Consider the following 72089-nt stretch of genomic DNA (forward strand, 5'->3'; position numbering starts at 1 on the left):
TAGACTGTTAGTATGGTGTGTTTCATTGAATAATTTTCAAATATTAAATCAATATTGCATTCCTGAATAAACCTCAACTGGCTATGATGTATTGTAATTTTTATATATTGTTGGATTCAATCTGCTAAATTTTTATTAGCATATTGGGGGCTTGTTTTTGAAGGACCTGGGTCTGTAGTTTTCTTGTATTGTCTTTTCCAGGTTTTGGTGTTAGGATAGTACTTGCCTATTAGTATGTATCCCTTCACTGTGTGTAGCAGACACTGTAGGTTGGCTGTCCCACTCTCCACATCCAACCTCTCTTTTATTTGACTCTTCTCTTGATGTTACAAAAACCAAATATTTTATTTTGCAGTCTTCTTTTCAACTAAGGGTGGCCATATGATCTGGCCAATTACATAAAAAGAACTCTGTTGATACCTGTGTTTTTTCTTTCTCCTTCTTCATGCCTGGAATCCTGACCAAATGCATGGATGGGCAGTTGCCATCTTGCAACCAAGAGGATGAAAGCCACATGCTGAGGACGGTACAAAAGGAAGCTAAAAGGAGCTGCATTCTTTCATAACCTGTCATCAGCTTCCCTCTCCCTCACCTGAGTTTCTGTTACACATGCTAAATCCTTATTCACTTAAGCCTCAACTAACTGGGTTTTCTCCTACAGCTGAATGCAGTAAAAAAATGACACACCATGCTTTCTTTTTCTTTTTCTTCACAGCACTTATCATTATTGGACTTTATGGGTGACATTTATTTGTTGATTTGTTTATAGTCAAACTTACACTAGAATGTAAGTCTCTTGAGGGAGGAATTTGTGCATTTTTTTACTTATTTCTGTGTCCCAGCATCTAGAACAGTGCCCGACCAGTTAAGATACCCACTATTAATATCTGCCAGGTGACTGCACTGCTTTGCAACCTGCTGTTTTCCATGTTAGCACCTGTAGTTCTACCTATTTTTTGTATCAGCATTCATTGTAATAGGGACATATGCTATCCTGGTGTTCCATGATGTTCCATGCTTTTATGTATCCTTTCCCCTACAGACAGGTATTCTAGTTATTTGCATCTTTTTTCTTTCTTTAAAAAAATTACACATGTTGTGACTACAATTGGATTCATATGTGATGATTTCTGTAGGACAAAATTATCCTCCAAAAAGTCTGACTCAGCACACTCCCACCAATTGCATATGAGACTAGCCATTACCCTACATTGTTTGCTAAGTATATATTAATCAACTTTTATTTCTGCTAACCTGAGGGGTTGAGAAGTAAGGAGTAACGCCATATCTGAATTTTTAAAAATATTTTAATTTTATTAGAATATAGTTCATTTACAATGTCGTGTTAGTTTCAGATATACAGCAAAGTGATTCAGTTATACATATACATATATTCATTCTTTTTTAGATTCTTTTCTAATATAGGTTATCACAGAATATTGAGTAGAGTTCCCTGTGCTATACAGTAGGTCCTTGTTGGTTATCTATCTCATATAGCAGTGTTGTGTATTCATCCCAATCTCCTCATTTATCCGTCCCCCGACATTTCCCTTTTGGTAACTGTAAATTTGTTTTCGATATATGTAAGTCTGTTTCTGTTTTGTAAATAAGTTCATTTGTATCTCTTTTTTTAAAAAGTTAGAGTCTGCATATGAGTGATATCCTATGATATTTGTCTTTCTCTAACTTATTTCTCTTAGTATGATAATCTCTAGGTTCATCCATGTTGCTGCAAATGGCATTATTTCATTATTTTTTATGGCTGAGTAATATTCCATTGTATGTAAGTAACACATCTTTTTTATCCTTTCCTCCACTGATGGACATTTAGATTGCTTCCATTTCTTGGCTGTTGTAAATAGTGCTGCAATGAACATTGGGGTGCATGTATCCTTTTGGATTATGGTTTTCTCCAGATATGTACCCAGGAGTGGGATTGTTGGATCATATGGTAGTTCTATTTTTAGTTTTTAAAGGAACCTCCATACTGTTCTCCATAGTGGTTGTACCACTGAATGTTGATTTCATCTGCATTTTCCTGATAATCAATGAGACTATCTTTTCATGTATTTATTGGACCATTGATTTTCTCTATATCCTTTGCCTATATTTCATTAAAATCCATCTTGTAAAAAAAGTTTATAGTTATTCTTTGTATATTCATATATTAACCCTTTGCCTGTTTTTTATGTTGCAAATATATTTTCTCAGACTGTACTTGTTTTTAAATGTTATTCATGATGTCTTTCACCAAATAAAGTTTTAATATTTTATGTAATAAAATCTATCCAGTTTTTCCTTTATGATGTATACATACCATATCATGTTTAGAAATGCCTTTCCCACTCAGTAATTATAAATATATACAACAGTATTTTCTAACTAAAGTATTTAGCACTTTATTATTTATGCTTGCATATGAAGTTGGAACAGATCTTTGTTTTCATCCAAATGGATAGCCAACTGTAATACCACTAATTTTTCCTTCACTGATATGACATAAATGAAATTATACTTATATATAGACTATATATAGAGATTATACTTCTAGTATATATATAATACCTGTTTTTACTCTATTATCTATTTGTCTCTTTCAGTACCATTACCCCACTTTTAAAATTAGTACAGCTTAGAGTACATTTTGATATGTGTTAGAGAAAGTCCCTCCTAACTGTTCTTATTTCAAAAATTTCTTGGCTATTTTGAGGCTTTCTCTTCTAGATCAACTTGAGGAGATCAGTTTGGGAATGAGCTTGCTTAATTTCATAAAGATTTTATTGAGGTTTTCTTGGAATTGCATTGGGTTTATAGATTAACTTAGAGAAAACTGATAGCTTTACAAATGTGGACTATTCAATTAGAAAAGAAGTATTTTTCTCCATTTATTTAGATCTTCTTTTATAGTTTGTAGTAATTTTGTTTTACATATAGTTTTTACCACAAGTCTTGAAAATTTTTATGTTTAGTATATTGCCAGCTATTTTGTAGCTTTGTTGTTTTTATGAATTGGACCATTTTCCCTCTGACATTTCTGTTTTGTTTTGTTTTGTTTTTTGCAGTATGCGGGCCTCTCACTGTTGTGGCCTCTCCCTCTGCGGAGCACAGGCTCCGGACGCGCAGGCCCAGCAGCCATGGCTCACGGGCCCAGCCGCTCCGAGGCACGTGGGATCCTCCCGGACCGGGGCACGAACCCATGTCCCCTGCATCGGCAGGCGGACTCGCAACCACTGCGCCACCAGGGAAGCCCCCCTCTGACATTTCTAATCGGCTATTGTGGTACATAGGAAAGCTAATCAGTTTTTGTATGTTGACTATATGTATCTGAAGTCAATTCTTCTTTGTTCATATAGTTTTTCAGTTTATTTTTTTGAATTCTCTAGGCAGATGTTTCTATCATCCATAAGAGCCCAATCTGTTAGCTTCCATACTGCGTTGCTTCCCCTATGAGTGTTAAATTTGGGAATTTAAAATATTATCATGGAAATTTAAGGGGGCTAAAAAAGGCTTAATTAGAAACATGAATATATATATGGGCAAAATATATATATTGCCCACCATATATATTTTAGATTTTACCCTGGTTTTGGAATAATAGTCATTAAACTTAAAAAAAAAATAAGGCATTGTTAAGAAGAATTGTGTATTAAAATAACATTCACTTAAAGTATTAGATTTTATTCTTAGCTAAAATGAATAGGGCATTAAGAATTCCTTTCATGTTTCTTTAACAAATTATCTACTCTTATTTAAGAATGATCCACCAAAGACTACAATTTAAGCTTCTGAGGAAGCTTAGATAGTTGAACAGAGGCATTTAAGATCCTATTGAATGTGGTTTTAATTTTCAAATGGGAAGTGCAGACCAAATAAAATTTACGTATGATTTTTTTGAACAAATACTTGGAAATTTGATCACTTCTATGGAACATCTGAGTTTTATGGTCAGATTAGCATCTATAAGATCCCACTTGCTAATTAACAGTGAGCAGAGAACCAGATGATGACAATTAAAAAATAGACAGTCTTTATACGGAAATATGTAATGTCATATTTTTATGTAAACATAAATTTTAAAGTATTTCATATCTTTTTCATCCAAGGGAAAAAAATGGGTCACTTCAATCATGCTGAGCAGATTTTTATTTTTTAAATGATTTTTACCTGATTTCAATTTTTCTGACCATTCTCAATAATATTTTGAAACAAAATGATTAAAATGACCAAACAAATAAAGCAAGCAGGTCTGTTGGCCTCTCTTGTTTTCCTAGCACAGAGAGCCAATGTGGGAAGGCACTAATCCACCCCTCCTGCCACTATTATTCAACATAGTTCTGGAAGTCCTAGCCATGGTAATCAGAGATGAAAAAGAAATAAAAAGAATACAAATTGGAAAAGAAGTAAAACTGTCACTGTTTGCAGATGGCATGATACTATACATAGAGAATCTTAAAGATGCCACCAGAAAACTAGAGTTAATCAATGAACTTGGTAAATTAGCAGGATACAAAATTAATGCACAGAAATCTCTTGCATTCCTATACACTAACAACAAAAGATCAGAAAGAGAAATTAAGGAAACAATCCCATTCACCATTGCAATAAAAAGAATAAAATATCTAGGAATACACCTACCTAAGGAGGTAGAAGACCTGTACTCAGAAAACTATAAGACACTGATGAAAGAAATCAAAGATGACACAAACAGATGGAGAGATATAACATGTTCGTGGGTTGGAAGAATCAACATTGTGAAAATGACTATACTACTCAAAGCAATCTACAGATTCAATGCAATCCCTATCAAATTACAAATGGCATTTTTTACAGAACTAGAATTTAAAAAATCTTAAAATTTGTATGGAGACACAAGAGATCCCGAATAGTCAAAGCAATCTTGAGTGAAAAAAATGGAGCTGGAGGAATCAGACTCCCTGACTTCAGACTATACTACAAAGCTACAGTAATCAAGACAGTATGGTACTGGCACAAAAACAGAAATATAGATCAATGGAACAGGATAGAAAGCCCAGAGATAAACCCATGCACCTATGATCAACGAATCTATGAGAAAGGAGGCAAGGAAATATAATGAAGAAAAGACAGTCCCTTCAATAAGTGGTGCTGGGCAAACTAGACAGCTACATGTAAAAGAATGAAATTAGAACACTCCCTAACACCATACATAAAAATAAACTCAAAATGGATTAAAGACCTAGATGTAAGACCAGACACTATAAAACTCTTAGAGGGGGGCTTCCCTGGTGGCGCAGTGGTTGGGAGTCCGCCTGCCGATGCAGGGGACACGGGTTCATGCCCCCGTCTGGGAGGATCCCACATGCCGCGGAGTGGCTGGGCCTGTGAGCCATGGCCGCTGGGCCTGCGTGTCCGGAGCCTGTGCTCCGCAACGGGAGAGGCCACAACAGTGAGAGGCCCACGTAACGCAAAAAAAAAAAAAAAAAAAAAAACTCTTAGAGGAAAACATAGGAAGAACACTCTTTGACATAAATCACTGCAAGGTCTCTTCTGACCCACTTCCTAGAGTAATGGAAATAAAAACAAAAATAAACAAATGGGACCTAATGAAATTTAAAAGCTTTTGCACAGCAAAGGAAACTATAAACAAAATGAAAAGACAACCCTCAGAATGTGAGAGAATATTTGCAAATGAATCAACGGACAAAGGATTAATCTCCAAAATATATAAACAGCTCATGCAGCTCAATATTAAAAAAAAGCGAACAACCCAATCAAAAAATGGGCAGAAGGGCTTCCCTGGTGGCGCAGTGGTTGAGAGTCCACCTGCGGATGCAGGGGACACGGGTTCGTGCCCCGGTCCAGGAAGATCCCACATGCTGCGGAGTGACTGGGCCCGTGAGCCATGGCCGCTGAGCCTGCATGTCCAGAGCCTGTGCTCCGCAATGGGAGAGGCCACAGCAGTGAGAGGCCTGTGTACTGCAAAAAAAAAAAAAAAAAAAAAGGGCAGAAGACCTAAGTAGACATTTCTCCAAAGAAGATATACAGATGGCCAAGAGGCACATGAAAAGCTGCTTAACATCACTAATTATTAGAGAAATGCAAATCAAAACTACAATGAGGTATCACCTCACACCAGTTAGAATGGGCATCATCAGAAAATCTACAGACAAAAAATGCTGTAGAGGGTATGGAGAAAAAGGAACCCTCTTGCACTGTTGGTTGGAATGTAAATTGATACAGTCACTATGGAGCACAGTATGGAGGTTCCTTAAAAAACTAAAAATAGAACTACCATATGACCCAGCAATCCCACTACTGGGCATATACCCTGAGAAAACCATAGTTCAAAAAGAGACATGTACCGCAGTGTTCATTACAGCACTATTTACAATAGCCAGGACATGGAAGCAACCTAAGTGCCCATCAACAGATGAATGGATATAGAAGGTATGGCACACATATACAATGGAATATTAGCCATAAAAAGAAACGAAATTGAGTTATTTTTAGTGAGGTGGATGGACATAGAGTCTATCATACAGAGCAAAGTAAGTCAGAAAGAGAAAAACAAATATAGTACACTAACACATATATGTGGAATCTAGAAAAATGGTACAGATGAACTGGTTTGCAAGGCAGAAATAGAGACACAGATGTAGAGAACAAACGTATGGACACCAAGGGGGGAAAGTGGGGGGTAGGTGGTGGTGGTGGGATGAATTGGGAGATTTGGATTGACATATGTACACATAATATGTATAAAATAGATAACTAATAAGAGCCTGCTGTATAAAAAAATAAATAAATAAAATAAAGTTAAAAAAAAAAACTGGTTTAGTCCTCCCTTGCTGCACCCAGGGTTTAAGAGTTGGAGACTGACTTGAATCTCCCAGTATGAAGTTTTCACTTCATGGAAACACAGGCATAGTGATCTTGTAGCAAAAGCTAAACACAAAACCATGTACCCCGAATCCCCCCTCTCACCCCCTTTTTTCACTATAATTACCATAGGAAAGGGATCACTGGAAAAATAGAAGGGAGAGAGGAGAAAATGAGAGGGTAGATAAAACCCCAATGTCTGTTCAACCGTAAAGCCTGACAGAAGAGACACTGGAGAACAAGAGTAGATAATTTCTTAGAGGAAAAAACAATGCATAAGGGTATGAGGATGAATGTAAGGAAAGGGATAGGGAAGATTAAATTTTAAAAAATATATCAATCCAAGTCAAGCATTTTTTTCCCGCATCATGTTAAAAGGGTACCTACCAGAGCTTGAAAATAAGGGTGATCATGAAGAGCGATGAGGGTGGTCACATTTTTTTCCCACTAAGATTAAAGAACCTGGAATTTAGTTGGATTTAAGCACTCCCCATATTTATCTCTTCTCCGTTTTTATTGCTATTTCTCCCCCAATTTCAATATTACAAGCCATATCTACACATATAATTGAGGGTTTAAGAGTTGGAGACTGAACTGAATCTCCCAGTATGAAGTTTTGACTTCATGGAAACACAGGCATGGTGATCTTGTAGCAAAAGCTAAACACAAAACCATGTGCCCACAATCCCTCCTCTCACCCCCTTTTTTCATTATAATTAACATAGGAAAGGGATCACTGTTCAGGAACCCAAGCAGGCTTTAAATTTTTCCCACCAAGGGAAAGGATATTCTTCAGGGGTTACATCTTGTAATCAGAAATAAAGGGGAAAACCCGGCAGGGCTGTCTTGTTGGAATCATGTGTAGGCAGCATGAAAATCCATGGCCGTTCTCTTACTCTTAAGCACGAAATCATCTACCAAAGGTAGAAGAAATAGGAAAAGTTATATTTACTCTTTTAAAATCCACTTCTGATTTTTTTTTGCCAACATCAAGAATTCTTCCTGGAAATAAACTTATTATTAAGGCAGAACCAAGTAAAATGATGTGTATGTCCAGAAAGAATTGCATTTTGGTCGAGGAGTTAAACTGCACATCAGATTATGTCAGCACAAGCAGATGGGGTTCAACATTTTTAACTTCTCTTTTCCCTCCCTTTACTAGACTTCCCTATTCTTCTACACTTAGTTTTACCAAGCTTCCCTTAGCTTCACCAGCTTAACAAGGTCTGGGCAGGCAGCACATACAAGATGTCCTGAAAACACATTGCCCTATGTAAACAATTGTTTTTGGCAATTCAGAGGTTTTGTGGCAGGACTGCATTTTTTTTTTCTTTCTGAAAATCAAATGTTTAGGCCAAAATTAGACTTGCATGTGCATTTTTATGACTTGGCATATTCAAACATTACAATTGTGTGTTTAAAAAGGGAATTTGATCTTTTTTTGCTCTTTTTTCTTTGGGCTTCCATTTTTTCCTAGTTCCATTGTTTTCTCTTTTACAGTACATTTTCATATCTCGGTACATCGCTTAAGCATCTGTTTCTCCTCAATCATAATTTTCATTCAAGAATAATAACTCTTTGGTCTCTTTGCACATGTTTTGTTTTGCCCCCACCTATGAACTTCACCAGAGTGTGTTGAAGGTTAATGGCTCCATTTCTGGAATTTTCTTGGATCCCTTTTGGAGAAAATTGCCAAAGTATATAAGGAGAGCTCAAATGTATCTGGGCTTTGCCAAGGCCTTTGAGAAAGGCTCCACATAGCTGTACCTTCTTCCAGATCCCTTCTGTTCTCACTGTGCCCGGCTTCTTCATGATTCCACATAGGGGTTCGTATCTTTTGCTCATGTGGGAAAAGAACCTTTGGATTAATAAAGCACCAGAATACTTGTTTGTCTAACAATGCTCTACCTTGTATATTAATGGGTAGAAAATTGCTTCTCACTTCACTGAGTTTTCCATCCTCTTCCCTTTTCCATCCCACACTGCCCAGAGTCATGAATGTCTCCGTTGGTCATTTTCTAATGCTCCCGTCAGTCTTTAGGAATCACGAGAGTTGCTCAAATATCTTTTCCCACAACTGCTAAGGTAGTAGAAAGATGAGGTAAATGACATAAGCCTTGCTGGAAAGGTTGGAGGGACCTTTTAGCAGTGTTGGTCTGAGGGGCACTGGATCATAGGGTCACTGCATTAGCTTATCTATCCTGTAACATATGTCAAGCAGTTTGCTTCAGTTGTGACTTTCTGCTGCAAGAGGCAGTAAACTCAACCTAAAGTAAATTCAAGCAAAACAGGTTTTAGTGGTTTGTATAACTGAAAAGCTCAGAGGTGGGGCTCTCCTCTTATGCAGCACAATGTGGGGCTCAGATGGTGTTATAAGACCACTGGTCTCTCTCTAGATCTCTTGGCTTTTCTCTCTTACGTGTTGGCTCATTCCTAGGCAGGCTCTCCCCTCAAACTCACAGGATGGCTGCAGAAGCTCCAGAACTTACATCTTCACAGTTTCACATCCACAAGGGGTCATTGCAGTCAGCCATCTGATATTAGGAGTGTTAGCCTCATGAAGCTAGACTTCCAGTGTTTCTGGAAAGAGGAGTACCCCTGGATATCTGACACTCCTGAGGATTAATCAACCCTGGAACCATCCTACCCTAAGACTTGTGATCTGAGACAATAACTTATTGATTAAACTATTTTATGTGAAGCTTTCCTGTTAAAGGGGAATTCATTTTTTTTTTGCCGTTTCATCTTTTGGCCTACACCTTCTTCTAGTTCCATTATTTTCTCTTATACGGTACATTCAGCTGAAAGCATCCTAAATGAGATTGTCATTGGCTGTCGTTGGGTCATGTGCCTATTCCTGACCATTCACAATGGGAACTTGTACTGATGTGTGACTGGCCTCAGCCTAGATGCTCCAGTCCACTTCTGTCATGGGACGGGTTCATCCTACCTGATGACATGGACTGAGTGTAGAGGAGGAGGAATAGCTACTGGGAAATTAGGGTATGGTTTACATAAAATAGTGAAATAGGGGCTTCCCTAGTGGCGCAGTGGTTGAGAGTCCAGCTGCCGATGCAGGGGACGCGGGTTCGTGCCCCGGTCCAGGAAGATCCCACATGCCGCGGAGCGGCTGGGCCCGTGAGCCATGACCGCTGAGCCTGTGCGTCCGGAGCCTGTGCTCTGCAACGGGAGAGGCCACAACAGTGAGAGGCCCGCATAGCACAAAAAAAAAAAAAAAAAAAAAAAAAAAAAAATAGTGAAATAGATCCTGTGAAGCAAAAATATTGGTGTCCAGTACTTCATCCTTTGAATGTGCCTTTTATTATCCAGTGGCCTCAAATTGTCAGTATAGTGAGTAGGGAGTGTATAATTTGTTACCTGGTCTGGTAGCCCAGTGTATATAACCTTGGAGCTGTTTTAGATCAAAGGCGGATCTGCTATACTACTGACTCATCTCAATAGCCTATGTATACTTTTCCTCAGTTAGGACCTCATATATCCATCTTTGGAACATCAGCCATTTCAGGTCATGGCAAAGGAAAAGGTGGCTCATGGCCAAGACAGACAAAGCCTTGAGTTGCTGGATAATCTAGTGCTCTCTAAAGGATACCAGAAAACCTAGGCAGCTATTGAAGCCTCATGTACCATCCCGTAGGCTCTATGGTTTTCTGGCCCCCTCTCTCTTACCTCCTGCAGTTCAGTTGGTCTCATGGCTCTCAGAGTCAGCCTGGTATGTAGAATAGTGGGGCCTCAGGTCAGCCTGTGTCTAGTGATTTCAATTCTGCAGTTGGCTGGAATTCCATCTGTCAAGAAGCTTTTGAGTCAGTCATTTGATAGTGGAAGAGTTGGCCTACTAGGATTTCCTGCGTATCTGGAAAGAGGAGCACCCCTGGAGATCTGACATGCTTTGTGAAATTAGGGGTTCGTTTTTGTTATTCACAGTTAGTCTCTGCTGAACCTAATGTATTTCAATGTTTGAGGATTAAAAAAACACATACACATAAAAAAGAATTTCTCTCTTTTTCATTATGAACTTAAGGAACTTCATCAAGAGAATCTAATCAATATTAAACTATTTACTTCCCTCCAAAGTAATTTCCTCTCTGTCAATGCACAGACATGAATTTTTACTTAGTTATAATTAGTGTGAACATACTTGTTTTTGTTTAAGAAAGGTTTTCTTTACCTTGGCATTCAGATTTGTTTTCATAGGCGAAGAAAACACTGAGAATTAGAAGGAACCTTCACTGGAGAGTTGGGAGGATTATATTGGGTCATACTATCCCAGAGTTAAAGAAACCTTAAAGGACCCCAAATCCCTCCCCGTATCTCTGATGACTACACTTCTCGACTAATGGACTCACTGGAGTAGCTTTCCCATGCAAGGGCCTCCCCAGATCTTATTCCACAGCACCAAGGGTGTACTCTCCCTTCTTTCTTTTTTCTTTTTCTTTTTTTTTTTATGCAGTATGTGGGCCTCTCACTATTGTGGCCTCTCCCGTTGCGGAGCACAGGCTCCGGACGCGCAGGCTCAGCGGCCATGGCTCACGGGCCCAGCCACTCCGCGGCATGTGGGATCTTCCCGGACCGGGGCACGAACCTGTGGCCCCTGCATCGGCAGGCGGACTCTCAACCACTGCGCCACCAGGGAAGCCCGGTGGACTCTCCCTTCTAAAGGAAGAATGAAATCCCATCCTCTGGGTCTGCTAGGGTCTACTTGTCTGCCATGGGCCTGCACCCTTGTCCTCTGCTTTACTTCGTGTGGGGTTATCTACGTAGTTTCCCATGCAGGAAAAAAGTGGAAAAACCATGCTGCTCTGAGACAGTCCTCCATACCATTCCCCACAAATGTCTTTTTTCTTTTTTAAGTGTAATCACACACCAACAGTTTCCAATCTATCAAAGCATAAATTTGCCAGTCTTTTTTCCTAAGTCAAGGAAGTAGCGAAGTGAGGTTTAATTAAAAGCAGCAACTATTTGTACAGCTGTCCCTGGGTTCATGGCTCGTAAAAGCATTTAGCTTCAAACTCTGCTGCCTAAGCCCTTCGGGAGTTTCACAAAAAAAACCATTTAGCCTCCTCATCCGGACAGTGCCAAGCCCTTGCTTCGCAAGTTGCTTCAGGAACAGGCCGAGCTGGGCCCTGATGCAACTTGAGCTTCGGCAGTCAGGCCTTCTTGGCACATGTGGCTTGGAGCAAAGCAGAGGAGATACCCAAGTCCCCTTCTTTTGTATGGGGGACAGGAGCCTTGAAGGCTACTCCACGAAGTTCCTGAAAATTCCCCTACGGTTGGGAAAGGGAGGGAGGAGGATCAAGCACAGTCTTCGTTTTGTGAGCTTTTCTCTGGCACTTGACACTTACCGATTCCTGGTGGGTCTTTGACCCGGGCACTCCCATCCCCAGTCCCCAAGGCGTGAACTGTCACCGGTAGACATCCTTCAGAGGAGATGGGGGCGGGGTATCCCTGCGGATAGATGCATCCACACCGAGCGGCCATGCCAGCGTATAAGCCCTGGAGAGGAGGAGGAACCAGCGCTCAGCATTTGGCTGATTTTCAGGTGTACGGGAAGCAGCACTTCAGGCAACCTTGATTCCGAACAAGCCTATTCGGACTTGAAGCGAGCGCAGTGGCCAGCGTAGGTCACTGACAGCTGGCGGGGGGCGGGACCGGCCCCACGCGCAGAGAGGCAAGGAGGCGGAGGAGCGGCGGCTTAGGAAGAGTGACCCTGGCGACCCCAAACGCCCCGCCTCCTTCGCTCGCTGCTTCACCTGCCGGCCGAGCGCGCCGAGCCGCGGGCGGAGGCGATGGCTAGCCCCGCGCCCTTAGTGGCCTCCATCAGCCACCAAATGGTGGCTCTGCACACCCTGCAGCTTCTGCAGCAGGAGTGGGGCTGGGGGGATGGTCCGGGCGCCCCCGGGAGCCCACACGACCTGGACCACGTGTCCGCCGCCCCAGAGCGCCGCTCAGACCCACGGCTGGCCCGTGCCGGGCAGGGGCGTGGGGAGGAAGGCGGGGGCAAGGGGGCCAGGAATATGGGGTCCGGGGCGAGGGCGAGCTCCCCCGAGGTGGAAGTGGTGCGAGGCGCCGAGGGGGGCGCGGAACTGCTGCCCTTACCCCGGGGTCGCGGGCCCTGTACCCTGGCCCAAATGGCGATGCGCAGCGCGCTGGCCCGCGTGGTGGACTCGACCTCGGAGCTGGTCAGCGTGGAGCAGACGCTGCTGGGCCCCCTCCAGCAGGAGCGGTCCATCGCCATCCACCTGAAGGTGAGTCTGGCCTCCAGCATCCATCCCCCTGCGCAGGTTCCCCCTGGGGCAGGGCAGCGGAGACCGGGATGGAGACGAGGCTGAGTCGCAGAATCCAAAGTCGAGCTTCCCCCAGAGATTCAGCACCTCGGAGTGGGAATGAGGGAGGTGACATTCCGGGGATTAGGTACTTGGGACAAGGAACTCAGGGCCCACCTGGGGCACACCTGACTGCAGAACGGAGATGCAGAAAGGCTTTGCCAAAACCTTCCTCTGGCCCTTTCCACATGTGCAGCTTCTAGGGACAGAGGACAGCTCCTCCCACCCCCCCTTTCAAATTAAAAGCCGTTTCTCCAGAGCCTTAAATATACGTATTAAGTTCCCTCTGCCTTTTGTATGATGAAATCACCTACATTTATTTGAAGTTCCTTCACACTTATGAATCGCAGTTGTTTTTGCATAAATCCAATTCCGCACAGAGCTCGGGGGCCTCACAGAGTCAACCTAAATTCTCATAAAGTAGCGTGAGAGCGGGCTGGGTCCCGGGTGTTGAAGCAGGAATACTCATGCTAAGCTCCTGCTAAGTCACGCAGCTCATATTTGTAGGGCACAGTTTCCTCTAAAGGTACCAAACTGTGTCGGCCGATTTAGCCAGGGAACAGAGCAGCTGCCTCCCAGGCTGAGTGGGTTTGTGGAAATCTGGGGTTCTGGAATCCAGTCTTGGCCTTGCCATTAACCTAACTGGCTTAAGGTCACAAATCTCTCTGAGACCTTCTGGCCTTCCAATTTTGATCTGGAACATTGCTTCATTCATTCCCTGGGGAGTCTAGTGGAAGGAAATGGGGGTGGGGTAATGAAAAAAGAGCATTTCTCAAGACTTGCTATTCTTGCTCTACAAGCCAAAGTTTGGAAAACATTGATATATATTAGGTCGCACTATATACTGTAAAAGATTGATTTAAAATAAAAAAAATAAAGTATAGAATACACCTGAATAAATATTGTTACTCTAAACTAGGGTTTCTCAACCTCCACACTATTAACATTTTTGTCTGCATGATTGCCGTGGGATTGTCCTATGTACTGTAGGATGTTTAGCAGCATCCCTGGCCTCTACCCAATAGATGCCAGCAGCATACCCTCCCCACCAACTGACGGAACCAAATACTACTAAATGTGTGTGGTGGGAGGGGAAATAAGATTGCCTCCAGATGTGAAGCACTGCTTCATTCTGAAAAGTTTAAAAAATGAAGCTGCATTTCACCAGTGCTCTTGACTGTAAGAGGTACCTTTTTTTGTATCGCCAAGAAATTTAAAAAAATCCTGCCAATTAAACTGTGATATACATGAAGTGAGCTGAGATACTAGGAACGTATACACAGCACAGGTAGGTTGGCAAAAGGAGAGACTGAGTGATCAGTTTTACCTTGGGTGATCCTGGAAGGCGTCTTGGAGGAGGTAACCTTAAAAAAAAAAAAAAAGAATGTTTACTCTCCAGGCATTAAAGGGAAAAAGCATTTCAGAGGAGCTGTGGGATCCAAGGCCAAGAAGCAATGAAAGGGCCTAGGGCTTTGGGGGAACTAAAATTAGTTCAGTGTGGCAGAAGGCAAAAAAAGGATGCTGGAGAGTTAGGTGGGGTCAGGTGGGAAAAGACCTGTGGGTCATGCTGAGGACCTGGACTGTCTTGCAGGCAAAAGGCAGCCATTGATATGACTGAAGGAAGGACCCTGATAAATCACAGAGGCAAGGTCAGGTCAGAAGACCATTGTCAGAGGGCCTGACCCAGTTTAGGAGCCATGGCGCCCTCTGCTCTGGACTATAAATCATGCCACTTGAGGTTAATGCAGCTGCCACTTCTACTTGGTAATCCTTTGAACTCTCTCTACTTGACTTTTTGTCCTAAACATTTTCTACTCTCCTCAAACTTTCTTCATCCAAACCTCACACTCCTTTACTGAGAAAATTGAGGCCATCTGACACAAACATCCTCCATCCTACCTAAAACAATCTCATTTCCAATCATGTTCTTTCTTGTCTCTAATAAAGAAATACTGTTTGCCCCCCACCCCCTCCGCCTCCCAAATAAATTCTTTCTCTTAAGTGCTGGAGTAAATCTTTCATCTGCCCCTGGACTTTTTCTCTCAGTTCCTTCCTCTCTCTTTGTATTTTCTAGTGCTTCCACTCTGCCAATCCCTCTTAATCCATAGATATGCTCAAATCTTCCTTCACCTACCCAGCCCCTTGAGTCTTGGTCCCCTTCTTCTCCATCACGAGCAAACGTGCAGATGTCTGGATGTATTGCTGCCAGTGTTTCTAGAGGCACCCAGAGTCCCCATTAAGAACAGGGATCTCCACAGGGAGCTCAGCTTGGTGCTCTGTGATGACCTAGGTGGGTGGGATGGGCGGGGGAGGGAGGTCCAAGAGGGAGGGGATATATGTATACATATAGCTGATTCACTTCATTGTACAGCAGAAACTAACACAACACTGTAAAGCAATTATACTCCCCCCACCAAAAAAGAAGAATATAGACAACAACCACGACAACAAAAAAAGAACAGGGATCTCAACATTCTTGCTACTGGAGTCCGCTATTCACCTACAGGGGAGTAATGAGTTTCAGGGCTCCTGAGAACAGCCAGTGCTTTCAGAAGGGAGAGAAGCAGGGAGAGGTTTCTCTGGATGATTTGCCTCCTTGCCAGCATCTTGAAATTTTGCTTGGTTTGCTGTTTGGTGAAAAGGCAGTATCTCCATTGGGTTTGTAAGGTAATGCTTAATGCTTACAAAGCATTTAGACTCAAGGACACAGCAGTTTGTCTCTCCAGGGGGGCTGGTTATACAGACTTGGCATCATCATTACTGGTGTTAATTCAAATGATTTGGATGAGTTTTCTCTATATTTTTAAATTAAGAACATGCAGATTGATTTTATACATGAGAATGGTTTCAGGAGGATTTGTGCTAAAGGAAATAATGCTTGCATGTCACTTGGAAGTGTGTGGAAATTTCCCTAACATCAGGAATGCCTTCCATGGCATTCCTTGCCACAGAGAGGAGGAAGACTCACTTGAACAGCACAGCACAGGACAGCGATCAGGTCCCATGAAGCATTTCAGAACTACTCTGCCACTTCCTGCTGCAGACTCTTGGGCAAGTTATTTAGCCTTCCTGTGCTTCAGTCTGCTCACCTGTAAAGTGGGAACAGTGGTATTTAACGTTATTGAGATAATGCATATAAAGTCTTAGCTACTGGCTGCTCATGGTAAATTGCAATACCTTTGAACTTTATCATTATTATTATTATTATTGATTGATGCCTCAATCTTCTTCAATAGTCTTATTGACTATTATTATATTTCATTCTTGATACTGATGGATCTGACTCCTGAACTCCGTATTTACTTTTGAGACTGTTGACAAAAACAGAGTTAGGATGACCCAAAGAGATTTCCAGGAAGCTTCCACTTTCCAGAGGTCAGCTTTAGCCCATGGCTGATGACTGACTTAGAGATGTGACCACTGAGTGACTCGCTGATCAAACCACCAGAATTAAGGGAGTGAAATTTTCAGGCCTGAAGGCAGAGAAACCCTCACCACAATAATAATGCCTATCTTTACAGTAGTTTACTATTTTCTTAAAGAAGCCAACGCTTGATATTCCTTTTGAGCATTTAGAGATTATCAAACTCATGCAAAAAAAACAAACAAACATGAAATGAGTCTTTTCATGGTAGTTAAAAATGCTTAAAAAAACTGAGTCTTGTTAAATTTGGTGGAAAGGATGGAGTTAACCAGCTTGATAAAAATTTATTATGGGAGGAAACTGAGGCTCAGAGGAATTTAGAACTGCTGAAGAGCCTGCAGCTGAGAAGTAGTGGCCCATGATTCAAACATGGTTTTGTCTGACTCTTTCTACCAATCACAGTGCTAGCTCATAGGGGTGTTATGAACATTACACTGAAATAAAGTACATGAGAGTGCACAGTTGTCAGGGCATGGTCATACATGCCATGCACTGCACACCACTTCGGCTGCAACAGTCATTCTGCACACTGAGAATCATAGTCAGCTTGGGCTGCCATAACAAAATGCCACAGACTTGGGTGGCTTAAACCACAGATATTTATTTTCTCACTGTTGTGGAGGCTGGGAAGTTCAAGAGCAAATTTGGTTTCTGGGAAGGGCTCTCTTCCTGGCTTGTGGACTGTCACCTTCTCACTGTGTCCTCACGTGGCCTTTCCTCTGTGCCAGAGAGAAAGAGAGATCTTGGATGTTTCTTCCTCTTCTTGTAGGACACCAATCCTATTGGATTTGGGCCCCACCCTTATGATGTAACTTAACTTTAATTACCTCCCTGAAGATCCTATCTCCAAATACAGTCACACTGCAAGTCAGGTTTTCAACACATGAATTTTGGTGGAACACAATTCAGTCCCTAACACTGGGTGATTTGTGTCTCTCTAATCATGGTCACCTTACACAGTGACAAAAAGCCCCAGGTAAATGTAGGAAATCTTTATCAAACTAGTAATACTAGCAAAGATGCTATAATACTTGCCACCCAAAGGGAGCATAGAAATGTGTGGAGCACCAGAAGGAAGAGAGTCTAGGATTTTAAAAACTTCTAAAAATGACCAACGCAAAGAGATCATTAACTAAGTCAATCATGAAGTCACTCTGGTTGAGTTTTTTCTGTCTTCCTTTGATAGTTAAAAACATTTACGGTTTCCAAGAGTTCTGTTCTGAAGCAAGTTTCATGGAAACAATGGCTGATGCCAGCTTTTAGAGGCAGAAGAACTTTCCTGCCATTGCAGATAAAACTTGCCTGTGAGCTCACCCATTGCAATTAACTAATTCTGGTACCAATAATTCTCTCACGTTCAGTGGCCCACGCTGGTTTTCTCATTCCACAGAGCAAGAGCAATGGTTGTAAAACTGTTGGCTTTGGCTTCACAGTCATTGCTAAGGCTTTTTGCAAATTGCAAGTGTGGATATTGAGTTACTCAGAGGCAGACATTGATGATGAGTGCTTTTTTTCCCCATTAACATTGGTTAGTGAAGCCAGTTTCTGCAAATTTGGGAATTGTGTCTTTAAAAATTGCTAATATTCTATTGAAGAAATCAATTCTCATGGTTATATTATTAGTAGCCTTAGCCAGGGGATTGCTCTTTGTCTGGGACAAAATTGTGCTTTTATGTCAGGAAAAGGACAAGTGACAGCTCTAGAAGTAGCTTAGTTACAGCTTTGTTATTCCTTATAAAGTGAATGATATGAAAATCAGGACATAAAAGCTTTCTGAAATGAACATTTAGGGAACTATATTGCAGGAAGGCCCTAAAACAAACCTACTTATGTTTAATGTCTTGTGGAAATGCTGCCTTGCTTTATTTTACAATTTTGGGGTTTGCCTTGTGAGCATACCTGAATCAAGTGCTTGTATCCATCACAAAGTGCTTTTCATGAGACTTTTCTGATGAAAATGGTACTGTACCCAAAGCAAATGCATAAGGAACCTTAGTTACTTGTGAGCGTTTATACTGGGTACACCACAAGTAAAAATGTTTAATTTCCTGTGGGCGATAGACTTTTTATGGTGACTGGCAGATACTGCGGTTCTTCACTGGGTGTTTTATTAATACGAAGTTGCATATCTATTTGAGATTGACCTAGAGTTTAGGCAATTGGTGATTGATCTGGGCCCTGTGAATTTGTTGTTCAAAGCCAGATGTCAATGAACAAAATGCAGTTGGGGCAATTTGTAGTATACTGTTTCTGATAGTATGGTTTTCATAACGCCACTCTAAAATAGAGAAACGACACTCCCATTTTACCTGCACATCTAGCATGGAGGGTTGTGTTGGGTGTAGGGAGGAGACTTGTGCTCCCTCGTAGGTCCCAGCCCTGGGAAACTTTAGTGGAGAGTGGTCTGCTGTCCAGGCCGAAGTTCATTAAGGTCAGACCTCATCACAGAAAGCTGGAGGAAAGCTCTTTCTTCCATTAATACTCTCTGTAGAGTACATTAGGCATTCAGGGGGAGTGAGAGGGAAAAATGTGAGAAGAAACACGTTTGTGGAGGCCATTATAAGAGAATATAGCTCAAGAAATGACTGTTTTGTAAAGAACCAACTTATTTTAAAGCCAGGGGTGAAGGGAATATGAATTGATTTATAGTTCATGTAGATCTAGAAGTGATTTTGAAGATGTGATAGAAAAAACCCCGAAAACCTTCTTTGTGTATTGTTTAAAATTACCTGCATTATAGAGCCTATAAAGTCATATTATATTTTTGACTTTATTATCTATTGGTGTTGGTTTCAGAAAACAAGCTTTGAAACTGACTCCTAATGCTAGATTGTTTTTGCTTTTAAGCCTTTGGTTTTGATGGGAGTGTTTATTTTCAATAAGAAGCTAAAAATGGCCTTAACTTTTCTTCCCTTTTTGGACTTTCAGGTGCATTTTCAGTTGTTCAAAGATTCCAGAAGTGCACATTCCTAATAAACACAATGCGTCATGCAGAAAAGTACAAGTGGGGTGGATTTTCTAAGAGACCTCCCTTACACTGGGTAGGAGAGAACAGACCGGAGGAAGGGAGAGCTCCAACTAGGAGGTCTCTAATTAGCTAGGAGTTGGCTTTACATGGGGCGTGGAAGGTTCCATGCCTTGAATCCCTTCCAGATAACCACACCCTCTCAACTATGTTGCAGGGAAGAGGGCTGGACCAATGGGACAGTCTTCAATTTGGATATGACCATTGCCAATTTGAGCTTTGTAACACTCAGTTAACCTTAAGAAAAATAGCATGAATATGGCCAGAAAACAAACATGAAACAATTCACATACAGACATTTTTGTTTCTCCCTCAAAGCTAGTTGGGTGCCTCCCAGCTTGCTTCCATGGTGTCCCTGTTCACCCCGTGGTGGCATCTGCAGCTCTGTCCTTCCCATTCACTGGTCTGTCCTCAGCACTGGACGGCGAGCTCCGCTCTCTCTGTCATCCCGGCATCTGGCCCAGTTTCTGATTTGGGGTGTCTGACGAATACTTCAGTTTTGAGAGAGAGGTTAATTCCAGCTCTGCCACTTACTTGCTGTGTGGTTTAGGGATGTCATTTCATCTCTCCAAGCAGCATTTCTTTTCATCTCTTGTTCATGGACGGTTGTGAGGACTGAGTGAAATAAGGTACATTAGGAGCCTTGCTTGGAGCCTGGCACCTAGTAGGTGCTCAGGCTCATAGGCCTGACCAGTGTTCTTCAAACACTGGTTTGCCATGTTCCTCCCATGCTCAGAAGTTCCAGGGACTTGACTGTGACATTCAAGGCTGTCTGCACTAGCTTATCCTGACAGGCAACACGAAGCTCTGTTTTTCTCAGACTGGACTCCTGCCAGTCCTAGCCCCTGCTTGGCTCCAAGCCTTTGCTGGTATCATTCATTCTCATTGTGGGGCCATCTCTTTTCCCTATGAGTTAAAAGTGCTTTCTCCAATGCCACCTCTCCTATAGTGTCTATACAGTCCTTCTCACCTACCACTTTGCTGATGCCTCATCCAAATTTCCATTCCCTTCTACAAAGGCTGGCAATAATCTTATGGTCTCAACCACTTTTTTTTTTAAGCTGTATTAAAAAAAAAAAAACAAAATTTACCATTTTAAGGGTAGTGTTAAGTACTTCACAATTTTGTGCAAACAGTCTCCATAACTTTTTCATCTTGCAAATCTGGAAACCCTATACCCATTAAACAAAAAGTCCCCATGTCCCCCCTCCCTGCAGCCCCTGGAAACCACCATTCTACTTTTTATTTCTATGAGTTTGACTACTCTAGTTACCACATATAAGAGGAATCATACAGTACTTGTCCTTTTGTGACAGGCTTATTTCATTTAGCATGATGTCCTCAAGGTCCATCCATGTTGTAGCCTGTGTTAGAATTTTCTTTCTTTTTAAGGCTCAGTAGTATTCCATTGCATATATAGACCACATTTTGTTTATCTATTCATGTGTCCATGGATACTTGAGCTGCTTCCACCTCTTGGCTGTTGTGAATAATGCTGCTATGAACATGGGTGTGCAAATATCATTTTGAGATCCTGCTTTCAATTTTTTTGGATATGTACCCAGAAGTGGAATTGTTGGATCCTACGGCAATTCTAGTTTTAATTTTTTTGAGGAAACTCCATACTGTTTCCCAAAGTGTCTGCAGCATTTTTACGTTGCCAGCAGCAGTCACAAGGGTTCCAATTTCTCCACATCCTCACCCACACTTGTTATTTTCAGTTTTTTTGATGGTAGACATTCTGTTGGATCTGAGGTGAACTTGGCTACACTTTCTGAGCCTTAATCTTATTCTGTGTCACATCTCCACTGAAGGGTTTTAATAGGTTTTATCTCACCAATTAGATTCCAAGTTTCTGTAGAGAATATTTTTTCTTTTCTCTTCTACACTTCCTTCCTCTCCTCTTCTTACTGACCTCCCATTTAGTGGAGTACTGTATTCATAACTTTAGATTGATGGCATGCTTTATAAATACAAAGAGCTTTCATATTCATGAGCTAATTTGACTTTTCATGATAGCTATTATTGTTCCCATTTTACAGATGAGAAAACTGAATATTCCACAGATAAAATGACTTGTCCAAGGATGGCTTACCTAAAGGATAGAACCAGGGCTCTAACAGCCATTCCGGTGCTTGTGAAGGATTGAGCTTGCATTCCCAGGGGACTTTGAAGCTGCCTGGAGTGCTGCACTTCCTAACTGACATCTATAAAGTCCCTTTTGCCATGTAATGTAACATACTCACAGGTCTGGGAAGAGGCCACAATACTGCCTACCACAGGGCAGATTTCAGCGAAAAATCAGGAAGAAATGTTCTAAAAGCTAGAGCCATCTCTTCTAATGGATTGCCTCCTAAGCACATGAGTTTCTCCAGTGTAGCCGAGCAAATTCTGGACAAGTGCACATCAGGTATGCTATTGAAAGGATTCACCCACAGAACGAGCTCTGTATGAACTCTGTGCAATGCTTAAATTCTGAGTCTATAAATGTCTGTTTTTCTACAGGATTGGGCTTTTGTGTTTTTTCCATAGCCCTCATCACATTTCACTGGACATTTGGAGATATGCTGTATGTGTCTCATTTCTCCTACTAAGTTATAAGCTCTTTAGAGATCAGGTACCATGTCTTATTGTCTTTTATCTAGTGTAGTAATAAGTCATGTAGCGGAGATTAGATAACATGTTTGAAATAAATTTAACTGATTTATTAACTGAGGCAAATAGGCCGAGGCCATGACCCCAGTAGATTAGTTGAGACATTATCTCAACACACTTTATTTATTTATTTATTTTTTTAAGTCTGTATTGAATTTGTTACAATATTGCTTCTTTTTTTTTTATGTTTTGGTTTTTTGGCCATGAGGCACGTGGGATCTTAGCTCCCTGACCAGGGATGGAACCAGTACCCCCTGCATTGGAAGGCGAAGTCTTAACCACTGGAGCGCCAGGGAAGTCCCTCAACTCACTTTAAAATGTAAATGCTGGCCATCGATTTGGACCCCTGTAGCAATCAATACATTTCATGTCCAAAAATCTGAGATTACACAAGGCTTTAGAAGTTCCAAAACCTGCTTTTAGATTGCTCAGCCACCATCATGTTCTAATTCTGGCAAAGCGCTCAAAGCACAGTGTAAGATATTACATCATTTTTGGAAGCATCTGGGACTTGCTAAATAAAAGCTGCTGGGAGGATATACTCTGTCATTGAGTGGAAAGCACCATAAGTGAAATCATCACCAATATTGATCATGTGAGTTTCCACCGAAAGTCCATGAGCCATTTAATATGCTGTTGCCTTAAGGCTGTCACTGGTGGCTCCTACCTTGTGCAGTAGAAGCTGGGTTGGAAGCCATGATTACTGGATCCATAGTTGGCTTTCAGACCTTCCAGAAAGGAAGAGAAGTGACCACCTGTTTTATTTTTCCCTTCCTTGGCTTAAGAGTCCCATGGAAAGCCTATTCCTATTAATTTGTTTTCTTTGACTGTTAATATATTTGAGAAAGGATTAAATGGAAATACTGTACTAAAATAGTAAAATAAAGAGACTTTGCAAAGCTCGCCAGAGATCTGAAGTTTACCCAGGGCCTCAGGGACCAGTACAGCCCAGCAGTGGAATTTTATTGTATGTATAATTTCCCCCAAAGATGCCTTCTTTGCTTCTTTACAGTAAATGTGAAATTGACTTCAAATTTTAGGCCCACAAATATATTTTTAAAGGCATTTTAATCTTCTTTGGGTGATGAATGCCTTTGCAGACTGGCTAATAGGCACACGTCAGCACACATTTCAGTGGTTCCTTCTATTTTAAATTTCCTTTTGCATGTTGTCTTTGATCCTTCCACTTTGTACTTAGAGTTGGATTACTTCTATAAAGCAAGTGGACAATTGATCCTTGATGTGGATCTTGGGAAAGTAGTCCAGAGTCATTTTTTCCCCCTACTTTCTCATTCCCAAGCAATGTGCTGCAGCAATATAGGTGACCCCATAAACTGTGGGACAGATTATCTAAGTAGCCCCTTCATACCTTCTGAACAGACATGAGCAATACTCAAAGGCAGGGAAGCAAGAATGCTTTAAAGAGAAAAAAAACAGGAAGGGTGGTAGCCTGTGAATACTCGAATAAGGGGACTGTGCTGTGTTAGCCCACACGGAGTCCTACTGCTGTTGTTTGCTGAGCTGAATGAATGGATGTCTGTTTTGTTTCTTGGAGGATGTTTTCTAATAAACATTTTGCCAGAAACCCAGGTCCTTCTTACCCAAGTGAGAGAGTTTTTATTAGGGAAAAGAATAGCTTCTCTTTCTACACAGAAGTAGGAAGAAAACTAGTTCCTCATCAAACTTTGGTTCAACTTTTAGTTCTTCTTTTTTTTTGGATTATCTATTTTTCTTAAGTTTTTGAGTTGAATTCTTAGCTCAGGGATTTTCAGTGTTTAAGTGGTTTTTCCTTACTTATATAAGAATTTAAGTCTATGCTTTTCTCACTGGAGCTACATCCCACAAATTGTGATATAGTAGTTCCATAATTGTTCAGTATAGAGCATTTTAAAATTTCAATTATTTTTGCCACTGACCTATGAATTATTTAGAAGTGGATTAAGTCATACATGTTTTGGGAAGGTTATATACATTACTGATTTCTCATTTATTTGCTTTGTGATTTGAGTGATATAGACTTTGATATTAGTTGAGATTTGTGGCATTATCATAAAGTCATCTTTCATAAGTAATACATAGATGTTTGAGAATAATGTATATTTGCTTATCTCCATTAGACCAAGCTTATGATTAGAAAAGATTTTCAGTCCTTTCTCTCTAGGCTGAATGTCCTGTTGTTTGATCAGTTTCTGAGAAAGATGGGTTAAAATCAGTCTTTATGTCTGGGGATTGAATGTAAATTGAGATTATCATATTAGACACACACAAATACAAAACTGTCATATCTTCTTGGGGAATAATAGTTCCTGTTATTAATTGCAGTTTATTTTATCCCTAGTAATGATTTTTCTGGATTTATTTTGACTTCTCTTTGCTTGATGTATATTTAGTATATTTACATTTACTTTCAATCTTTAGGTGTTTTTAGTTTTAAACGTGTTGCTCGTAAGTAGCATGTAGATAGATTTTGAAAAGCCAACCTGGCAGCTGCTGCATTTCAAAAGGTGATTTATTTGGTGCTTTCTATTCACCTGCTTTATGTTTGTATCTTTATTTCTCCATTTTTACCTTCTATCAGTAGAATCAAAAAGGTTTTGATATACCTTTTCCCTCTGCGGATTTTGAAATTGTATTATTTCTATACCTTTTTTTTTTTTTTTTTTTTCAAATCTGTACACCAAGGAGGGTTTCCCATGGATAGAATCTCTCACGCTGTCACCTTCGGATATTCTCGTGGTCCGCTGCAGTGAGCGCGGTCTCCCGAGGGTCACAGGAAAGGGGCATCGAAGCCTGCAGAGCTTTGCTAGGTCCGGGACGGTGCAGCCTGCACTTGTGCTCTGTCCTGCTCGGTGCCGCCTCCCGGGCCTCCTATTCCTCTACCTTTAACGATGATCCTTACATTTCTCACATGTATACTTAACAAGCTTGAAATGTATCAGTTTTGCCACTTTTGTCTTCAATAATACAATGCCTTAGAACGCTGTTGCATCCTACATGTTACTGTTACTCGGCATTTTAGAACCATCTTGCTTTTTTAAACTCCAAGTTAGTTGTTATAATTTTTGTTTTGATTAATCAAATCTTCAGATTTACACTGTGTTTTTAAGTTTCTTTGTTCACTGTTGCTTCTTACATCCTTTCTTTCTGAGTTGAATCTCCTCTTTATGAATTATATCTTTAAGAAGATCTGATAGTGAGGGTCTATTTGTGGTAATTCCTTTTGTGCTTTTAAATAAAAGTATATTTACTTGGCCCTGATGTTTAAATGGTAGTTTAGTGGGACTAAAAAAAAAAAATCTTGGTTGACAGTTATTTGAGGATATTATTCTATTCTATTCTATCTTCAATTGTTATTGCTTAGAAGTTGGCTGTCTGGTCATCCAGACTGAACTCTGTCTTTTTCTTTTCTGGTTGCTTTTAAGAGCAGTTTTAACTTAATGAGTTTAGATTTGGATTTCGTTTAACTTTTTCTGCTCAAAGCTTGTTTTGTTTCCTGAATCTAAGGATCAATTTGGGATCATTTGAATCAGTTTGGGATAATTTTTATCCAGCATTCTCTTTGACTACTGCTTCTCCCCCATTCTTTTTCTTGTCTCTCCTGGAAATGTATCTGTTGTACCTTGTCATTCTGTCAGTCCACGTCACTTAACTTCTCATTCATATTTCCCATGACTTTATTTTGCATTCTGGGTTATTTTCTCAAATTTACCATCCAGTTTACTAGTCTTCACTTCAAATGTATTTATTCAGGTGTTTACATTGAGTTTTTAATGTGTCATGATAGTTGTCATTTCTAGAAGTGGTATAGGGTTCTTTTTCAAGCCTGTTTTTTCTTAGGACATTTTTTTTCTGATTTCTTCTTTTATATCTTTAATCATTATAAATATATTTTATCGTTTATATATGAAATTCTTGGAGTTTAATCCTGCCCTACATTGCATCTACTATATCATGGTGGATTGTACTTAAAATTTCGTATTCTGAGTTTGTCTTCGACAGAGCTTTATGGGACTACTACTGAGGGGCATGGGTTGTGAACATGTTTCTGTGGAATAGGCTTTTGTTTGCTTTTGCCATGTGTCCCTGGATATCTCAGACCAGTTCCAATTTTAAAATGAATTTCTTGGCATGAGTGTTCCAAGAACATGTGTATGGTATAGAGGACAACTACAAACTTGAACTACTGTGTAGTATCGGTCCAGTTACAAATTCATAGGGTCAACTTTACCTTCCATACCAAACCCAGCTCAAGAGAGACCAACTTTCTTTTCTTGATAGGTATTGGCAGGCAGCTAAAGTAATCTACTTTTCTTTTATACCTGGTCCTTGGGGATTTCCATTACTTTCTTGCAAGCTCAGAAAGGATGGTTGTTCTGTATTATTTAAAATATAGTAGCAAGGCATTATGGGGAAACTACATGTGCCATGTGCCAGAACCAGAAGTCTGGGGGGAGTCATTTTCATGTACATTTGAATCTTGAAGGATGGGGGGTTAGGGGTGCCAACCCCCCAAGCAGTCAAAAATCTGCATATAATTTTACAGTTGGCCCTCCATCTCCATGCTTCCGAATCCACAGATTCAACCAATTGTGGATAGTGTAGTACTGTCCACATTTTTGGAAAAAATCTGCATAGAAGTGGACCTGTGCAGTTCAAACTTGTGTTGTCTGAATCAACTGTATTTAAAATAAAACATATAGTCAACATTATCTCTGATGTGGAATAATTTCAGAGTACCATTTACATGTAATGGATTTTAGAATGTGAATATTTGAGGATTAAAAAAATCTATTTAATTAGCTCATTCTTTAAAACTACCAATGAACTATTTCTAAATCTGCACTGGACATTTCTTGGGACCATGTTCATTAAATACCAAATCCTGTATTGGAATCTTGAAGTCAGTGATTACGGAATAATAAGAACAAAGTCTCTTTGTATATTCATCAAAGCTCTTTTAGGAACAAATAAGAGAAACTCAACTCTAAATGGCTTAAGTAAAAAGAAATATTTATTGATTCAGATAGCTAAAAAATCCTGGGATTTATTGTTCAAGTACAGCTAGATTGACATGCTCAGAAAATGTAATTGGAATCAGTCTCCTTTAATCTCTTGTTTCTACTTTTTTTTTCTGTGTTGGCCTCACTTTCATTTGAATTCTCTCCTTATGGTGGCAAGATGTTTTCCAACAGCTCCAGTTAAACAGAACTTCTCTTTCCCAGTCTAACAGATATCCTGGGACTGTGGCTTATTGGCCTGCCTTAGGTAATCTGTCCATCCTTGGCCAGTCCAAGTGGCTGAGGGATGATGTGCTCTGATTGACCTGGTCCCTGGAGTTGTGGAGTGGAGTCAGCTTTGGTCAAACCACATAGGCTGAGAATGGAGGAGAGTAGTTCTCTGAGAGAAAAATCGAGGTTCCGTCATCAGAAGATTGGACTGCAAACTGGGTACACAAAACACAACAACTGTCTTCCATAACCTATCTAATTGCTTGTTTGTGGTCTTCATTTCAGGACAGTGTTGAGTTTAGAAACATCTGCAGTCATTTGGCTCTACAGATTGAAGGACAGCAGTTTGACAGAGATTTGAATGCTGCTCACCAGTGTTTGAAGGTGATAGTCAAGAAGCTGATTCAGTCTCTTGCTAATCTTCCTTCGGATGCCCACATGGTAGCCTGTGCTTCCTTGAGACAGATTTTACAGAATCTCCCAGACATATGAGCGTTCAAGACACTGGAATTAAAACCACAGCGAGCACTGCTAAGAGAACTGGCTACCTTAAATTCCTAAGTGGATCAGCAGACAATGGATGTTTTTATTCCCAGGAAGGAGAGACTTGGTAGCATATATAGCAGTCTGACCAGTGGCATCTGTAACCCTTAGGAATTATAGCATGTTGGTGAAAAATTTTTAAAGTAGTAGTCCACATTTTTAAGTGTGTTGACATATTTGCTGACTTTTTGATTGAAATATATTCCACTTTGTGGAACTGACTGGATTATATATGTATATACATTTATGAATATATATTAAGTATTAATTTTAATTGAATGACACCTTAATCTACATTCATATTAATATAGGCCTATGAGGTTTAATATGGCTACTGGATGATTAGAGCTCCATGGTTTTTAAAATTATTCTGAATAAATGGGATATTTGGTAATTGATATGTTCTACTTACTGAGCACTTCATCTCATGTTATGAGAATGATCTTTGGATGTTGTAGGACCACACCACATGTGTCAGTAATTATGAGTTCCAATCTTGGCATTAATAACTTGCTGTTGGGCAGCGAAGAGCTGCTTCTAAACCTTGTGCTTTCATCTACTGATTTGTAAATTAATGGTAATGAGCTCTGAAGTACCAAGGCTATATGATATGCAACTACAAAGTATTATTAAAGTCTCACGTGAAAACATCTAGTTCCTCATGCTCTTTCTAAATATTCCCACTGAAGCAGGAAATTCTTGGGAAAAAAAGGACAGAGTGGATATACTGGCAGATTTCCCTAAATATTTAGAGCTAGGAAGAGAGTGACTTTTCTTGCAACAAAAATCTACACATGCTTAGGAAAAACTAAATTTCCTGTTGTTTAATGGTGACCGCGTTGAGAACCAAAGTAAACTGAAGTGCTGCTTTTCCCTTTAAGTTTTAATAGAAACGGCATCAGATTTAGAAAAAAAAGAGTATAATGTAGCTTGTTTTCTGAAGGAATTATAAACTGGGTCTGTATGGTAAGAGTATACCTACTGTTAAAACAATTAAGTGATAAGAATAAAAGCCTTTTTAATCTCACATATTCTAATCCTAGCTGGTTTCACATATTTTCTTCCACAATCTTAAGATAAATATATTGCTTCTTTTTAGATGTAACTGACCATTTCTGTAGAAGAGAAATAAACGTATGAGACTGAATTTTACATGAAAGATGAGAGGTGTGTATTTATGCATGTGCATGTATGTATAGGGGAAAGGATGGGCCAGAAGGGAAGGGCATTCATTTCTTGGGAACAACCTTTAGCACACTGTTCTCACACTCCTAGGAAACATTGTATTCTGGGGGGTACCACTGTACTTTATGGTGCAGTCTTTCCCCATGGAAATTATCCCAAGACTCTTCTCTAAAGACATAGCATTACTATAGGCTGCCTTCCCACTGTAATCAATATCCCTGTCAATAAATATTAATATTTTGGGTTTTTTATAACTCCTATTCCAAGAAATATTGAAGATTTTTGCTTTTCTGTCTGTACTTGTGCTTTTTCCTCACTTCGCAGTGTGCTTCCCACAGACCAGTTGAAACCCCATTCATCCTTCAAGGCCTGATTTATTCACCATTTCTTTCAAGAGCCCTCCTGGATCATCCTAAGTAGGACGTGGGCTCTTCCGCCTCTGAACTCACATAAAAACACACTTTGTGCTACTGCACAGGCATTTATCACACACCATTTTATAGCATGGCTATTGCTATACCTGCCATCAAGATCAGCTTGCCTGAGGGCAAGGATTATTCTAGACATCTTTGTATATTGCATAGCAGCTATAATTCTAAAAGTTCTTTGACTCTACTAGAACTTCCATGGCCCCTACCACTTTTCCACACACACACACACCCATCTTTACTTCTGTGGCTTATGTTCTTTGCTCAGTCTGTATAATCATTTCGCTGTACATGATGCTCTCTTCTTTTCTTCCCTTTGGTTGAGTGCTGCTGGCAAAACTCCATTCTTGGTCAAGGCCAACTCTCCTCCTACGCCCATGTCTGCTCGTGAGTTCTGAATATGGCTTAAGAACAACACATGGCTATGCCAACTCACTTCAATTCATGGCTTGCAATTTCAAGGGACCCTCATGTCCTCCATTAGTGCTACTTCATTTCCTAGGAGTGCATTGTCCAATATGGCAACCACTGGCCACATGTGACTTTGAGCACTTGAATACGGTTAGTCTGAATTGAGATGTGCTGAAAATGTAAAATGCACGTTGGCTTTTAAAACTAAAACTGTTTTTATCATTAAAAACAAAGAATGTAAAATATCTCAATAATTTTTTTATACAGATACATGCTGAAATGATAATATTTTGAATGTATTTGTTTAGATAAAGTACATTCTTAAAATTAATTTTACCAGTTTTGTTTTACCTCTTTAAGGTGGCTACTAGAAAATTTGAAATTTAATTTGTGGCTTGCATTGTATTTCTATAGGGTAGTGCTGTCCTAGAAAATTCACTGGGCAATTCAGGGCTGTCCTTGACAATTACTCTCTGAGGGGTTTGTTCCATACCTTCTCAAACTTGATTCTTCTTCATTTTCCTCATTCTCAGCTGACGACCTTGCTTCCGATTGCACTGAAAAAATAAAAGACCTCTGAAGAGCATGTTCATCTTCACACTAACACATCTACCATACACCCTGATTCCCTTTTGTTATAAGGAGGACTTGCCCTGCTCCTACCTGAAGCTGATCAACCACTCAGGCCCTGGACCCTGTCCTCTCTCACTTACTTGAAGACTTGCCTTTTGCACTCATTCCTTTGTCTGCATTACCAGTTTTTGCTTCTTAATGAGAGCATTTCCATCAGCATGATATTATGTTATAGAATCTCCAATCTTTATTTTATTTTATTTTATATTACTGATTTTTTTTACATCTTTATTGGAGTATAATTGCTTTACAATGTTGTGTTAGTTTCTGCTGTATAACAAAGTGAATCAGCTATATGTATACATAAATCCCCATATCCCCTCCCTCTTGAGCCTCCCTCCCACCCTCCAATCTTTAAACAACAATTTCTCCAGCTACGACTCTATTTTTCCCCTTCCCTTAAGAGCAAAATTGATTGCAATAGTCTAAATTAGTTGTCTACAATTTGTTTTTTCTGATTCCCTTTTGAACTCATACCAAATGGATTTTGTACCCACAACTCCATGAAAATTGCTGTTGTTAAGGTCCCTAATGACTGCCCCACTGATAAATTCAATGGTAAATTCTCAGTGCTCATCTTATTTCATCTACCAACAGTTTTTTTTTTTTTTTGGCGGTACGCGGGCCTCTCACTGTTGTGGCCTCTCCCGTTGCGGAGCACAGGCTCCGGACACGCAGGCTCAGCGGCCATGGCTCACGGGCCCAGCTGCTCCACGGCATGTGGGATCTTCCCAGACCGGGGCACGAACCCGTATCCCCTGCATCGGCAGGCGGACTCTCAACCACTGCGCCACCAGGGAAGTCCCTATCAACAGTTTTTGACACAATTGATTACTCCCTACGTGAATCACTTTCTTATTCTGATTTCCGGGTCAACAGACTTTCATGGTTTTACCTTTTTTGTAGCTCACTTCACAGAACTGTTTCCTGGTTCCTCCACATCTCCCTAACTTCTTAATTTTGGAGTGCTTCAGGGTTCAGTCTAGGTCCTCTTCTCTATCTACACTTACTCCATGGTGATTTTTAAATTACTAGCTATTCACCAATGACACCCAGGTATATGTCTTTTGCCCTGAACTCCAGACTCCTGTAGCAACTGACTACAGGATGTCTTTACTTGAATGTCTACAAGGCGTTTCAAATTCCAAAATGGAATTCTTGATTCCCAGTCCTGCTTCTCCCCATCCTCTAAATCTCATGTGGCAGTGGCTCATATGCGTGCAGTCACGTAGGCAAAAAAGAAAAACACTGAAGCCATCCTTGTCTCCTGTATTACTCTCACCTCTAGCCACTCAATCAGCAAAACCTTCAAAATACATCTCCAATCAGATCACTTCTGACCACTTCCGTAGCCACTATTATCTCCTGCCTGGACTACTGCAATACCTTCCTCAATTGTCAGACTACTTCACTGGTGTCTTCTCATTATCTGTTCTCCACACATCAACCAGAGTAATATAAACCACATCAATTATTGCGCTGCTCTAAACCCACCAATGGCTGCCTGTTTTACTCAGAATAGAATCCAAATTCTGCCTCTAATCCATCTCTTGTCGCACTTCTGCTCTAACAACACTGATCTCTTTGCCACTCTCACCTCTTCAAACACAACTGGTCTCAGGGCCTTTGCACTTGCTTTTTGCTCTGCTTGAAAGACTTTTCTCTCATCTACTTTAAGTAGGTATTGACTCCAATGCCACCTCATTAAAAAGGCCTCTCTAATCCCCTTACTGAAAATACTATCCCCTGTCACTCTCTTATCCCTTCTCCCTGCTTTGTTTTCTTCTTAACTCTTATAATGGCCTGAATTTATGTGTTTTTTTTTTTTCTAACCCCACATTTGTTTATTTATTTATTTTTGGCTGTGGTGGGTCTTTGTTTCTGTGTGAGGGCTTTCTCTAGTTGTGGCAAGCGGGGGCCACTCTCTTCATCACGGTGCGCGGGCCTCTCACTGTCGCGGCCTCTCCCGCCGCGGAGCACAGGCTCCAGACGCACAGGCTCAGTAGTTGTGGCCCACGGGCCCAGTCGCTCCGCGGCATGCGGGATCCTCCCAGACCAGGGCCCGAACCCGTGTCCCCTGCATCAGCAGGCAGACTCCCAACCACTGCGCCACCAGGGAAGCCCAATTTATGTGTTTATTGACTGTTGTAATTGGGTTGGCTGGCGGCCCCCAAAGGTTATGTCCATGTCCTAATCAATGGAACTTGTGAATATTACCATATACGGCAAAAAAGTGAATATACTTGGATGGTGACAGATGTGATTATATTAGCGTTATTGAAATGAGATTATTTGGGATTATCCGGGTGGACCCTAAATGCCATCACATGTCCTTAAAAGAAAGAGCCAAAGGGAGACAGTATAGGCAAAAGAGGAGGTGGCAGCATGACAGAGACACAGGCTGGAGTGATGTGTCCACAAGTTAAAGAATCCTGACAGCTATCAGAACCTGGAAGAGGCAAAGATCAGATTCTCCCCTCGAGCCTTCAGAGGGAGAGCTGCCTTGTTGACACCTGGATTTTGGACTCCTGGTCTCCAGAACTGTGAGAATAAATTTTTGTTGTTTTAAGGCACCGAGTTTGTGATAACTTGTTGTGGCAGCCATAAGAAATGAATACACCTGCTTTTCCTCACTGGAATGTAAGCACTGGGACGTCGTGCATGGCTGTATCCCCAGTGCTGCAGCAAGGCCTGGCACAGAGCAGCAGCCCAATAAATATCTGATGAATGAAGACATACAAGTCATGTGGTTAGTTATTTCAGCTGTTTTGTTTGTTCTTTCGTTTGTTTGTTTTTTACTGAGGGATTTGATTCCTCCAGAAGTTTCGCAAGTCTTATATATCTTCTGGTAAATATCTAAACTCAAAGAAAAAACTAAAAGGACAGTTTTAAGGGTTAAATGAATCAGCACATTTTGGTCAGGTGTTGGGTTAAAAATAATCATGTAGCTATCATTCAATAAAAGGTTAATAATTATCGGTCATCACTGTAACAGGGACTGGGCCAGCCTAGGCCACTCTGAAGAGTGGGGTCCTTTTTCTCTTCTCCCTTACCCCAAAGACTACATAAATGTACCTTTAAAAGCAGATTTTTAAACTTTATTATCATGGGCTATTTTCTTCCACAGCCATGTCATCATCATCATCTTCAACAACCATAATAGAAGTTCCTACATTATTGTGGCTCAAGCAACGTCTGGGGGGGATTTGATCATCTTGGAGCCAAGCTGTGTTTTTTTTAATTTCAGACCATATAGCACCTTGAACAAGCGTGACACTTGGGTGGGTGAGGACAGTTTGTGGGTGTCTCTTGATAATGCTGAGAAAAATTTGAGTCATCTGATAATTTCTTTGTTGTATTTCCTTAGATATTTAACCCTCGCAGTCTCCTGGACTCTTATGTTTGTATGCTCTTAACAATAGATTTCTGGAAGCACATTTGCTTATGGAATAAAAATAGGGGCCATACCGAGGACTTTCTAAGTAGAGCTGGACAGCCAAGTGACAAGATCATACCTATACCCCTTTCTCTTATCCTTAGATACCCTCCTCACTCTTGTCTCTACTTTTCTGGAAGCTCTGTGAGGTCCCAGGTTGGCGTGATCTTACATCCTTTTGACTGCATGCCTTATTCTCATAGAGAAACTATCTTCGGGTTCCTTTGGCTGTGTTCCATTTTCTTTTGTCTCATCAGAATCAGTTCTGTTCTCTCATTTAACTGCTCTTACTCTTCTTACAGCTTCTCCCCAAAGTGGATTAGTTTCCTTGGTTTAACTTAAGGCCTTTGGAGGGTAGGAAACCATTCAGATACTTGTTCTATGCAGAACACAAGACTACCAGGATCAAATTTTTCACGTCTAAAAATTCCCTGCAACAGTTGGCCCCATTATCCACTCTTCTTCATGCTCTGATGCCAGATACTTACGGATCTATCTGAGAGGAGTATAAATTCTGTGGATCCATGAGTTTCAAGACACATTTAATTCAGCAGAACTTTGAATAAGAAGTGTTCTGTATAATCTGGGTATCCTCATCAAGGATCCCAGTGTTCCATTCTACAGCCAAAAACTTACCACAGTCCTGGTTTCACTTAGCTCATATCAGAAAGGTCTAGGTTATTATGGTCCTGGCATATATTACTGGAGAGCTTACTTTTGTCTGATGTGACTTCTTTACTGCTATGCTCAATAGAAGTGATATTTAAAGCTGAGCCATGGTTTATAAATTTCTCTTCTTGTAGACAAGCTCATATTTGCTCCATGCTTACAGTCATAAGTCAGGAGATAATTTTAAGGCTGACAGAAATCTCTCCCAGCACAGAAGTAACATTAATTTGTTCCTCTTGCCTTGATGAAGAACTTGATATCATCATGGCTTCACTTTCTTTTTCCTTAAAAAAGCATTGTGAAATGTCTGGAGCGTAGAGGGTATCTGGTGGAAAAATAAATTCACCGTGATCCAAGAAATGAGTCGCCAAAGCCAGTGTTGGCTTAAGCTGGTACAGAGAGAAGAGAGGAGGTTCCATAAACCCCCTTCCCCTTCCCTGCATGTGTAACTCTAGCTCTAAATGTAACTGAGGCGTACAGGGGCACAGCACATGCTTGGAACACATGTGTGTGTCTGTGTGTGTGTGTCTGGGCTGGAGGAAAGGAGGGCAGGGGAGGACGTACACCTGAGTCAGGTGTTATAATCCCAAACATGAGGAAAGCAGTGGGATAATGTGGAAAATGAATGTCCTTGGGGATATCTGCAGACTCACGTTGAGGAGGCCATCAAATGAATTTGATTGGTTTATTGATTTGCTCAAATAAAAAATATAGGGCTTCTCACACATGAAGTTTTTCATGCCATTTGATAATTTGCTTAGTGCTGATGTGACAGCTATTTTATGTACCACCTCATTGTCCTCAAAGTCTGTCTCCATACCCTCGCATCTCTCAGCCTCAATCTTCCCAATCTTCTCTCAACCCTCTCCAAGTCTTGGACCATCTTGCATAGAATTTGAGGGCAAAGGTATTCATAAGGCTATTAATTGCATTATTTTTTGTATCTAAACATTCTTTTATGTATAAATAAAGTTAACAGATATTGGTCTTTTGTTCTTTTCTCTCAATTTTTCATACATTCCCTTGCCTCTCTTACAGTCTCAGATTACATGATAATTTGTTAGACACCTATTTCCTGTGTAACTCAAAAGTTAACTAAATGTGAATATAGTAGGAATACTGTTTACACACACATAGGATGAACAGTCATACCTAGAGGGAACGTGAATAAAGCTCCTCTATCCATTTTTCTCTCATGGCAATTTTGATTGAAAGACAAAAAAAGAATGAGATAAACTTTGTAGGTGCAATTTCCCTCACACTTTTGCTTAATTAAATTTGAATGGTTGATACAATACCTATATTATTCTGTATTATGAAATTCTGTGCTTTTTTGTAGCCACTTCAAGAATATTTCCTGTTTTTTAAATTAAATTTTTGAATTTTTCATTAAAAAGGTGAGTAGCTTTGCTGTTTTTCAAGTATCAGGAGCCCTAAAGTTAATGGAATTATTGCTATGAGGTTGCACTGAATGTTGTTCTGCTCCTGTTCTCGGGTCTTGCTTCTTCTGGGAGAAATATTGCAAAGTCAAGTCACAAACATTCACAAAGTTAGGTGCAGCCTAAGTGGGTCCGTGGGCCGATTTAATTCAAATTTACCCAAAGCATCAATAAACATACATTCCTACTCAAGTTGGGCCTAACTCTAGTGCAAACCACCATCTATTCTAGATGCAAGATACAGTCAGTCCATTGTTTCCAGGTGTTTTGATGACTGAACCTGCTCAGTAGTTGATCTAATTAGTATGGAAATAATGAAAAAGAGTTGACAACAAATCCAATCAATTCAATAGAAGTGTGTGTGTGTGTGTATGTGTATCTGTGTATCTGTGTGTGTGTGTAATTCCTGTATCAATAAACATGTGATTTCCAGCTGTTCCCTCTCACTTTCCTTTACTCATTTCAGTAGTTTAAAATCAACAGGTTGAAAAGATCTTTGAGTGGAGAGGTTTTTCTATTAACAATGGGTACCCATAAACATAAAAACTCCAGAATGGCACCCAGTTCTAAGCAATGATTACATATCTAACATGTTCCTAAATGGGCTTTTTGAGTACTAATTATTACATCATAATTTCTCAGAGGTCTCTTAGTTATAGGTTTTAAAACTGTTCATTACAAATAAAATGAGTTCTTGGGAAAATGAAGGTGGCCCTTAGCAAAGCAGTATGACTAGTGAAGAATAGGGTTTGCCAAATAAAAGACTCAGGTGCTTTTATATTTATCCAGGTAACTTGTTATCTAGGCATCTACTTATTTTTAACCTTTTATTTTGAAGTAATTATAGATTCATAGGAAGTTGCAAAATCGTGCATGGGGTCTCATAAACTCTTCACCAGCTTTCCCTAATGAGGACATCTTATATGACTATAGTACAATAGCAAAACCAGGAAACTGACATTGGTACAAGAGTGTTAACTGGATTACAAACCTTATTCAGTTTTCATCAGTTCTTACATGTACTAGTGTGTGTGTTAATAGTTCTATGCAGTTTGATTCCATGTAGAGTTTTCTGTAAGCAGCACTACAATCAAGACAGAACTGTTCCAAGACCTGTACTCTGAAAACTATAAGATGCTGATGAAAGAAACTGAAGATGACACAGATGGAAAGATATACCATGTTCTTGGATTGGAAGAATCAATATTGTCAAAATGACCATACTACCCAAGGTAATCTACAGATTCAATGCAATCCCTATCAAATTACCAATGGCATTTTTTGCAGATCTAGAACAAAAATCTTAAAATCTGTATAGAAACACAAAAGATCCTGAATAGCCAAAGCAATCTTGATAAAGAAAAATGGAGCTGGAGGAATCAGGCTCCCGGACTCAGGCTCTCTGACTTCACTGTACTATCCTTTACTGTACTATAAAGCTATGGTAATCGAAAAAGTATGGTACTGGCACAAAGACAGACTTATAGATCAATGGAACAGTATAGAAAGCCCAGAAATAAAACCATGCACCTATGGTCAATTAATCTACGACAAAGGAGGCCTGAATATACAATGGAGAAAAGACGACTGCGGTGCTTCAGTAAGTGGTGCTGGGAAAACTGGACAGCTAGATGTAAAAGAATGAAATTAGAACATTCTCTAACACCATACACAAAAATAATCTCAAAATTGACAAAAGACCTAAATGTAAGACCAGATACTATAAACCTCCTAGAGGAAAACATAGGCAGAACACCCTTTGACATAAATCGCAGTAATATCTTTTGGATCCACCTCCTAGAGTAATGAAAATAAAAACAAAAATAAACAAATGGGACCTAATTAAACTTAAAAGCTTTTGCACAGCAAAGGAAACGATAAGCAAAATGAAAAGACAACCCACAGAATGGGAGAAAATATTTAAAAACAAAGTGACCAACAAGGGGTTAATCTGCAAAATATACAAATAGCTCATGCAGGTCAATAGCAAAAAAACAAACAACCCAATCAAAAAATGGTCACAAGGTCTAAATAGACATTTCTCCAAAGAAAGCATACAGATGGCCAAAAAAACACATGAAAAGATGATTAACATTGATAATTATTAGATAAATGCGAATCAAAACTACAGTGAGGTATCCCCTCACACTGCTCAGAATGGCCATCATCAAAAAGTCTACAAACAATAAATGCTGGAGAGGGTATGGAGAAAAGGGAACCCTCCTACATTGTTGGTGGGACTGTAAATTGGTACAGCCACTATGGAAAACTGTATGGAGGCTCCTTATAAAACTAAAAGTAGAGCTACCATATGATCCAGCAATCCTACTCCTGGGCATATATCCAGAAAAACCACACTTTGAAAAGATACATGCACCCCAGTGTTCAATGCAGCACTATTTACTATAGTCAAGACATAGAAGCAGCCTAAATGTCCATCGACAGATGAATGGATAAAGAAGATGTGGTCCTATATACAATAGAATATTACTCAGCCATAAAAAGAATGAAATAATGTCATTTGTAGCAACATGGATGGATTTAGAGATTATCATACTAAGTGAAGTAAGTCAGAAAGAGAAAGACAAATATCATATGAAGTCACTTATATATGGAATCTAGAAAAATGATACCAATGAACTTATTTACAAAACAGACTCACAGACTTAGAAAGCAAATTTATGGTTACCAAAGGGGGAGTGGAGGGAGGGATAAATTAGGAGATTGGGATTAACATATACATACTATTATATATAAAATAGATAATCAACAAGGACCTACTGTATAACACAGGGAACTCTACTCAATACTCTGTAATAACCTATATGGGAAAATAATCTGAAAAAGAATAGACATATGTATATGTATAACTAAATCACTTTGCTGTACACCTAAAACTAACGCAAGATTGTAAATCAAATATATATATATATATAAAATGAAGACAGAACTGTTCTATTACTCCAAGGAACATATCAATAAATATTCATTTATATGAAAAAATAAATAAACAACATAATTTATATGAATAAATTAAAGTTCAATTTACTTGCAGGAACTATATTATTTCTCAAAAATATGTGAGTGGATGAATATATGGATGGATGGATGGTTGGATGGTCTAGGTTGGTCAGTGCTCCATCAGTATTGGTCCTGGCTTCATCTAGACTGAGACTAGATTGTTCTGTAGAGGAGAGCTAAGGACTCATGAAGTCAACTTCTATTTGTTTCATTTTCTTGTTTTCAAAATTCCCTTTCTAAATAAAAGAGTTCTGTAAAACCCATTCAGTGTTCATATCTGGAAATTCTGCTATATTGGTAAGCTCTTGGTGACAAAAATGACTACCATGAAAATCTTCATCAAAATTGTCAAAGTTAAAGTATTCTCTTACCTTGGGCTGAAAGAATAAATTTCCACTTGTGGATTCCTCTCTTAAATCCATATGACAAAATCATGAGGTAAATATTTCCAAGTGTCCCTCTGTCTCTTTAAGTGATTTCCCACATTTTCACTTCACAAGAGACCCCTTAAAATATGATAGTGGTGACAATGACCTCACTCAAATAGTTGCAGAGCCAGTTTTTTTCATTTCTAATGCATTTTTCTGTAGTTTAAACTAGATTGTAAAATATTTCTCATTTGATCTTCTATCAGGTGTGGCTGGTAATACTTTGCTAATTTGAAAACTTTCCATGTTGAAGCTTAGTCTAAGTTAAAAAATACATATTGCTTAAAATGCCATTTTCCTTTTTGTTATTCTCCTTTTGTTATTCTCCTTTTTGTTATTGTGTTCTCCTTTTTGTTATTCTAGACATTAAATATGGGAGTTCAGGCTCTATAACATAAATTGGTTATTTTATTTCAAAGATCAAAATACGGCATTTGCTATTTCATTTTAAAATTGATATGAATACATTTATAGAAAGAAATATCTCCTAGAAATTCCATTTCAAGATAATTAGAAAGAAATTTGGTATAATTTATATAAAAAGAATCATGGAAAATAAATAGAACTTATACAAAGTAATGCATATCTCCTAAGATGGCTGAGTCACAAAACACAGCACTTCTTTGTATTACCATATAATTCCAGGATCATCACTTTAATATTTAAATCAAAGACCTCTGTAGTTTACTTTAAAGTGTTTGTATATTGGATATAAAAATTGCGAAGAAATTACGGAGACTTTTCAGTTATTAAAGGGAGGATATTTAAACTCTGTTATCCTGCTTCCCAAGGCTTACAGCATTTTTGGTCAAACTCAGATGTATCAGTGTAAGTGTACATTTTACATGACATAGCTATTGTACCACCAATCTGAAGAGTTCTGATATCTGTAGATTACTCTGAGAATAAAAGAATTTATTTAGTTTTTTTTCTCTTCAGAGCATTTGGTTTTTCACATGCAACAGCTTAAATCAAACTTTGAACAGATGTTTAAATTTTAAGGCATATATATATTTTTCCCATTCATTCTACACCTTTTGCTATGTTCAAGATTTTCCTCTGTTACTTTAAATAATCTACGTATCTATGAACTAGATTTATACATATAAAACTACACATAACTATTCACATATATTAACAAGCTACATACACCTCAGCCTCAACTGTGAGTGATTGACAGGCATTTGTTTTTAATTCTGTAGACTAAAGCTTATGCCTTTCTGCTGACGTGGCTGATGGCAGTGGCCTGTGCTAGACCTTAGGCCCTTCGTAACTGCTTTTCTTTTGCTCAGAAGTAAGCTGTTTATCTTGCCATGGCCTTTCTTGCTCTTTACCCTACATCTCTAGGTACAGACAAAAACTCATCTTTGAAAACATTAACCACATATAGGCATCCAAATAGACTTTCTATAGCTCTAGCATAGAATCAGCAGCTGTGAGGGCGAGAGGGATTCGAATCCCACCTACCCCATGGTCTCACCAGGGGCTTCTCAGAGCAGGTGGGACCCACCACCCCAAGGGGTGTGCCTCGGCTCTGAGTTCCAGCATCCACCCACCCAGGCCCTCCTCCACATCATCAGGCTGGCTTCACATTTATTTATATCAATTTTCAAATAGCATTTCTATTGAAAATAAGATTCCATTGCGGGAAACAAAAATAAAACAAGTACTGTAAAGAAATGAATAAAAACAAAAACAAAAAACACTGATAAACAATTTTCTTCATCTTAACAGATTTTTCAACATGAGGCCAGAGAATTCGGGCACCTTTTTTTTACTATTACAGAGACCAGTCCAGTTCTCCTGATTCCTCATTCAGCCTTCCTTCTGTTAGCCCTTACAACTAAAACACAGCAGGCTGTTGGGATAACTAGTCTTTCCCTACTTGGCTTGGGGTTCCCAGGCCAGGTGGCTCGGGTGGTAGGGCTGGTGAAGGGTGGGAGGGCCATTAATGCTTAACCCACCAGATGGGTTCGTCTTCTCCATGGGCCTAACCACAGAAGTCCCTGCCCCCCCGCCAGGAGCTTTTCACAGGTGAGCAGACTTCCCTCTGAGAAATGCCAATTGTTACAATCCTTTCTGGGACAGAAGGTTGCAACATATGACATGCATTTCTGTTGAACAGGAGAGCTTATGAGGCTCTGCTCAGTACTGCCACACATCCACAGAGGCCTGAGGGCTCGCTGTGAGAAGTCCCCTTGGTGGCCTTCCTCCTGGCACCTCTCTGGTTGCTTCCCTTTCTAAATGCTTTCTCTGCGTCCTTAACATTCAGTTTCTGCCTGCACTCTTCTAATCTGCCTTTTTTTTTTTCCGGTTTAGAAGCCCCCTATAAAGGACCAGAAGTGTGGATTTTATTAGGGTCAGAGTGACAAGTTTCTGGGGCCCTGACAAACAAAAGCAGGGCTCTCCCTGGCAGGTGCTTCCAGCTGTCTCACACACACACACACACACACGCACACACACACACACACACACCTTCCTGTGTGAAACCACCAGGAAGTCTATGTGTTTTCATTGGTACCACACGTCATCCTGAAATTTTTCAGAACCCTTTCTACAGTAACACTACTTTAAAAAATTAATTTCTAAGGTCAAGGTCATTAAAAAGAAAACATCATTAAGCTCTTTGAAATTCCACTGGGCTTTAAAGATTTAAGACTCTTGCGGTGTTTAATATAAATTTTGCCAAATTTTTAAATAAACTAAAAAATTCACAACAGTTGACTCCCCCCAGGGCCCCTTTAAAACACTTACAGATTGCTGAGATATGGGCCATGATGGATGACTACAAAAGGGCTATGCATGGACAGCCTGCAACTAAACACCTCCCCTTTCTACAGTTCCTGGCACCAGAAGTTCTCTATGGTCTTTTCCCTAATGGAGTGATTTGCAAATGCCAGTCGTGGGCTGGGGCCAGTTTTTGACATAGTCTTCAGCTTCAGTGGTGAAACAAGGAGGAGAGGGAAAATAGACTGAATTGTCTCATACAGCTAAATGTATTCAATGTCAGGCTCTGTCCTTTATTTTGAGATTTTTATTTTTGCTTTTCTTGCCTTTCTCTTTTGGTATTAAAATGTTCATTTCTTATAGAAAGTGAGGCCCACAGTGGGTGATAGACATATCCTGTTTTGTTTAAATGACCTTTATACAATTAAAAGATGGAAACTCTGTATTGGTTTTAAAACCAATTTTAACTCTCCATGAAATTTAAAGTCAGGAAAACATTGCTCTAAGGCTGGCTAATCCCAAGACCAAAAGTGAATGCCTGCAACCACTGAAATTCTTAAGAGAACTTAGGTTTTCATATTTTTTTTAAAAAGAGAACTTCTCTTCCAGGTAGTATAGAGAATAAGCATGGTAAAGGGTCCATCACTCTACTCTCTTTTCCCAACATTCATAGACATTTAGATGGTCTGAATACAAGGTCCTCTTGAAATGTGAAACAGAGATAGGGTAACACGACGTGAAAGCTGCCTCTGTTGTTGACGTGTTCTTGTGCCTGCCGTCTCAAAGGACCACGAAGTGTGACATCGTGTCACAAACAGAGTCCGCGATGTGCTTACTGTTTCCTGACAAATACTATAAATTTTCTTCTTGTAGTGAACGTTGTTTATGCAGCTGTGATTCCGTAAATGAAAACTGACTTTCTATCCTGATGTATCTTTGTTTCAAAGACACTTAAGGAGAGCTCTTTTCTGGCATTTGTGCGTGGGGGGACTTTTCGAGTAAGACCGCCTAATTAGGAACAATCACTGTGCATTAGATCCACCAAAAAGAAAAAAACATTTGGCTTTGTTAAGTGTTTCCATCTTGGGTTATAGGCTTTATCTAAAGCAGCTTCTTCCCCAGCCTGAATGGCCTTTGCTGTGGATGTTGAAGGTAAGAGCAAATGCTGGCCAGCCCAACAGATACAGAACAAACTCAGGAAATCTCAGCCCCTCAGGCAGTTGAATTCCCACTCCTCTGAGACCAGCTGAGATTATTTTCTTACTTCATTTAACTAGCCAGATGATAGCTTGACTGATGGGGCCATTATGTCCAGAGCAAAGTAATTTTAGAATGAAAATTATGCAATAGGTTAGACCACAGCTCAATTTTTATCACCCCAAATGCATACAATGTCCCTAATGTGACTGCCTTTGGGCTAAGGCTGAAAGAAATGTTTAGTCCCAAGGTGGCTATAATTTCTGAAATAGATTGAGTGAAACCTCTCTCTCTCTCTTTTTTTTCCTGCTTAAACACATGGAAATGAATTTCTTAGGTTTTACTTTTTAAATATCTGGTACAAGGTGAAAACTGCAGTGATTAATATTTCCTATGGGGCCAGTGGTTGGTGAGGAAAAGTCGCCAAGCTTTATCTGACAGTTCATCAAGTTGCTATTATCATTTTCATGGTTGGGTCCAACACGTAGACAAGCTTCGTGACAGTAAATCGCCTGGGAAACTGGGAATTGATCCAATTTTTAAAAAGTCTTCAACACAAAGATTTTGCTAAAGTGCCTTCTAAAATAAAATGCACCCTAGGACACCATAGTAGTTTCTCTTTGTGGCTTTTTTATTTCTCTGGTTATTCCTGTTGACTTTTCTATTTTTTCTTTTGAAATGAATAAAGATTTTTAATTTCATGATTTTATAGAAAAGCTCAATTTGCAAGAATATCAAGGATTTCTCATTTGAACACCTCATGCTATTCCTGATTGCTGGAACTTAACTTTTGATTCCTAAACCCAATTTGTAAATCAGTCATCCTTTTCACCCTTACCCACCCTAAACTGACTCCTCTTCCTGGAGTTCTTATCTCATTTTTTGGCATCCCTACCTACTCAACAGCAAGAGTACAGAGGAAATCTTGCAGTCAGAGTTTCCTTTCCATCCATCACGTTACACACATATATTGGGTGCCTATTACATGCCACACATTGCTCTAGGAATTGGAGATGTAGTCATGTACAAGACAGATAAAGAACTATTTTCACAGCAAATACATCCAAGTACATTTCTTCCAAAAGACTCTCTCCTTTCATGAATTCCCCATGAAGTACCATTTAGTGTTTGCAGAAAGACTACTCTTAAAAATGAAAGGGAGATGGGACTTCCCTGGTGGTGCAGTGGTTAAGAATCCGCCTGCCAATGCAGAGAACACAGGTTCAAGCCCTGGTCCGGGAAGATCCCACATGCCACGGAGCAACTAAGCCCGTGTGCCACAACTACTGAAGCCCACGCGCCTAGAGCCCGAGCTCCACAACAAGAGAAGACACCGCAATGAGAAGCCCACGCACGCCAAAGAAGAGTAGCCCCCGCTCACCACAACTAGAGAAAGCCTGCGTACAGCAACGAAGACCCAACGCAGCCAAAAATAATAAACAAATAAAATAAAATAAAATTTATTAAAAAAAATGAAAGGTAGAGAAGCAGAAATAAAATATTGAATAGTATAATTATAACTAAAATTTCATTTCATTTTAAAAATTACATTTATAAGTAAAAATGAAATTAAATTTAGTGAAGATATTTGGACACAATGGTTTTGGAAAATATGCAAGTATATTAAAGTTCTAAAAAAATTGGTTTAATTTAAAAATAAGCTCAATATGTAACTAAATAAGACCTAGATAGCAGAAGAATTTGAGGGTGAAGTTGGGAGTATTTAAATCATATTATTTCCAACTATTTTTTAATATTTATAGCAGGGTTTATTTATAGTTACTTATGAAGTTTAAAATGCTAAATATCACTTTGAACTGTCTACTTCAATATGGGTCAGGATCTAGGGCAACAGAAAATATAAAACTACAAAATTTCTCATTTATTTATTTTTAAATTTTGTGTTTATGTTCTCCATTGAGAACTAAATCATACTTAAGAGAGTTATAAAAATCATAAAAACAATTAAATTAAAGAGAAAATACTTACATATATCTAGGACAAAGATATTCAGTATGCTAGGATCTTTCTTCAATGGCCAAAAAACCACCAACGAAAGAGGCAAACAAAAAATAAGTTCTTGGAATATCATCTGAGGAATTCTAATTTTAATATGCAGAGCAAAGTCAGCATTTTCTCATTCACTTCTCAGAAAACCACCCAAAAGCAGAAAGGAAAACAGGGAAAATAGTAATGCAAAGCCTATCCTTTGTAAAAGTAGTGAACGACAAGAGACCCCAAAACAAAAAATGAGAAAAAAGACTTCCAAAATCAGTGAAGGTCAAGCAAGGACACAAGAATCTCCACAGTGAAGATGCCCCTGGGCATTGAGCTGAGAAAAAGTTGTAAGAGTCTTAAGAGACACATATTGAAATGTAAACCCAGCTTTTTACAACAGGAGCCAGCAAACTTTTTCTTAAAAGAGCCAGGTTGTAAATATTTTAGGTTTTGTAGACAGTATGGTCTCTTGCAACTACTCAATTCTGCCATCGTAGAGTTCTGACAGCCACAGACAATATGTCAACAAATGGGCATGGCTGTGGTTTAGCAAAACTTTATTTATAAAAACAGGCACCTGGCCTGTAGTTTGCTGACCCTTGTTCTGTAGTAATAAGGACGTACCAGCTTGAGTGAGAGCTTCTCTTGATTTCAAACTGATGAGGTTTCTAGGAAAAGGAGAGGAGATGAAGTTAAATGAAAAGTTGTACAAAAATGCCATACTTGAAGGAAGCAGTCTACTGGTGTGCCCCTGAGGAGGAAAGTGACCTTGCTCTAGGAGTGGTCCAAAGCTACTGGTATCAATTGGCTGGAGAAAGTTAAAGTCTAACATAACCCACTTTTTCATAAGAAAAACTCCAGCTAGCTGGAAAATAGCCCGTACCTCTCTCTCATAGAGTTTTTTTTTTAAAAAGCTGATTGAGGAAAACTTGTCTTATTCTAATGTGATTAATCAAAAAGAAATCAACTCAGGATCTAAAAAAAGTTGTTAAAAGAAGGTGAAAACAAGAATGGAAGAAAGAGGAAAACTAAGTGGTGGTCAAGAAATATTCACTGGAAAAATGTCTAATGAGGTAGGTAAAAATTGTGACCAAGTATATTCCTGAATTTTTGAAAACGAGCACGTAATCACCTATCTGCAATTTCACAGGAAAAAATGATGAAACAACAGAAGTAGATCAAACATGTGCTGGGAGAATTAAGGGAAGATATAAAACAAGATCCCCCAAAAATCACAGAAATGGAGGTCAAGGTGCAGATTGGAAGCTGCGGAAAGATTGAGCGCTGTTGAAAACACAGCTAGGAATGGGGAAGATGGATCAGAAAAAAGGGTGTAAAGAATAAACAGACAAGAAGCTTAAAAAGATTACAGGACAGATATGGAATACATACAAAATAAATTAAACATATACATAATTGGTGTCCCTGAAGAAGAAAACCAAAATTATAAGATATCACTGTTAGGAATATTACACAAAAATAACCAATATAAAACATTATTAAACAAAATCCAGTAGCATATTAAAAACTAACACACTGTGACCAAGTGTGATTTATTCCAAGAATGCAAGGATGGTTCAAATCTGTTAATTTATTTTCACCACACCAATAGATGAAAAGTCATGTTGTTAGATGCTGAGAGGCACTTGATAAAACTCAACAGCCATTCTTATTTTTTAACCTTATCAATTAAATGGCAGTAGATACTTTCTTAATATAATCAAATTTATTTATCTCAATCTAAAATTTAGCACCGTTTTTAAGGGGGAATCTCAGAACTATTCATAGTAAAGTCAGGAATAAGACAAGGATGTCTTCTATCACCATTAAAATATACACTGATCTAGAGATCCCAGCCAATTCAATTAACACAAGAGAAAGAAATAAAATGTAGACAATTAAAAAAAAAAGCCAAATCATACCTGTTTGTAGGTTAAAAGATTTAATATTGAATTACAATAAAAAGTAATCCAACTGAAAAATATTACAAATAATAGTGGAATTTAGTTAAGCCCTTGGTTAAGAAATATATAAAATCATTAACCTTCATATATTAAAAGAAAATATGTATTAATAGTAGAAAAGACTTCATTTTTAATAACAATATGACTAGAAAATATTTAGAAATAAGTTTATCAGATGTGATAGATGTGTATGAAGAAGGCTTTACAATGCTACTCATGGACACAAGAAAGCACTTGTATAAATGTAAAGATATACTATGTTCTTGGCAACTGAAGCTCAGTATCATGCATCTTTCAATTCTCTCCAAATTAATGTAAACATTTAATAAAGACAGTTACTATGTCAGTGGAATTTGGGGGGCTATAAATGATTCTAAAGTTTATATAGAAAAATAAGCAAGAAAACCCAGGAAAATTCAGAAAAAAAGAAAATATGTGGTATTAGCCCTACCAGATGTTAAAATATTTAGAATATGATAAGTACGTGTAGCATTTCAAATCAATGGAAAAAAAAGTTGAAATTAAATAATAAATGTTGCTTATTCTGGCCCAGTTATTCTATTGGATTGCCTTCTAGAAAAAAATAATATTGAATTCTATGCTCACACTTTGTATCAAAATAATTTCCTGATGAATCAAAGATTTCTATGTAAATAATACAAATATAAAAATACTAGGACACTCCATGGGAAAGTTACAAAAGTATTGCTGTGGAGAATACCTAAGTATATTGTGAAACTCAGGAGCCATAAAAAAATATTTATGAATCTGATAATATAAAAATATAACTGGCCAAAAAGCATGCAATTTATAATATAAACTAGCACAGTCCAATAGAAATACAATGCAAGACATTTGTAATTCTAAGTTTTCTGGTAGTTACATTAAAAAATTTAAAAGAAACGGGTGAAAGTAATTTTAATAATTTATTTTATTTGACCTGACATGACCAAAATATTTTCTTTTCAACAAGTAATTAATATAAAATACTACAGATGAGATATTTTCATTCTTTTTTTTGGTACTAAAAAATCTGGTTTGTATTTTATACTTATTGTGAATTGCAATTTGGATGAGCCACATTTCAAGTGCTCAAAAGTGGCTGGTGGCTATCATATTTGACAGCACTTTAATGAGTTAATTTCCTTAATATAGAATATTCTAATATAGAAAGAGTTCTCATAAGTCAATCAGAAAAAGTCTACCAAGCTAATTAAAAAAGGACAAACATAATTCACTAAAAATTAGAGAATTTCAAGTTAAACTATAAGAAAATACCATTTCATCTCAGATTGGCAAAGATCAATAAATTATATAACATGCTGTGTCCATGAGGAAGAGATTCAGTCATCTCATACCCTGGGTGATAAGAGTATAAATTGGTACAGTCTCAGTAGAGGGAAATTTGGCAATATCTATCAAAGTGACCAATACTCATACCTTTGACCCAGCAGCTCCAATTTCAAGATTTTTTTCCTACAGTTATACTTGCAAGTGTGAGAAATTGCTTATGAGCTAATTATTTATTGAAATATTGTTAATAAATTTGTAAAAATTTGTAAACTACCTAAATGTTTATCAAAAGAGTAGTTTAAATAATTTATAGAACACTATAAAATGAAATACTATGCAATAAAAACTAATAAGAAATAGTTTATGTAATACAATGAGAGGCTATTCAGGCTGTATTGTTATGTGGGGAAAAAAAGGCAAGGCACAAATAAGTATAAATAGTCTAGTACCACCTCTACAAAAATCATTTGTACATATATATTGCATACATATGTATAGGCATACTGAATGTATCTGGAAGGATCCATAAGTAATTAGTAACAGAGGTTGCCTATGGGGAGAGGAACTGGTTGACTCTGGGACAAGGTATAAGAGACAGAGTTACTTTTAACTGTATATCCTTTTATGCCTTATAGTTTAGTACCATGTATGTATTACTTATTCAAAACTTATACAAAATATTTAAATATATTAAAGGGCACTGAAGCAACAGGGATATCCATTGAGACTATTTCACTCGACTTTTTATATCTATTGCAAATGTATATTTTAAAACTTCTGTTTAAAATTCACCTCTACATAGTGGTGTTAAGGCAACATCCTGTTCCAAATGCAGGCACCAACCCAAATAACACAGGTTTGTGCTCAGAAAGTTTTGGTTTGGCTCTGGTTTTCTTAACAGTCACAAACACCTGTTATATTGTTTGCTTTCTGACCTCCTCTGTTCAGTGGGACCAAATAGCAGTTATTTCCAAATCAGAATATCCTCTCCCCCATTGCTCCCTTAATCTTACTATAAGCTCCCGAGTGGGGAAGGCTCTGTTAGGCTTCCATCAGAATCAGCAAGTGCCTGAATGTCTGAGGGGCTGCTCTGGATTTAAAGGGTATACTGTAAATATTTCTGGATGTATTTCCAGGAAAGGTAGTGGGCTTGCAGTTTTTCAGGGTCCAGAGGTCCCCTTGTTGACTTTGCCTTCCATCTTTCCAGGAAAACCCTGGCTGGTTACAAATTGACGACCTCCATGAGGAGAATCACAGCTGAAACTTGGTGGCACTGATCTAAGTGGGCCTTCCTTGTCCACCTCCTGGCAGACAATGAAGGCACTGGTAACGTGGTACCTGGCACAACGTGAGTCTGTAGGTGAGGTTACTATACCTTTTGAAAATGGGGTTACAATCGCCAATGTGAGTTTAAGGCATTTAAAAGATAATAATAAATCAACTGGAAACTGAGTAGTCGTTAATATCACCAGGGAAATAAATTGACCTAGATTTCTCAGATCCCTGTGAATGCAACCTTGAGCGTCCAAACCTGGCAAGCAAAATAGTGCTACAGCCTGCTTGGTGTGTGGCAGTGCGGGGGGCCTCGAGGCCCTTCAAGATCTATGGTCCCACAGTTCAATGTTGGGCCAGAATTTTTCAGAATCTACGTATGTAATCCCAGGCTACATATGAGGTACATTTATACTCATTTAAAATATCAGTCACCATTGAAATGCTGGCGTGTCCAAGCAAGGTGCTGGCAGGCTCTCTGCGCAGCCTGTGAAATTGTACAGGGTCTGGAGAGAAAGAGATTAGGTGTTTCTACGCCAACCAATGGAGGTCAGTGTTGAGTCACTGATCTCCCGTGTTAACTGGATGCAGAAGTTACCACAGTAGACGCGTCCTTGCTCATACAAGAGAGACAGAAAAAGGACACTCAAAGATGAAAAATGTGGGGCTGGGACACACATCAAAGTGTAAACAGCAGCTCTAGGCTGCTGAAGGATTACCGCCTGGAGTAGCTGATAACTTTTGGAGCAGCCTGGTGCGTGGGGTGCTGCAGGAGGAGAAGGTAGGTGGAGGGGTGACCGTGTGTACCTGGAGCTGGTCCTGTCTTTTAAACGGACTACCTCCCCAAAGTCCTCTCTGATGAGAGATTCTGGGATCCACAGAGAGCATGCTGGTCTCTTCATTATGTAAGGGAGTTTTGAAAAACGAGGAGAGGCTGGAAGTTGCTTCCCAAGGGTAAACTTGCAGGCAGTATGTTTCTCAGGGTCACAATCCTTATTTCTGTAAAGTTTAAAAAGCCTCCTCAAACATTCTTGCCAAACAGGGAGTCACTGCAGGCTTGCTAGTGGTCACTGTCTGGGTGGGCCACCCTTATTAACCTCTAGATACCACACAAAGAGAAATTTAGAGTAGGGGGGAAGAGCCTGGGGTGGTACGCTCCAAAACTAACCCACTAACCTCAGGGGACAGAAAACTCCAAGAGGCCATTGATAGCTCTTGTGTCCCCTCGCCTCACCTCTCTTAATGGCCACAAGTTTTCTCCCCATAATTTGAGGAGTTGAGGGTATGAAGAACTGAGTGGATGAGTTGTTCAAATCAAATACTTAAGCCCTTGGAGTTTCACTCAGCACTATTATTTTGGTCTTCATTATTAAAATGACTTGGCTGGAGTGGGTCATGGGCAGAAGTTTTCATGGGCAAGAAAGCCCCACTTTATATGGTTTTAACAGCCTTGTAGGTAGTGACTATATTTTCAGATGCTTATTTTTCGTCGTCAAAGGGCCGCTAAGGAGGATGGATGGCAGCTGTCTGCGTTCGTTAATGCCTGGGGGTGTAGACAGCAATTAGTAACTTAGAATTATACTTAACGGAGTGCTCTTTAGTCCTCAGAGAGGATGATTCCTGTACAAAGCTCCGATAAACAAAAGACAATTTTTGAAATGGAGGCAGAAGGAGTCCTTTCTTGGTTTCTGGGTTTGGAATCCTTTTTTACATTTTTGTGCTTATTTATTTACTTATTTGTGTGTGTGTGAAGATTTTCAGTTTCTTTTACACTCATTCAACCAGGGCTGAGCACCGGCAATCGATAGTTCTCTTCTGATACAAGGAGCATGTCCTTTAATTACCAGAAGCTGCCTCTGTTCTTTTCAGACCACAGCATTTCATGCGCCCGCGCCTTCGCTCAGGGTCCTTTCTGTGTGCCACACTCCTTTGCTTGTGCTCTCTACCACCTGCCACCTCTAAGATAGGCATATTTCCTGAAGGGTGCAATTCTATTCATTCTTCAAACCTATTTCAAATGTCACCTATTGCGTAAGGCTTTCACTGCCCCCGCCGATCCTGCTTTCCCCAGGCGAAATTAAGCATTCCTTGCTCCATTCTCCCCACCACCAGAGCATTACGTACATTTTGATAGTGTATACACACATATATGTGGACATCAAATAGTTAAACAGAAAAACTTAAGTAACGCAAGAGAGATATCATCAAAGCTCCCTGTTGTTGCCATTGGGAGAATGAAGACAATGCAATACAGGCAGTAATCACAGAGTAAATGACTCCAAATAAATGGAGAAAAGAGGAGACAGCTTTTCTAGCTAGTTTCTAAACAGAAGAATTTCCAATTGCTGTCCGCAAATCAGCAGGGCCTATAATACCACTCCCTTCCATAACAGTGCGGAGAGGAGAAGAGAGTTTGTAGCAGTCATTTTGTAGACTCCATTTTAGAGGAGACTCACACCGCCTACGTTTCTGCATTTGCCCCGATATGTTGTTTCAACCATAAATGGAAATAGCTAGTGCTACAGAAATGTAGTTGTTAAGGCATCTCATGTTTAAAATCTAAACTGTAATGTCAGAACAACTTTTTAAAATTGCAGAGCTCTCTGAGATTAATAAAATCACTCAGAGAGTAGCTAATCTGACCAATCTTCCAGGTTAAGCTGGGACATAGACAAAGTGGAATAGAGAGCAGCAGCATCAACTAGCACAAAACAGTGAAACCAAATACAAGAATCCAGACAGGGTTAAGCCTCAGGTGTGTTACATGGCCGTTAGTGGTGCAGATTTTATCGGTGCGTTAGTGAAGAGGGACACTGAGTGAATCCAGACCTCAGTTATCTCTGCATAATTTGGAGGTTGGGGTATGTGTATGTGTGCACACATGTGCAGCAGAGCAATATCGTTACATCTTGACCCATCTACTGCCCTAGCCCCAACCAGAAAAAGCTCATTGTTTGCGGCTTACTGACTCAGGGAAAGGGTGTGTTAACCAAAAGCAGAGAAAGGGTAGTTTCTTTTGGCTTTTGAGTTTCCAAAACCAAAGCCCAGAAAAAAGCAGGGAAGATGAAAATCCGAAGTTCCAACTTCCAGGAGAAAAGAAAAAGCTTCCCGAGCTTGGGCAAAAGAGAAGAGCTGGAGGGGAAGTGAGAAGTGCTTAAACAAGGGGTGTATCTTTTCTGCAGGGGTGGGTAAGGTGGGAAGGATGCCCAAGTAGGTGTGTGGGATCCAAGAGCAAGGGCTTACCCAGGATCCTAGCAGGCAGGAAGACTCCAGAGAAGCAACAGCGTGGCACTAGTGCTTTGTCAGTTCCGTGGAGTTGACAGTCCTCTGATGTAGGGAATGACCAGCAACTTTGTCTTGCTTGTAAGTTCTGCCGTGGCTTGGAGTAGAGATGGGACCTGGACAGCCTCTGAGAGTTTTTCATGCCTTGATGCAGCCTGGGAGCAGCCACATAATTTCGCAGGGGCTCAAGAATAGCATAAGGGGACTCCAGGCTGGATGAGGCCCTGCACACATGATTGAGGGACTATGGGCTGAGAACCAGATAGGATGGTGGCCATCACAGTGGAAGCCAGCATCGTCAGGTGATGATGAAGAACCAGATGCCCTCTGAGAGCCCTGGCACTGCACGGCACCCCCTCTCCCACTCCACGCTGTCCTGAACTTACGTGGAATCAAGAATTTCCAAGGTTTCACTTTATGTCCAATTTAGCCAAAATGGGACTTAATTTATAAAGTCAGGTGAGTAATCAAGAAAGTAAAAAGTTTTATTTTGGGCACAGTTGAGTTTGCAGTGAGGCTTGTGAATTTTTGGTGTTTTGTACAATTGCTTCATTCTTCATCTACACATCTGTTACACCGTGAACTCCTTCGTCACTGTTGTTTTCCTAAGCCCAAACAGTGTGACCCAGAAGAGGGGCTTAATAAATAGTCACTAAATAAGTTCAAGAATGTTCCTAAGGGTAGGGGACAGTGGTTCATTCTTACAATTCTCTTGTGCCCCCCCCCTTAGATTCTGGCAGATTTGGGGGCACAGAATCAGGGCTCAATACTCATTGAGCGAATGAAATAATAATAATAACAGCTAACAACAACAACAATTATCAGAGATAAAATATGTGCCATCAGAGGGATATTCAGTGTCCTCAGCATTTTCCAAAGGAAAATGAATCTGTATTTCTGTCCGTTTTCCTAGGTTATATGTCTAATGATCTGAGCAGGACAAGCCCCTTAATCTTTTCATTATCATTTCCTGCCCTGAGAGTAAACAATTGCTATTGAACTCGACACCTAAGATAACACACAAATAAGAAGAAACTAACACCTACTCTTTTTCCATCTCCCATCCTACTACAAAACTCTTTCTGATTCTCTTATTAAAATGCAAAAACTTGCAAAGAAAAAAATGCTTCTTTAAGTGTTGCTCAGTGATTAAAGCCTTAAAAGTATGATACAAGGCCCCTGTGTCTGAAGCCCTTATTATATTAGCATATTTCAGAAAAGGATTAGGTTTCTCTCAATATTGACTTTAGCCGAGTTTCCTCCCTCATGTCCCACTCCCCCAGTGTCTGAGCTTCCGGCCCTGGACTCCAAGTTGGGATTCTGACCTCTGAGCCCCAGTTCCTTGGAGGATGAATCCCAGCACCCTTTTGAAAGCCAACTGCTTCCCTTGCGTTGAACCCAAGGTCTAAACCTACTCTCTGGACCCACTTGCCTGCCTGCTTGTCCCAGAACAACAAACTCCATCCAGTGTGCTCCAAGTGCAGGTCTTACATCCTCTCAAACCTTATCACGTACCAAGTCTGTTTCCAAGTCTGTAATGGATCCCTGTTTTCTATTGCAGAATTTTCCTTCTGCTTGTCAGGAGCACGTTTGTTCAAAGTACTAGTCAAGATGGGCTAACTGCTTTAACAACCCATCCCAAATTTGTAGCGGCTGAACCCGCAGAATTCGATTTTTGCTCACAACACAGTTCAGTGCATGCCAGAAGGGGAGTGGCGGCTCTGCCCCAGGTGATCTCTCAGGGACCCATTTTCCTTCTGTCTGGTGACTGCCCTGCTCTAGATCTTCATAGACCTCATCATTCAACCAGAGGATGATGGAGGACAAGGGCTGGACTTAGGAGGTTCTCCTGAGCAGGCCTGCTGGTGGCACTCCTCACTTCTACTCACAGTCCACCGACCAGAGCTCAGGTACATAACCACCCCCAAATGGAAGGTGTAATCTGGTAGTATGCTGAGAGAGAAGAGAGAACCAGTAAACGGAGTCATAATTGTATAACTTTCACTACCGAAGATATATAGTTCTTAAAACTTTGAGGCCAAAAGTGTCTATCATGCATAAGACAGATTATACCACCCTAACTAGATCAGGCCACAATGATCTGGCCTCACACTTATTTGCAGTCACATTCTTTCCTAGATACAAGAATTGAGAGATGAGTGAACAGAAATCAATCATCGTAATCGTACGAATTATCTTCAATTTCCAGTTTATGTACCTGATCTCAATTCTGTAGTTTGCTTTAAAATAGTTTCAGTATGGGTTAACATTTTAGATTGCTGTTAGAAACATTTAAGTTGCTGAAAGAATATTTAAATAACATTTGCTATTTATTAATGAATTCAATAGGAACCCAAGTATGTGTAACACACATGTAGTACTGAATGGTTCAAAATGGAGAATGTTAATATTTTAACTATCATTTGAGTTGAGAAATACTGAACAAAAACAGGATAAATTCCATGTTCCTTCCCAATCTAGCCTGAGCTCACTTCCTCAGCTCATTTTTACCACTCTCTTCCAAGGAATAGAACTGAGAGCTGGAGCAAGGATAAGAAAGGTGAGGGGCACATTTCCACTGTCCCTTTACTGTCAAGCTGCACTGTTGACTGAGAGAGTAAGCAAGGTACTGGATAGCAGTGGGTGACCATGGTGGCATGGGCATGAGTTCAAGGTAAATTTGCTTCTTTCAAGTAACTGTAGCCCCTAGTCTCACAGCCAGGGACTCTTGGGAAAAGGCCAATAAAGCCCAGGCGGATCTGTTTGGTTTAAGAAATGTATAACCCATGGACCAGAAACTGGTTTTCTCAGGTCAGCCTCCTTCTTTAGGAAAGCACGTATAGATTTTGCATAGATGATACAAGCTAACATATCTCCAGCTTTTGGCTGGTAATGGTAATTCACAAAGCAAGCCAAGGACTTCACAGTTTGGGACCATTTTGTATGGTTTTTAAAGCCAGACCATGGGTGGTAGAATACTTAATTCTTAGTTAGAGATCATATATCACCCTTGCTTTCACCAAATAATTTTATTGTGTTTCATAACCATGTACTAGAAGAAAAGTGTTGGCATTAAATACTGCCTGTTGAAAAATTATCTTCCATAGTTAGAGCCTGGGGGGAACTTCTGTTTAAATAGGATCTACACTTCCAGCGCCCATGAAGAAATGTGACCTTTGTTTCAGGAAGGCTTCCTCCACCCCTCCCTTCCTTCCTCTGGGTCATCTGTAATGTTTCGGTGATGTTACCCAAGGGTATGTGCTCCATCACTTACACGACTTACATGCTAGCCAGAGACAGGTTCACCAGGAAGCCAGGGGAGCTTGCAATTCAGGTCCCTCCCACATAAGGGGCATTTCCAAGATCCTGGGAGGAGGAAATGATAAGAATGGTGAGGGGCACATTTAAACATTTTACTAAATGTTTTAGTAAAATTTGCAAAAGGCAGATATTTACATTGCAATCAGTTAAGACTGCTGTCTATTTCCAATCTCACTTCTCCCTGTTGTTGAGTGGTGTTAGAGTGGCTGAGGACATTTTTGGGAATAGCTAAAGGGTACTTGTATTGGGGGTTTCTTTACTTTGGGTTTAATGAGGTATGTACATGACACGCAGTCACTTTGTATAGTTATTGAGCCAATACCTTTTGTGTGTAGAGATAATTTTCCAGGAACAAAAGTACAGGCATATCTCAGAGATATTTCAGGTTTGGTTCTAGACCGTTGCAATAATGCAAGTGAGCAAGTGATACAATAAAGTGAGTCACAAATCTTTTTGGTTTCCCAGAGCATATATAAGTTATATTTACACTATACTTTAGTCTATTAAGTGTGTAACAACATTAGGTCTAAAAAAACACTGTATATACCTTAATTAAAAAATACTTTATTGCTGGATAGTGCTAACTATCATCTGAGCCTTCAGTGAGGCATAGTAGTGACATTAAAGGTCACTTATCGCATGTCACCATAACAAATATAGCAATGATGAAAAAGCTTCAAATATTGCCAGAATTACCAAAATGTGACACAGAGACACGAAGCAAACAAAGGCGGTTGGAAAAATGGCGCCAATAGACTTGCTCAATGTAGGGTTGCCACAAACCTTCAATTTGTAAAAAACACAATATCTGCAAAGTACAATAAATTGAAGTTCAATAAAATGAGGTATGCCTGTAATAGGCAGATTCTTGGATTACTTGATAAGTTAATGAAAGAAGAGGAGTAAATCATTTCTATGATTTATTGAACACATTGAAAAAGTTGTTCATTTCCTGATGATTTGACATCGTGTTGACTTTGATGAGGAAAACAGGAAACTCATATTCACCATTACAACATGGTATGTTATGCTCTGGTTGATGAGTGTTACCAATTTAAAGAATATCTAGGATTAGTCACTGTGCAAGAAAACTCAAAATAACCTTAAATCCTACAGCTTATATATGAAAGAAAGTTGACAGAGGTTTCCCCACATTTGACAACAATTCTAAAACAAAAAGTAAAACACTGCCAATAAGAAACTGTGAAGCTGAAAGTTTTCAGCTAGAAAGCAAAGACTGAAATTGAATTATCTTTCCATTCTCTCTGCAGAAAATGGTATTACAATATTATTGTCAGAGGAAAAGTGGGTCGAAGAGTAGCCAAGAAAAGGTGGAAAACATATAAAGGTGTCAGGCTGCTAACAAAAATATGTTCCTAGACTTGGCAATGTTTCTGGTATTTGCCAGATCTTTAAAATTGTTATTTGTTGTAGTTTCTTTTCTCATTCTAAATAAATATTTATTTTCATGCAAACTGGTATTCAAAATTCTGTAATTATTTTTCTTAAAGAAAGCCCAATTGTGTAAATTTTAGGCTTCACAAAACTTGAATCCACCCCTGCAACTGGCCCGCAGGGAGGTGATGGGGAGATTCAAATATTCCTGGAGTGGCCAAGAACAAGTATACACATTCACTGGCATACGCACGTGCACCCTGCTCTACCTTGTCCCAACTACTCCCTAGGTGGCCCTGGGGTTTCTTCTTCTGGAGATGCAAGTCTCACTGCCCACTTTCTCCTATCCCCACATGGTCAACTCCTCTGGGGACCTGGAGTGGGGTGGGAAGCCCTGGGCATGTGCTGGGTGAGTGAGTGGGAGAGAGAGTAGGTGCTCCTGGGTATATGCACAGCCCTGCTTGGACCTTCAGATGGCTCAGGGAAGAGCCCGGCCAAGCCCAGGGGGTGCATCTATGCAACAGTAATTATCCCCAATCCTGATGGGACTCATACACTGATTTAATAAAGAGTGTGGTTCATGGAATCACAGGCTGGGTACACTGACGGTGAATTTCACCGCTGAAACCTCAGATCAGAGCTCTCATTGACTCTTCTTTGGTGTCCTTACACCCCTCCCCTCTCCCACTCCTCTTCCACTCACAGCCACTGTCCAGAATCACTAATGTAGATGGAGGAGGGGGTAGTCCTGGTTGTTCCTTCCAGAATGCAGTGGAACCTTGAGACAACATCCACGTCTAATCTCTACAGGGAGCCTCTCTAGCTGTTATTTCCTCATCTGTAAAATGGGGTTAATGATAGTATCCACCTCTTTGGCTGAACAGCTGAGGACAGAGTCCTCTTTATCCCCTAGCTAGCAAGTCTGTGACCAACAACAGGCCAACCACACCAGCCTAACCATGATGGCCTGGCCATCCACGCTCCCTGCCATTCCAAATTTCCCCCAAATGTGCTTCCTCCTCACTTGTATCTGGGAGACCAGGAATTTCTCCAGGCTGTCTCTGAACAAGAAAGATGGCCAGACATCATGGCAAATACCTCAAAGATAACAAGAAAAAGCAGCAGGGGTCTCCTTAAGCAGGAGCCTTATTTTGGTTCACACAAGATCCTTGTGGGCCTAAGAAGGAATCTCAAAGTCCACATTGTGTCATGAAAAGAGTAAGGAAGGATCTGAAAGAAGAAAAACAAATTTCTCTCCCACACAACTCCTACCCTTTCCCCCTTCAGATCTTGTCTTTTTTTTTTTTTAAACAAAACAAAGAAAAAGATATACAAACAGTCGTGCGAATAGATAACTTGGGAAACAAAGACTTGTGGAAATACTTGCTATTTCGTTCTGAGATGTTTCAATTTACCTGATCAGCACTTTAACTAACATTATGAAAAATTTTATACAGGCGACATATTTTGAAATATTAGAAATGGCCAGTAATTTATCTAACCGGGTTTCAATTTTCTCAGCTGCCATACGGAGAGATAGAACAGAATGATTTCCAAGGTCATTTTTTAGGGCTAACATTCTATGATTCCATACTAATGATGTTAACAATATTTGGATATTTAACATTTCTTTTGCTTCATATTTTTTAAGTGCCATGGGATCATGTCAACAGGCATCAGTTAAGCGGCTACAGGGCATATAACTCAGAAAAGTACTTTTCTGTAGGAAACAATTGTTTCTTGAAAGTGTGAATGAAAAGTATACTTTAAAAATGAATCAACATCTATTTTATATATGTACCATGAAGTTTTCTGCCTTCAAGAATCCCATGAAACAGCTTTTAGCAGAGTTTATTTATCTAGCATGTCAAGTTCAGTTTTCTTAAAGCAGGTACAGTAACACTGGGAGCTTGCACTGCACTGAATCTCATTTTCCGGAGGCTTGCACTGAGGCACAAGGAAGTTAAATGGGGTTGCTGAGCAGTAAGGGCAGCAGCAGGACCAAGGCAAGAACTCTGGACGCTCTAGGCCCACGCTTGGCCCTGGCATCGCATGTGTCCTTCTGTGGTTAATTCTTCCCGAGAATTAACATGTTAATGTGTCCCCAGGATGGGCAACCACTGATCACGCCGAGCTCTGAGACACCAAGCACCCTCTGGGCAACATTTCATGAGAAACAGACAACCTTCTGGATGCTGTTGTCATATTGTGACGAGGCTCTGTCTGTTTGGCAACACAACGACACTCCAGATATATGTTTCCCCAAATTAGAACCATTTATTTACAGACATACAAAGGGAAAATAAACCTCAGTCTGCTGCAGACTTCTTAGTAGCTGCTCTCTCCTTTGATACAACCCGGGCTCTCCCTCTCTGTTTACGGTTGGAAATAAGGCCCAGTTGGCGGAGCGGCTGCCTCCACGAAAACCCGGGAGGGTTAAGCGGAGGATGTTCCCCAGGACTCGGGCCTTCTGCTTCCTCACGTTCTTCCCTGCGCTCCGCCCCTCGGTGAGAACCTTAGCAAACAGGGCCAGATCACCCTTCCTCGCGTGACTTGCACCAGGAACAAGGGGCAAGTCTTTAGTACGATTAGAAGTCTGAACCCATGTGAGTTTCTTATCATCCCTATGTGAGGTACTTGCCCATGTACCATTTCCACATCTGAAAATCCCAGGCGAGGGCCCTTCATGTTATTTTCCTCTCAGGAAATATTTCTTCCCTTATAATATTTTCACTTCTTGACCCCTTGAAAAATGATACAGTTCCGCTCTGCTTTTCACTCCAGGAAACAGAGAACAGTGTAGTAGTCCTGTGCTCTAAGGGATGTGTTAGAGCTGAAGAGGGGAAAGCAGATGGACGGTGGAGTCTAACTATTTAAAGAGTGTACTTGACAATGAGATTCTTTCTATTAAATGCTTCAATGCTAGGAGTTGCTTTTCTTGCCTTCACCCTTTTCTTTCATTGTTTAGTATTATCTCACTGTTCTCTCTCTCTCACACACACACATACACATACACTAAGTGAAGGGCCTTGGGCTGGAGCGTATATGTGAGATGTCCTGGAACAGCCTGGAATTGTGCACACCACCTGAATTGACCGAGAAGTGTAGTGCATGTGCCTTGAGAGATGGGGAATTAGGTTTTCTAAGCATCCAGTCAGGCTCTGCCCCAGGAAAAGTGTTGGAGCAAGGCTATACCACTCGATAAATGAATATTTACTACTGGTGACCATGTGTGCACTGGGCCAGAGGCAAAATACAAGGTGAAGTGACACTCACAGTTGAGAGGCAGAGCGTGTGTCCTCTAAGGGATGTGACACAGCCTGGTGGGGAATCCCTGCCAGTCCTGTGAACGGCGGGAGGGGCTGTCCTCTGGGCTTAGGGAAGGTTTCACAGCAGAGGTTGCCTTGAGTGGGTCTGTGAAGGGTAAGCGCAGCTTTGTGAGGAAGAGCGGGTATGAGCGGAGGAAGTCTCTGAGCCTGGGAGAGGCGGGCAGGTGCTCCTTCATGAATGAGGGATGAGTATACAGAGTGAGTTGGGGGAGACAGGGGTGGAAGTGGTCTGTTGAGGACAGATGGTGAGGCATCACTCGGGAATCGGTCATTACTGAAGGCTGGGTGGCAGGGGAGTGACATGGTTGGATCCTCGTTATAGCAGGTTCTAGTGGCTGTGGTGGAGGATGAAGGGGAGGTCGGAGAAAGAGCAGGAGGGAGGGAGCCCAGCGAGGAAATTACCTCAACACTCTGGGCAAGAGACATCAGAGCGAATGGTGAGAGGGAGGTGGTTCAAGACTTCTCAAGGGATCTGACTGCCGATTGGATGTGGCGGGTGAGGGCTCCGCCCTTTGATTCTCTCTGTTTGCCCCGCCCAGCACCCCCTGGAGCTCCATTGTACTCCCACCCCCAATGCTAATGTGATTGTTGGTAATTACAACAGCTATTGTTACTCATTTCTCTTCTGATTTACCAGTGGGAAGTCTCTCCTTTGTGGAGAAGTGAAGGTAATGCTGCTAGCAGTAACGTTTTTGATTTTTGCTCTAAATGCCTTCTGGACATTATTAAGTGGACCTGACTTAACTGGGCAAACTCACAGTCAGAATTACTTAATAGCATTTATGAAATAAAGGCCAGGCACTGCTTTAAGGACTTCACATGTATTAACTCGTTTAATCTTCACAATAATCCAATAACATAGATACTGTCAGAAAAATTATCCAAAATTTAGGATGAAGGCAAGAAGGTAGACAACACATCCTTTCAATGTAAGAGGGTAAAGGTTGCCCAAGGATTTTCTCAAGGAATGTCCTTGGTTTCCCTCATTGCTTAATCTTGAGTCAAGTTCTCAGACTTAGGGAAGTCACTTGTTAATTTGAAGACTTCGATCCAGGAGATTTACAAATAATTTCTCATGAGTGAAACACATAACCCCAATAATTTATGTATGTTGGATATTAACCAGGTGATATCTAACCCAACAATCTTATCCTTATAGTTCTTTGTTAAATTGTCTATAAATATCCTAGCTTCTCAGATGCTCTTTGAAACGATCATAATATCTTACTAGCTATTTCATTAATTAATGAGTTTAAAAATTATTTTTAAAAATTACATTAAAAATTATTACCTTCACTTTATAGAAGAATAAACTGAGGCACAGAGAAGTTATGGGACTTGCCCAAGGTCAGAGAGATCTTTGGTATCTCTCTGTGGTAGAGCTGGGAGTCAAACTAGGTAGTCTGGTTCCAGAAAAGTCTCCTTATTCACTCACCATATATTTATTTAATACTTCTCCATTCTTGACTTTTCTGGATTACTCCTCCTACTGAATCCAGGGGTTATTTGTTTAATTTAACAAACATATGCTGAGTTGTTATTATGTGTCAGGTTCTGTATTAATCTACTTCATGGTAAGTTGTCTTAATGTTGTACAGTACAAGCTTAAAAACAAGCTCTTGTCCATGTGTCCAGGCTCAAAAAAAAACCAGGCAAAGAGTCTTCTGGGCATTCATATAATTTGCTGTGTCCTTTCTGTCGGAGTCTTACAGTTGGCTATGCATTTGGGGAAGCGACTGTACTTCCCTCAGGCAGAGGGAGGAACCAGAAGAGGTAAAGATCAGACTCTGATGATGGGGTTAGGGCCAATGTAAATTCCAGGAGCTGGTTTTCTTCTAGAACCTTGGGCCACGGCACTCATATTTGTAAATCTGGACGTGCAAAATGATGTTATATGAAGGGTCCCTTCTGCTGAATCTTCATCATCCATGGTCTGATTCAAAATCACCCCATGGGGCTTCCCTGGTGGCACAGTGGTTGAGAGTCCGCCTGCCGATGCAGGGGACACGGGTTCGTGCCCCGGTCCAGGAAGATCCCACATGCCGCGGAGCAGCTGGGCCCGTGAGCCATGGCCGCTGAGCCTGTGCGTCCGGAGCCTGTGCTCTGCAACGGGAGAGGCCACAACAATGAGAGGCCTGCGTACCACAAACAACAACAACAAAAATCACCCCATGGCTTCCTTTAGTTTCCACACCCAATTCTCATCTTAACGGTGGTCCTTTATGCTAGAAGCTTTCCAAGCAAGTAGAATTGATGGTTTCCTTCTCTTCCGGCTGTCAGTATGTTCTACTGTTGTTCTACCTGTGTCTTCCTTTAGGTGATAAAATCATAGAGTAAAGGGACTGGGATAACTTTGGCCACACCAGTAACACCAGCTCTCTGTTCCCTGAGAACATTCAGCAAGTGCTAAATGTTGGTGATAAATGTTCTGCTCTTGGAGAAAACAGGTTCTTCCCTCTACCCTTGGAAGTGTTTCTCTCCGCTTCATGGATAGCTAGTTGAACTCCAAAGTCAGGAAATTCACCTGCATCCCAGAGAGGAAGGAAGTGATGCTCCAGGCATGTTCCCCAGCCAGGCTGTCCTGCAGTGATAAAGTTGCCTAATTTGCCATTTAATTTTGCGACCTCTTCATCTTCCGGTCCTTGGCCAAGCTGCCTTAGGTGATCCTTTCTATAGTTGGCAATGGGCCTGTAATGACTATTCAGTGCTCCAATTTCCACATTCCAGTGTCCAATGGGTTAGGTTGACTCCAGTATCTACTACCATATTTGGCTTCTAAAACTGCAAAACTCTGGGAGAAAACTTTCTTATCCACCTTCTCACCCCAAAATAATCAATAAGATTTAAGGAAATGATAACATTATACTAGCTGCTATTATTATTAACTGTCACGTCTTCTGATTTAAGCTAAAATGCTTCAAGATGTTAACTGACCGAAATCCTAGTGTCTGGCCTCATTCCTGATTCCTGGTGCATCCATCTCTGTGTCTCACTTATTTCAACTCAAGGTGCCTCTGTTGAATTTGGGTTTCCTCCAAATGACTCAATGTTATGGTTATGTGAGCTACTCTTCAGCTTGAATCAATGAGGAGGAATGTTGACACGGGCTGCCTGGTAGAGGACCCCTTGGCAAACTCTGGCTGCAGTGGACCAAATGGGGTCTCAGTAACATGTCGTGGCACTTCTGTAGTGCATGACATAAACTGAGGGGTCATCCCTATTCCTCCTATAACTGGTCCAAGTAGAAGCACAATCATGTTAAACCTGGAGAACAAGGAGTCCTCCACTAGCACTAGGGAAGTGCTAATTTGTGCATTTGGATACTGCCAGTTTCAGGTTGGGGACTGACAGCTCTAGGGAGGAAGAGTTCACCCAGAGCTGCAGGACAGGCAGGAATATGAATCATTTACACAGACCCAGGGAGGGGATGGCATGGCAGGGATCCAGGGAAGGAATTTGAATGGCTAGATTGATCCCCTACTGAAGATCAGAGAAAGGAGGCTCAGACAATTCAGATGGCTTGTCTGAGGTCACTGCTGGGGAGAAGTGGCTAATCAGGAATGGGGGTCCAGGCTTTCAAATGCAGTGGTGATCTAATCTATCTGTGAGGGTCTCCAGGACTGGCTGCCATTTGTGCCTAGAGGAAAATGTAGTCGAACACTTCTCCAGAGTATAAAATGCTCTGTGGAAGGAAATGTCCGTTACTTAGTTGGAGCACACATGCTTTTCTTGAAGAAAATGTGCTTGAAAATTCCCATTGCTGCTCCTCCTTTGAGATGGAAACAAGTTAAGGGAGACTGTGAAGGTGTGAAGGGGGCACCCCAGGAGAATCAAAAACCAGCTAAATTAAGGCAAGTATGCAAATGGAATTTAAGTATGTTTGACTTTCTTGTGAGATGCCTGGCTGCATTTTTCCAACACTCCTTATGGGCCTCTAAGGAGCTGTGAAAAGCACCTGGTCTCTAGAGACCAATATTCTAAAGTCAGCAGTTAGGAAAAATCCTTCTTTTAATGTGTCTTGAAATGAACTCATGATTGGACCAGAAATATATCTTCCCTCAACATGAGCTCATCAATAAGCCAAAAAAATAGGGATGCTTCCAAAGCACTTCAAGTGCTTTGGCTGGTGATAAGAAGCTACAAAAAGGGCTCTAAGAAGAAGAATGTCCCAATCAAATGTGTGTCTAGGAAGATGGGTGAGGCAGTGATGTGGGGAACAAGGGATCCAGGGAAGGAGGCAGGAAGACCCTTTGCAGATGTTGCAGGGCAGTGATTTTTAAGGTGTCTGGGAATCCTGGGGGTCCCCAAGACCATCCTGGAAGTCTGTGAGGTCAAAACTATTCTCATAGCAATATTAAGATTGTATTTGCCTTGATTTTCACTTTGTCACTGCTGTACAGAGGAGTTTTCCAGAAGCTAAATTATGTGTGATAACAATTTCTCCAGTGGCTAGTAAGATAGGCTTTTTTCCTTGTGTTTTGAACATTTCTTTCTTATTTCTAATTAATTTCTAAAGTAGTTTATAGACAATATTGTAAATATCATTCAGTACAACCCACATAAACAAAAACTCTTTGGGTCCTCAAAGTTTGAGGACCACTGCTTTATAGATATTATTGATTTGATTTGGAAAAATAGTCAAGGAATTTGTAATAAGAAGTACAGGAAGAATTACCCCTATTATATGGATGAGAAAACTAAGGCAGATAAGTCAGAGAATGATTGATTGATTAATTGATTTGTTGACTGACAAACCCAAGGATAGATAGAAAGGGGGATGGTCTAGGAACTCATTTGAAGAAAGCCAGTTTTGGGTGCTATATTAGTCAGGGTTCTCCATAGAAACAGAATCAACAGAATGGGGGAGGGGGAGAATCCTCCCTTACTCATCCTTTTTTGTTCCACTCAAGGCTTCCAGGGATTGGACGAGGCCACCCACACTGGGGAGACCAATCTGCTTTACTCAATCACTGATTCAAATTTAATCTCATCCAGAAACACCCTCACAGACGCACACAGAATAATGTTTAACCAAACGTTGGGACACCCTGTGGCCTAGTCAAATTGACACATAAAATTAACCATCATAGGTGCTAACTCTGGGTAGGAGAAATGAGGATCCATCAGGAAGAAAATGAAATAACTGGAGTGGAGAGGAAGACAAGGCACTGCGTTTCCTGACTCCCTGGCTAGTCTCTGCTTGACCGCAGACTCTCACCGCTCCTTCTGCAGACCGACAGATTCCATTTCCATGAGATCAAGCAAATGCCTTCCCATTCTCCCTCTGCCTTGTGGCTTATCTCATTTCTGCAGGAATCTTTTTGGGTAAGGACCAATGTTAATTCTACCTTCTGCACTGGGTTTACTTCATCTCAGCAATCATGAAGAATCAAGATGGTATTCTCCGCTGACCCCAAACCCACATAAGGCCTATAACTGCATCCTTACAGAGGCAAAGAACACATATATTTCTCCAGAAATGCAGTAAATGTTAAAGCTTGTTTTATGAGGGAATCCTTAGCCGTAATCCGATTCCCACATGATAATGTGTTGCAAATTACTAGTAAATGCTCTGTTCAGTAATCTGCAAACTAATGCTTGCTCTCAACAAGTGAATCATTAGTAGAAGAGAAAATTACCCTTCACATTTGGGAAGGCTGTTAAATCCAGGTTTTTAAATCAAAAGTTTCTTGATGAAATACGTTTGGTGGGCCCAGCTCACGAATCCACACAGAGCAATAGTCTGTGGGGTGCAGACACTGCTACTTGAGGATGATGCAGACAGAGTGGTTCTTTATCCTCAGGGCATACAACTAGGTCATCCTCTCCCGAGTGGCCCAGAGCAGCTTTGGGTCCCCACCATGGCTGTACACCCAAGTCTACCATCTTAAAGGTCCTGACCCCTTAGCCCTTCTGCTAGCTGTCCATCAAAATTTACCAAGACTTCAGGCATTTGCAGGGAGGGGCTTGCTACCATAAACAGACAAGCTCAGGGTTGATATACTAATGGCATACTGTAGAGATCTTCAACTCGTGTTCCATAGAACACACTAGTTCTGAAAGATTAGGAAAAAGTATTTCATGGTAACATAACTTTAAAAAACCCTTTTGGGAGAGTCAGAATAATATCAGCATTTAAAAAGCTCTGAAAAGACTTTCAGCGAAGACAGCAGTTTAGCTTTAACTAATTGGATCAGGTGGCAGATACCGTGGGTTGGCTCACTCACCTCTTGTTCCCATCATCCCAACCCCACTTACAGTGTGTGTGCCTTCAGTTTCTAAAAATTACATTTCCCAGGACACCCTTGGAGGCTGGATGCAGGCACGTGACCTAGATGCGACCATTCAGATGTGTGCCCAGGGATACCTGGTAGAGGAAGTCAGTACATTAGGGGAAAACTGCATCTCTTGACAAGCACAGCGCTGTAGGTGTCTAGTTTTCCTGAGGAGATTGTGGTAGAGTGCCTGGTGTCCACTCTCAAGCAGTGGTGTTTCTACTAGAAAAGTGCTGCAGTGAGGTCGGGCACTGTTCTCTGCCTGTTGTTGGCCCTGGCTGCCTTGTTTCTGGCTGAGTAACATACAAGTCTGGCCTCCCAGAGTATAATAACCATAACAAGAACAACAACAAGAACAATAATAATTCTCTTGCTACTTAGGCTAGCTGACTGCTACAACCACAGAAACTACTGAACACTTAAGGAGATCCCATAAAACTAGTGGTTCAAGGAAGACAAGTTTGGAAATGCTATTCAAAAAGAGGACTTGGGGAGATTCCAAACCTCAGTCCAAGGGAATATAAAAACCCTAAGGGTGGGAATTTCAGATACTGTGCCGGGCAACGTCTGCCATGAGGATGGAGAATGGTGGCTCTCTACGTGACCATGTTATTTGCCATCTCTGGACCAAAAGCTCTCGAGGTACTTCCTAAACCTACAATTTCATGAAAACACTGGCTGGACTAAGCATACGTTCTTTGTCTCACATGCTGCTAGGTCCTCATGTGGAAATACAAATCAGTAAATGGCTTGGTTTCCCGGGCGACTAACAAGAGGCTAGGGATTTATGTATGAAATCATTAGGGAAAGTAAAATGATATAAAATTAAGTGCTACTTTTGAGGTTTACTATTATTAAATGCATAAATCATAAAGCGATTTTTCCAGTATTTAGAATTTCCTTCTCTAAATTAGTGGCTCATAAGCCAAATTGGGTCCATAGGTATGTTTTATTTTGCCCAAAGAGGGTTTTGTTTAAATGAATTAGTTGACAGAATTTGCAAAACTGGGAGATTTTTACCTTAACAGTTAAAAGAAGTGGCAACTAAGAGCAGTGATAATTATGCTATTCTCTGATATGAAGACTAGTTTTTGTTTGTTTTTTAATTCCTAGAATTATTCTTCTCAAGGGACATTGGCTATCTAGTTAGTTTTTCTGATGTTTTAAGTTCCTCCAATGCAATCATGCCCTTGAAAGAAGCATATTAAATTAACAGATGATCCATCATTAGCTTAATAGAAGTATGACCCACCATACTTATGGGATGGAAAGAAGAAAGAGGAAACAGCAGCAGATAGATGAAGAAGTCAGAGATGGAGACTGACAGTTTAGATTTGTCACTGGGTCTTTCTGGGAGCACTGTACCCAGCTAGTAAAAGGCAGGTCTGGAAATAGAATGCAGGTGTTCTGACTGCCAGTGCAGTGTTCTGTATACACTATAATGCCCCTTCTAATGAAACCAAATACAATATTGTTTGATACACGGGACGGAAAAGATTAGAAGGGTGAAGGTAGGTCTATGGAAGTGATGGAGGTTGCTTAGACTAAAGATCCCTCCTTATCCAAAACTTTGTGATACCTTATTGTTTCTTAGGGACACCTTCCATCAAACTTCTAACTCTGTTCGGTAACAAGAGGAAGAGACTACTGTAAAGAATGGATTATGGGCTTGAATTAAAAAAAAAAGGCTTCCTAAAAGAAGAAATTATTTGCACATAAAAACCTGATAGAGTCCTGTTAGCTCTGCGGCTGCAAACTTGAATACTTTCAGTGCCTAGGAAGATAAAACGGGCCAGTGTTTGGTCTGCCAGGTACTGTGGTGACTGTGGCGAGCTCCAGAGCATTTATTCCATCTCAAAGGGGGAGCTAATACTTAGCTGGGTCCTCCATTGCCAGGCGAGAATGTGGTCCCATATTGGCCAAGATTCAAAAATTTCAAGACAAGGTGGGCATCTGGATTTTTGTGTGAAATGTCCCAGGTAAAAACCAAACAAGTAAAATCTGTAAGCCGCCAATTTTCAACCACTGTTTAAAATCTTCACTTGATTAGGGTATTTATGAAAACCTATAGAAATAACAGAAACCCTTCTTTAACAAAACATCTAGTAATTGTAAATAAAATGTTACAGATAATGCTTGAACATATAGTTAACCTCTACAAAGAGTAAGATAAACCCCTAGAGTAGTGAGCATATGAGCTGACAGTGTGCCTTCCCTGGGTCTGGGGGTAGTTTTCAGTCTTAGGAACTAAGGTGGTTGGGATTTGTTTTATTTTATTTAATTCTTTATTGGGGAAATAGAAATAACATAAAATTTACCATCTTAACCATTTTTAAGTGTACAATTCAGTAGTGTTAAGCATAGTCACATTGTTGTGCAACCATCACCATTACCCACCTCTAGAACTTTTGCATCATCCCAAACTGAAACTCTGTACACACTAAACAACTCCCCATTCCTCCCTCCCCCCAAGCCCCTGGCAACCACTTTTCTACTTTCTGTCTCTGTTAATTTGACTACTCTACATACCTCATGTAAGCGGAATCATGCTGTATTTGCTCTTTTGTGTCTGGCTTATTTCACTTAGCATAACATCTTCAAGGCTCATCCATGTTGTAGCATGTATCAGAGTGTTATTCCTTTTTTGAGATAGAATAATATTATATATTTATATGTATTTTAATATTTTATATATAATAATCACATTTTATTTATAATTTATATGTAAATATATTTATATACATATAAAATAATATTTTATTTGTCCATCCATTCATTCATCAGTGGACGTTTGAATTGCTTCCATGTTTTGGCTATTGTGAATATTGCTGATATGAATGAATACGGATATACAAATTTCACTTCAACTCCCTGCTTTCAATTCTTTGGGGTATATACCCAGAACTGGAATTGCTTGATCAAACAGTAAGTCTATTTTTAATTTTTGAGGAACTGCCATTCTATTTTCCACAGCAGCTGCATTATTTTATATTCCCATCAGCAGTGCTTGAGGGTCCCAGTTTCTCCCACATGCATGTGAACCTTTGTTTTCTGTTTTGTTCTGTTTTTTATTACAGCCACTCTAATGGATGTGAGGTGAAGAGGCTTGAGTTTTGATGCTCGTTTAGGAATAGGAATTGATATATTGAGATCTTGGACCCAGAAGAGGCTCAAAAACCTTCTGTAGAGCCAGAATTTTTTAATGGCTAATTCCTCACTAAAAGGAAGAATGATAAATATATCTACCCATGAGCATAAGGATGTGTCAAGGAAAATCATCTATTTCAATCTAGACTCTGATTGGAAAAAAGTTCGCTAGGGTACAGGAACCCTGACGTTAAGAAATTAGTTGAAAAATGTATCCAGACCAGTGACAGCACTGGAATATCTGGTAGTTCAGTATAAAATCTCTTTGCAGGGCTATACACTTCACCAAGAATCATAGATCATTTCCACAGATAAAACTCAGCTGAACATAAACTTAAAATCCAAGTTTGAGTCAAAAGCTCAAACACATAATGATACAATTCACCATGACTAGAAGTCAACTGACCAAGTAAGTAATTTTATTTGATCCTCCAGGATATTCAGATAATGCAGCTCTCAGATAGAGGTTATAAAATTAGTATGGTTGAAATGACGAGGAACTTAAGAAGGAATTAAAAACATAAGAAAAGAACAAGGCCCTTGGGGAAAAAAAGGCTGATGTGAAAAAGATAAAATTTCTATAAATGAAAAACACAGTCACTGAAATTAAAAACTCAATTGACAGATTAAATAGACACTGAAACAAAGCCAGAGAGAAATTTAATGCATGGAAAGATATATGTGATGAAATTATCCAGACCATAACACAGAGGGAAAACAGATGAAAATTATGAAAAAGAGAGTAATGGCAGAGTGGAATGTTTGGATACTCTCCTGACAATAACAATTATAAACGCTGGGAAAAAACGAACAAACAACTGGGAGATGAACAAAAGCTGGCAGAGACTGGTGAGGATTTGATCCTTACTGAGATCCACATTTACATGTTTTTTCCCCTCCCTCAGGGTACTACTCCCAGGTCCATCAGTGTGGCAGGTGGAGCTGAAGCAGAAAGTGGAGTCTTACAGCACTGAGGAATGAGAAGGTGGAGTTTGGGACTTCCAGAGAGGCTTAAAATTGAGAAGGGTGGGGTGGGGAATTCTAGAGAGGGAAGCCCCCAGATCTGTGCAGATACTCAAATCTTCAGCTGATCCCTAGACTACACATGCACGGGATGAGACTCCAAGATGCCCAGGGAGAAACAAGAGCAAGGAAGTTGAAAGAA

At 40.1% G+C, this 72089-nt stretch overlaps 1 protein-coding gene and 1 long non-coding RNA gene across 2 annotated transcripts; one reads left to right on the forward strand and one right to left on the reverse strand.

Annotated features, from left to right (window-relative positions):
• Positions 1-12662: 12662 nt before the first annotated feature.
• Positions 12663-28023, forward strand: DLEU7 (deleted in lymphocytic leukemia 7; the record flags this gene model as incomplete). The annotated part of the gene is made up of 2 exons (XM_082602421.1): positions 12663-13121; positions 27817-28023. 2 exons carry the CDS (start codon positions 12663-12665, stop codon positions 28021-28023), a joined length of 666 nt encoding a protein of 221 aa, XP_082458547.1.
• On the reverse strand, positions 14360-30648 carry LOC309792675. Its single transcript, XR_014291756.1, has 3 exons — positions 30592-30648; positions 16168-16288; positions 14360-14563 (listed from the first exon to the last, which is right to left on the reverse strand). It is a non-coding gene; the product is annotated as an uncharacterized lncRNA (long non-coding RNA).
• Between the last annotated feature and the right edge of the window lie 41441 nt (positions 30649-72089).

Source organism: Mesoplodon mirus (assembly GCF_964341445.2).
Source record: "Mesoplodon mirus genome assembly, chromosome: 17".
NCBI classification, from domain to species: Eukaryota; Metazoa; Chordata; class Mammalia; order Artiodactyla; family Ziphiidae; genus Mesoplodon; species Mesoplodon mirus.